General features: G+C 43.9%; 1 protein-coding gene across 1 annotated transcript; it reads left to right on the forward strand.

Annotated features, from left to right (window-relative positions):
- Positions 1-29,647: 29,647 nt before the first annotated feature.
- On the forward strand, positions 29,648-52,289 carry LOC149313483 (zinc finger CCCH domain-containing protein 11A-like). The gene is made up of 12 exons (XM_089522871.1): positions 29,648-29,999; positions 35,559-35,751; positions 36,446-36,565; positions 37,025-37,148; positions 41,029-41,148; positions 42,746-42,826; positions 45,218-45,319; positions 46,186-46,686; positions 47,683-47,759; positions 49,266-49,500; positions 50,938-51,001; positions 52,055-52,289. Exons 2-12 carry the CDS (start codon positions 35,698-35,700, stop codon positions 52,287-52,289), a joined length of 1,713 nt encoding a protein of 570 aa, XP_089378997.1. The 5' UTR covers positions 29,648-29,999; positions 35,559-35,697.
- Positions 52,290-72,089: the final 19,800 nt, after the last annotated feature.

Below are 72,089 nucleotides of genomic sequence, written 5' to 3' on the forward strand. Positions count from 1 at the left end.
AATGAGAATCAGATGCAGCTCTCTTGCGGGATGAGATCCGTCAAATAACCGATCTAGAGAGCTTTTAAAAATTCATTAAGACGGATCTCTTCCGGCAGGCCTTCCCGGAAAAAAAAACACTCGGCCACCAATAAGATTTCCCATGATGATGATTATTTGGATTACCTGGGATCTTATACTGTTTAATCTTGTTTTAAGAGGGGGGCACTACGTATATATGGATAGAAATAAAACAATATCTTTTTTATTTATTTTATTTCTCTTGCTTTCAACCTCTACAGGAACTTTATAGAACTTTGTAGACCTTTATGGAACGCCACGTGGAGGTTTATGGAGCTGAGTGAGATGCCTTCTCCAAGAAGGAACCTGGGCCCTCGCCAAATGGAAATCATCTTGGGGAGCTGGTCCTCATTTTCCAAAACAATTTGGATCCTTCTCTCCGAACGGCACCCAGTTTGGCTGGAATTATGGTTGCCAGGTCAAGAGTATCTCAGGGCCAAAACTGAAGACCTCTGTATGGCGGGGACGATAGATGCAAATCAATCAACACCATCCCATGGATTCAAATGACAAGAAAAGAGATTGTACTGAAATATTAGGAAGAACCTTTTGTAAAAATTACTGTAAAAGTGGTGCAACTGCAGAAGAGATTGCTTTGGAGGGTGGTGGACTCTCCGGCTTTGGAGCTCTTTAAACAGAGGGTGGTTGGTCATCTTTTGGTAATTGTGGGTTCCTGTATATGGAATATATGGCTCTTGTGGCCCTCTCAATCCCAGGATTTATGATTCGATGATGATGATGATGATGATGATGATGATGATGATGATGATGATGATGATGATATTCTACCTGTTTCCCAGTTCAAGACTCAAAATCGGTTACAACTGTCCATTGGTCTCTGTCCTAGTCTCTGGAGCAACAGAAAAAAAGCTCGCTCCATCACCTCCATGACAGTCCTTCCCATATTTCAGATCAACTTTTATGTTTCCTGGTGGCATGCTCTATTACTTGCAGAAAGAGGGTTGTGTCAAATTTAGTGATGCGAAATTGCAAAACTGACACAGAGTTGTAACTAACTGACACATCTCTTCCTGAATAGTATCCTATCCCTGTTTTATGCTAACCCAAACTCCAGATTCAGCTCCTTGGTCAAAGCAAATTGGGCAGCTTCAACAGGAAATGATTCAATGCCTAAGGCTTTTGTTTTTGAATAAATGTCTGCATTATATGTAAAAGGTAAATATAATTTCTATGATACAGATGAATGTAGAGGTGATATGATAATATAATTCACTATAATATGATAAGGAGAAGAAGAACTGATGAAATTATAATCTGGATAGAAGCATACAGATTCAAAAGCGAAAGAGAGAGTTACAAATTAGAATGAAGAAACCTATCCTGGGCTCAAGAAATTTAACTGTTGTCTTCTAAACTGTTTATTTGTTTTAATTAATCTTTTTAGTATGATTTTTAAATATAACAGTGGTTCAATTGTTATTTTAAGGGAGGGGTAGAATTTAGGATTATTGTATATTGTCATTTTACCATGTTTTGACTCTTTTACTGTAAACTGCCTCGATCCTAATCAGAGTAGGCAGGATATAAATAAAAGATGATGATGATGATGATGTATTGTATATGTGTATATATTTATGTATTTTAATGTTCAGATTAAAAATAAATAAATAGAATAAAGACAGATGGATTAGGTGGATTTATGGTGGACTGAATCCATTTTATGGTCCCCAAAAAGCGTGGGCAGAAAAAGGTTTTTTTGCACAGCAAATGTGATTTTCTGTAAGAGAAAATAACATTTTTGCACAGAAAATAATGAAAAGACATATATGCCCTCACCCATCAGCTCCATACTACAAATACATCCTTGAAATCTGCATAGATTTGAGGACTTTCCCACAACAGAGAGAAGAATGATAAAATTATTAATTATTTGCTAGGGCAACATAATTTAGAAAGATATCCGTCCCCGGCAGAGAGGAGATCTTTTGACCACCTACATGACGCTCAGTTAATTCAGAGCTTCAGGGGTACAGTTTGCGTCTCCCTTATCTGGAATTCCAAAATTTGAAGTATTCTAACATCCAAAATCATCCACACGGGTGGCTGAGATAGTGACACCTTTGATGGCCTTCTGATGGTTCAGCGTACACAAACTTTGTTTCATGCACAACATGGTTAAAAATTTTATGGATAAATTCACCTTCAGGCTATGTGTATAAAGCGTACATTGTCGTTTTTGCTGTTGCTGTGTGCCTTCAAGCTGTTTCCAACTTATGGTGACCCTAACACAACCTTCCACATGTTTTCCTGACTATTGTCTTCAGAGGGAGGTTGCAATTGCCCTCCTCTGAGGCTGAGAGAGTGCGACTTGCCAAAGGCACACAGTGGGGTTTTCCAGGGCCAACCCTGGGTTCAAACCCTGCTCTCCAAAGGCATAGTCCAGCGCTCAAACCAATCCACCATACTGGCTCATGGAACATTAATGAATTTCATGTTTAGTTATCATCAGCAAGGTAAGTTATCATTATTATTATTTGTATTTTATTTATTTATACCCCACCATCCACCTGATACAGGGACTCGAGGCGGCTACAGTATATAAAGATATTCCAAAGACTTGTGGGGGGAGGATCCAAAACCCAAAACACTTCTGGTCCCAAGCATATCAGAAAAGGGAGACTCAACCTGTATGATGATGACTCTATAGCGATGATCCCCCAAACCTAATCCTCCTGATGTTTTGGACTTCAACTCCCAGAAGCCTCAACCTTCTTGGCCAGAAGTCAGGAATGTTGGGAGCGGAAGTTCAAAACATCTGGAGGAGCAAAGTTTGGGAATCACTGCCCTAGAGTTTCGCTGCATCCCCATACCTCCTATTACTCAAGGTGACAGAGTGCTCCCAGTCTTTGAGCGTCAGGTTTTCGGTGACATTGTTTAAGATGGCCAACTCATGCTTCAGCTGCTGCTCCATGGCAATGTGGACCAGGTGCACCTGCCGCACATCCACGGTGGCATTGCTGATCAAGACCTGCAGGTCCTGGATACGGGTGTGGTGGATGCCCAGGTCGTAGGACAGAGTCCGGTTCATGCTGCCCACCTCGCCTCCCACTTCGGTCAACTGGTCACTCAGGCGCTCCACGTGGGAGGCGGCGGCTGTTCCCCTCCACCGAGAGTCTGTATATCCTGCAAGCACCAGATGTGGTCCAGGAATTCCCCTTTCGAGGAATGCTGCATCGCCTTCAGCTGAAGATCTCAGAAGGTTTCGTTCAACCGGTTCACGGTCTCAGTCAGCGCTTTGAGATCCTCTGGGGAACTCTGAGGTTGCGAAACTGCTAAGGAGAGAAGGAGACATCTCAAACTGGGAGAAAATGGAAAACCCATTCTGCACCACCAGTGCAGAAAACGAGGCCAACATGAATAGAAAAGAGTGCGTGCATTCCCACCTTAGTCAGCATGGCATGATGGTCTGAGCGTTGGACGAGGACTGAGGAGACCAAGGTTGGAATAACATCTCAGTCATAAAAACCCATGGACGACCATGGAAAAGTCACACTCTCTCAACCTCAGAGGACGACCTCCCACAGAACCAAAGCACCCCCAACAGATGGCCATCCAACCTCTGTTTAAAGACCTCCAAAGGAGACTCCACCACTCTCCGAGGGACCAGTGTCTTCCACTGTGGAGCAGTTCTCCCTGTCAGGAAGTTCCTCCCAATGTTTAGGTGGAATCTCTTTTCCTGGAGCTTGCATCCCTTGCTCGGTGTCCTATTCCTTGGAACAGCAGAAAACAACATTGCTCCAACCTTTCAATGACACCCTTTCAAATATCTGAACAGGGCTATCACACCACTTCTTAACCTTCTCTTCTCGAGGCTAAACATATCCAGCTCCCAAAGTCTCTCCTCACAGGGCTTGGTGGTTCACCATTTTGGTTGCACATCCTCGCGCTTGTCCATATCCTTTTGGAATTATGGTGGGCAGAACTGGACAAAATATTCCAAGTGAGGTATATCCTGGTGTTTGGTTCCATGACCCCTCGAGGATAACCAAATCCATGGATGCTCAAGTCCCATTAAATATAACGGAAAAGGAAAATGACGACTCTAGTACACATAGATGGGAAGTCAAGGTTTGCTATTGGGAATTTCTACTTTTTTGAATATTTTCAAGCCATGGATGCTTGAATCCTTGGATCAAATCAGTCTGTGGATACAAGGGGCCGACTGTACCGATATGAATTGATGGATATGATTTGAGTTATTAATTTGATATCTATTGATTTAATATGTATTGAAGGATCTGGAAACTATGCCCTATGAGGAGAACTATGCTTGAGAAATCTGATTCTAGGCTGCATCAATACTGCGTGCCCGTGTTTTACGTGGGCCGCCATATGCAGCTTTCATCATATGCTGAAAGCCGCGCTGGAAGAGCCCATTGCACGCCCCAGAAGAACTAAAAGGAACGGATCCCCACCTTAGGGGAGGGTACACTGTACAAGTATATTGTCTAGATCAAGGCAAGACATAGTACCACTCTGTTCTGCTCTGGTCAGGCCCCACCTGCAATATTGTGTCCAGTTCTGGGTTCCACAATTCAAACAGGATGTTGAGAAACTGGAGCGTGTCTAAAGGAGGGCAACCAAAATGGTGAAGGGTCTGGAAACCATGTCCTATGAGGAACGACTTAGGGAGCTATGGATGTTTAGTCTGGAGAAGAGAAGGTTAAGAGGCAATATGATAGTCCTGTTTAAATATTTGAAGGAATGTCATATTGAGGATGGAGCAAGCTTGTTTTCTGCTGCTCCGGAGAATAGGACCCAGAGCAATGGATGCAAAGTAAAGGAAAAGAGATTCCAGCTCAACATTAGGAGGAACCTAACACTTCCTTGGAGAGTGATGCGGTCTCTTTCTTTGGAGGTCTTTAAACAGAGGCTGGATAGCCATCTGTCAGGGATGCTTTGATTTTGAGTTCCTGCATGGCATGGTCTTGGACTGGATGGCCTTGTGGCCTCTTCCAGTTCTATAATTCTACTACTTTGCTTGATCTAGACACTATACTGCTATTGATTCCTGTTAAAATCGCATTGGCCATTTTGGCTGCTGCATCACCCTCTTGGCTCACCTTCAACTTGTGGGCTACTAGGACTCCTAGATCCATTTTGCATGGATCTCCCCATCCTATATCTATCAATTCCATGTCTTCCTGCCTAATTGTAGTACCTTACATTTCCCCCTGCTGAACTTCATGTTGTTAACTTTGGATAGATTTTGGATAGATTACATTTTCTAATCTATTCAGATCATTTTGAATTTTGATCCTCTCCTCTGGAGTATTACCTACTCCTCCTAATTTGGATTCATCTGCAAATTTCACAGGCATGTCCTCTATTCTTTCATCCAAGTCACTGATAAATAAATAGATAATACATCCAATACTTATAGAATTTGCATGCCTTTCCGCTTTTGTTCAGTCTGGACTTCCAGAAACCAGAGGCTTATTCTTCCAAAGCATGTGTGAAAGTGTGTGTGTGTGTGTGTGTGTGTGCGTGCATGTACATATTTACACACACAGATGTGTGCATGCGTGCACATGCACGCATATGTATATGTGTCTTTGAAAAATATTTTTTTCCAAAGTAGGCCTGTCTGTGTGTGTCTGTGCATGTATATTTCTGTGTGCCAGTATGTCCACCAACATAACAATAGTAACTTCCCCAGCAAACATCTCACAACATTGAAAAGGAACACTTTTCTTCCACCAACTCCTTGCTCCCAGAAGCGACTTTTTTGCACTATTGCGAAGCATACAATGAAGGCAGAAGGAAGGAGGCTGCTTCAGGAGTGAGGCTGTACTTTGCCATGCTCCATGCGCTTCTCTGGTCACTGATTTGTCCATTTGTCCAAATGGGTTGGATTTGAGTGTCTTTTCACGTTTGTTCAGTCTGGTCTTTGAAAAAAATACTGAGATTTTATTCCAAAGTGTTTGTGTGTGTGTGTGTGTGTGTGTATTTCTGTGAAGCCAGTATATGTCCACTAACAGAGCCATGGCCACGTTCCCCATCAAATATCTCCCAATGGACAGCAATGGACTTTTCCCTCCATTGGCCCAAGGTCTCCAGGGACTACTTTCCTGTGCCATTGTGATGCGTATGACGAAGGCGGAAGGATCCAGGCTGCCTCTGGCCAACTGCCAGCCTCCATGGACTTCTCTGGTCAGAAGTGGAGGGAGAGTCAGGCTGAATGGTTAGAGGAAATGGGGGCCAAAGGAGGCTTAAGACCGCCTCTCAAAGAGGAAAATAGAAACAGCTAGAATGCTTCTGAAAGCTGGAGCTAAGTTAACTGAGGGATTCTATACTGATCAGTTTATAGCTCTGAATATTGGCTTATACACATTGGCTGTTATTAAGGGTTAGGAGGGCAATGAACAGAAAGGACAGAAAATCGAACAACGGAGGGGAATTTGGGCTGAATTCACTGCCTTATCCTAAGCAGAGTGATTCAATGGGATTTGGACAGGTGCTTTGGTTTCCCAAGCGTCTGTTGATTTCTACTGAGGTTAGTATTATCAGAAACTCCAGCTGCACGATCAGGTAAGTCCTCTTTTCTGTTTTTCAATAGCAATAAATACCAACAACAGTGTTTTAGGGAGAGATCCCTCACAAGAGAAAGCGCCATGATGTATTTTCAAGGCACTAAGGATGCCTTGATTTCTGCCCTAGTTAGTATTAGCTAATACAGTTAGGATTAACAAGTGGTTTAAGGCTTTAATTACAGGAGGAAGGAAGAAAGGAAGAATGGAAGGAAGGAAAAAGGTAAATATCAGACAGATGATACTTTGGTTTTTTCAAAAGAAATTTTGATTTCAGCTTTGGTTTGTTTTACCAAGTGTCTGTTTCTTTCTGCTGTGGTTAATATTATCTGCTACAGTTAGGATGAGCAAGAGGCTTAAGACTTTAATGACAGAAGGAAAGAAGAAAAGAAGAAAGGAAGGTAAATGTATGACAGACAATCATTTGCTTAATATTGATATTTCTGCTATTACTGGAAAGAGGGGAAGGCCCCTTATCTAGTAGAGCTTGGTGGCTTGCCCTTAAGTTATGGAGAAGGTTGTAGTATTTGAGGAGGGCTTAGATGGCCTTAAACCTCTGGCAGAAGAACATTATGTAGTTCCTAGTCCAAGTGTGTCACAAAGAAAGCTATATCTCTTGGCTGCTGCTCCTCTCTTCCTTCACATCTGGGCTCAAATCTTGCTCCTAGTTTTGTGATATTAAGGCCAATGGAGATAGCTTTGTGCGAACTGCGCTTGCGTTCTTCTGTCTTGTATTCCCTCTGTATTAATTTGATTTCATTTCATTTCATTTCATTTCTATACCGCCATTCTCACCGGAGGGACAAAAGGTGGCTCACAGCTAAAATGTTTAAAATGGTTATAACATTCAATCAATTACAAATCTATATAAATCATCACATAAAATATGCAGAACTTAAAAATAGACTAAAAACCCGCCTGCCCCACCTTTGATGAGGGCGCAGCTGGCACACAAGTTTAAGCTGTGCAAATGCATTCCTGACCACTGCTGAGACCTGGGCATCCAGGCTCAGAGAGCAGTCCAGGCAGATGTGACATCTGAATGAATGGGCTCAGATGGCACATAAGTTTGCGAGGTGCAAATGCACTCCTGGCAACTGCTGAGAGAACTCTGCCACAGCAAACTACACAACCCAGGCTTTCTTGTGACCTTAATTCTGCAGAGCTGCAACCCCCCAAGAGTGAAAGTCCTGCAATTCCTTGGCAGCGCCAGAGTTATGGATATCCTTTGTTGGCCTTGCAGGGTCTTCTCTGCGGAGCAACTGCTGCCTCTTTGCGATGGATGCCAATTCCTGTGCCAAGCTCTGGGTGCCCCTCTGGATTTTCATGGGCGAAGGCAACTGGACAGTGAGTGACCCTCCGAGACTTTGCCACGATTGGGCTGTGAATGCATTTGGGGACTTTGTTCTAGTGGCAATAGTGTGTGTGTGTGTGGGGGGGGACTGAAACCTTTTGCCTCTTGGGATCACATATTTACAAGAAAGCAAACTTTCAAGGAAAATTACCAACATTCGATCACTCTTTGACCTTCTTTAGTGCATTGCTTTTGTATTGGAGTTTTTGTGGCAGTGGCGGGTTTCTCCTTTTCTTGGTTTTCAACAGTTGCGACCAAGAACACACAGACCTGAAAAGAATGCCTTCTCTCCAAGATCAATGAATGGAAGTCATTCCCATAAGACCATTGAGAACCCCTTTCCACTCACTTCCTTTGGGGTTACTTGGAGAGACTGGGGAGCCCCGAGATCTTAAGTTTGCTTTTCACAGATCAGGAGAAGGAGGCAAAAAGTTCACACATAATGGATCAAGGAACAGGTCAGGTGTCTATTCTCTCATTCCACATCATGAATAGAAAGAGAATGCCTCTCTGTGGGTGTTTGTATGCGGGGTTTCTCTCCTTTGCAGGGGTTCTAGCAGTTCCTATGAGGAATCCACACAACCATTTGCCCGAAATCATTCCACACCCCTTCGCATTGTAGTTGGAAGATCTGGTAGGTTTAGACACTGTTGTTGGTATTTGTTGAGACGCTGTAGTTGGTAGTTGTTGAGACAATGTTGTTGGCATTTGCTGAGACTTGCTCTTGAAATACAAAAGTGTGTTAGGAACAGATCCCTAACAAATCCAATCTCAAGGATGCATCTTAAAGGCAGTCCTTCTAATTCTGTCAGGTTTTCTTTTTCCTGAGAGAACACTCCTCTCTGTGTTCTCTCGGGTTTTGCTTTTCTCCTTGTTGCATTGCCAGAAAAAAGCAAAAGGCGCTGGTGGTTGGCACTCCTGGTTTCCGGGATGGGGTTCAAGTCCCTGCGGTGCCCACGCTTTCCTCCCAATGCAGCTCTCCTCTCCTCTTTCTGCCTTTTCTTATTTCACATACAACCAGATTCCCTGGGCTTAGGGGCACAGGACCTTTGAGATGGTGGGGAAAAGGCAAATCAAAGCACACTGGTTTTATTTTATCTGAAATAACAGCAGTCTAGGAATGTCTAGGTCCTCCAGCACAACTCTTATGTTCAACACCTGCTGGAGATTAACCATAGCATCATACCATAGGACAGTGGTTCCCAACCTTTCTAATGCCGCAACCCTTTAATACAGTTCCTCATGTTGTGGCGACCCCCAACCATACAATTATTTTCATTGCTACATGCAAATAGGTGTTTTCCTATGGTCTCAGGCGACCCCTGTGAAAGGGTCGTTCGACCCCCAAAGGAGTCCCGACCCACAGGTTGGGAACCACTGCCGTAGGACATACAAATGCCTAGAGGAGTGTTCTCTCCCCTTCCTTCCTTCCTTCCTTCCTTCCTTCCTTCCTTCCTTCCTTTCTCTCAGTTTCTGTCTCTGCATCTTCGCTGAGGAAAGAAAACCACTTTAACTGCCATGGCTCCATCCTACAGACTCCTGGGATTTGTAGTTTTGTGAGGCAGCAGCATTCCTTGGCAAAGAGAGCCAAAGGCTATGTAAAACTACAAATTCCATTGGATTCCATAGGATGTGGTGTCAAATAGCATTATTACTCTAGTGTAGATGTACCCTTAGTCTCAAAGACACTACAAAAATACACCTTTTCTACAATACTCTTTTGAATACTAAGCCTTCTATGTGCTCTTCAGATACATTTTGTAAATTTCGTATTCCTTGAAATATTAAGTATTGTGAAGTCAAGGTAGGTTCCTAATATCTAGATTGAACATCATCACATATTCTGGACTAGTAAGATTTATATTTTATAAAGAAGGCAAGCAAAGATATACCAATTGATTCACTTTGGAAGCTGTTCAAATAAGGCCGATTTGGGGATGTTGTGAAGCTAGTGACACCTGTTTATTAAGGCTCTTATTAAATTATAGAATGTGGGAAATCTATCATGTTTTCAGATCAGTCATTAATAAGAAGAACAGTTTAAAATGAAAAGCTTGCTTCCAAAGAAGATCAGAGCAATACAATTTGGTAAGAATTTGATGTTGTTTACGTCTCTTCATATTCTTCTTTCTATTGCAATGGGTGGTCCGAAGGGCAAGATGACACTCCTAATTCTAAAAGGTAATGTAAATATATTGATTATATTTTATATGCTCAATAGGTTGGAAGAAAGAGCATGGGCAGGAGAAATTTGGAGTACTTGGGAATCTTAGTCTGGGAACCGAGGAACACGGAGACACTAAACCAAGAATATAGACCTGAGGGGCTTCTATTCATTGTGACTTTCTTTCTCTCTGTTTGTAGTATGATCCAACAAGCATAAAAGGGCTAATGAAAAGCATGATTTAAACCAGTCAGAAGTAAAGAAAGTGTGGATTTTATATATCGATTTTTCCCATTGCTCCCTCCAGAGGCCTTTTTTAAACAAGCCGTCAATTGAGCGCATAGGCTCCTGACGTCACAGTGTTGTCACCTAATTCGAAGCACTTTGACACGGTTCATTTTGCTCCCCATTCCCATTTGTGTCCTTTGTCTTTTTTTATTTTTTAGAGAGGGGGCTGGCAGTCAATGAAATTAGGTGCTCTCCCTCTGGGGAAAAGAGAAGGACCATCCACGCCCCCAAGTCCCTTTGCCTCCCAGGCTGTCTTATGTCTTCCAAGAGGCCCTCTGGGGAAAGGAAAGGAAGCCTCCATCCCCCCAAGTCCTTTTGCCTCCCCCATTGCTCCCTCGGCTGTCCGGGGGGCAATCGAGCAGGCATGTAAAATGAAAGACAATAGAATAGTTAAAAACGGTGTTCAATGGCTCTCCTCACCCTTGTCATTCCCATTCGTTTGCCCCGAATGAGACTCGGGAGGGGCAGGAAAAACCTCTGAAAAAGGACAGTCCAATTAATCCGGGTTATCCACCACTGATTTGGCTTTTTCCTGGAAAAATCGATTATATGGGGATCAGATCTGAATTCCAATGGGATCGATATCGGCGCAACGAGGATCGAACGCGCCCTCAAATGGGAACGATGCACCATAATCCCAGTCTTGATCCGCTTCATCAGCCAGTGGGAATGGGGCCAAGGAGTCACGGTGCTTGCAACAAGTATATTGTGCATTTCCCTTGGCCAATAAAGGTCTCATTGATGGATTTTAGTGGTATAGTGGTTTGAGTGTTGGATTCTGGGAAACCAGGATTCAAATCTCCACTCAAACATGGCAACCTATTGGGTGATCTTGTGCAAGTCACGCTCGCAACTGCAGAGGAAGGCAAAGGGAAAACCCTCTCTGAACCAGTCTTGCCAAGAAAACCTTGGGATACATTCACCTTCGGATCGCCATAAATTGGGTATGACTTGAAAGCGTGCAACAACATGTGATGGCATGAGACGCACAACTCTGCTCGCATCTGAGCTTAGGCAAGTCCCAATCTCTCAGGCCCAGGGGAGAGCAAAGGCAAAGCCCTTCTGAAGAAATCTCGTCAAGAAAACCCTAAGGGAGGGTCACCATAAGCCTAAGAGCCACTGTGGTGTAGTGGTTTGAGCATTGGGAGATCAGGCTTTGAATCCCTGCTCAGTCTTGGAAACTGACTGGGTAACCTTGAGCAAGTCACACACTCTCGGCCTCTGAGGAAGATGGAGGCATTAGCCCAATTTGGATGGATGCACATTCCTCCTTTCCTTGCCGAATGAGAATCAGATGCAGCTCTCTTGCGGGATGAGATCCGTCAAATAACCGATCTAGAGAGCTTTTAAAAATTCATTAAGACGGATCTCTTCCGGCAGGCCTTCCCGGAAAAAAAACACTCGGCCACCAATAAGATTTCCCATGATGATGATTATTTGGATTACCTGGGATCTTATACTGTTTAATCTTGTTTTAAGAGGGGGGCACTACGTATATATGGATAGAAATAAAACAATATCTTTTTTATTTATTTTATTTCTCTTGCTTTCAACCTCTACAGGAACTTTATAGAACTTTGTAGACCTTTATGGAACGCCACGTGGAGGTTTATGGAGCTGAGTGAGATGCCTTCTCCAAGAAGGAACCTGGGCCCTCGCCAAATGGAAATCATCTTGGGGAGCTGGTCCTCATTTTCCAAAACAATTTGGATCCTTCTCTCCGAACGGCACCCAGTTTGGCTGGAATTATGGTTGCCAGGTCAAGAGTATCTCAGGGCCAAAACTGAAGACCTCTGTATGGCGGGGACGATAGATGCAAATCAATCAACACAATCCCATGGATTCAAATGACAAGAAAAGAGATTGTACTGAAATATTAGGAAGAACCTTTTGTAAAAATTACTGTAAAAGTGGTGCAACTGCAGAAGAGATTGCTTTGGAGGGTGGTGGACTCTCCGGCTTTGGAGCTCTTTAAACAGAGGGTGGTTGGTCATCTTTTGGTAATTGTGGGTTCCTGTATATGGAATATATGGCTCTTGTGGCCCTCTCAATCCCAGGATTTATGATTCGATGATGATGATGATGATGATGATGATGATGATGATGATGATGATGATATTCTACCTGTTTCCCAGTTCAAGACTCAAAATCGGTTACAACTGTCCATTGGTCTCTGTCCTAGTCTCTGGAGCAACAGAAAAAAAGCTCGCTCCATCACCTCCATGACAGTCCTTCCCATATTTCAGATCAACTCTTGTGTTTCCTGGTGCCATGCTCTTTTACTTGCAGAAAGAAGGTTGTGTCAAATTTAGTGATGCAAAATTGCAAAACTGACACAGAGTTGTAACTAACTGACACATCTCTTCCTGAATAGTATCCTATCCCTGTTTTATGCTAACCCAAACTCCAGATTCAGCTCCTTGGTCAAAGCAAATTGGGCAGCTTCAACAGGAAATGATTCAATGCATAAGGCTTTTGTTTTTGAATAAATGTCTGCATTATATGTAAAAGGTAAATACATGATATGATACAGATGAATGTAGAGGTGATATGATAATATAATTCACTATAATATGGGGAGGGGGATTTTATACTGTCCCTCCCAGCATCTCTCTCTCTCCCTCTTCCTCAGCTGTGGAGCCTGGCTGCTGCGCTGCCACTCAAATAATGTTCTATGAGTGAAGGCCTTTGTGGGTGATGTTGCAGCCATCAAGTACAATGTGGCTTTCTACACAAGCCCTCTCACAGGGAGAAGGCCTGATGGGGTCTTCTTAACAACAAGCTATGGCTTGACATACTAGCCCAGATATGAAAATTGGAGGGGCAGAAGGCTCCAAAATCGCCTGTTTGCGAAGATATAACCAAGGCAGATATCATAGAGCTTAGTGCAAGTTCAAGCACAACTATGATAGTTGTCTCTTTGCCTTCATACGTCATAACTCAGGTGGTATTCTGAGTGTCTGACCCAGAAAAGGGGATTGAGGGTTGGGCACTACCAGTTCTCCCATTACTATACCCAGAATTTAGGGTACCTGTTCAAGCATGGCTGCACTTCCTCATTGTATTCTGCTGGTATGCTTCCCAAATAAACCTCCTGTGGAAGGGGTTTTAGTAATGGTTTTATATTTCTTTCATGGGCCTGTAAATTCAGATGGATTAAGGCAATTTAAAATCAGTCTGTGAGATGCTGGAGATTGTGGCATCCCAAATAATCAAAGAATTCTAGGAGGGGCAAGAAACTGCCAATTTGATATTCCTCCATTCCTGAGTCTCAGAGTTATCTCCCTTGAAGCTGGTAACAAAAAAGACAACAGGGAAATTCAGGGTGAAACATCTTCAGGTCAATCCCTTCCAAAAGACTGGCTATATTTTTCCTGACTGGTGATATACTTCTCTGAGTAAAGAGTTAAGCTTGTTAGATCATTGGCAGTGCGATATCTAATCAATTTTCCAAGTGCTGCTAGAAATCTACTAGATTTTTGCCTTGTAGATTTTAAATTTTAAAGTTGGATATGTGGGCAATTCCAGACCTATGGAGTGTTATGGTCAGGTGTGTGACATTTAAAACATTTAGCATCTCCTTGGACAATGTGACAATGAAAGAACTAGCTGGGCATTATATGTTCACTTTTGATCTTGACAAGTTCTTGTTTGTTGGCCTTGCTAGCAGTGGCATATATTGGAAACTCTTTGTGCACTCCATGCCTTGACCAAAGAATGCGGCATCCCTGTAAATGTAGGCCTGTGACTCTGACATTGTTACTTTTCTTTTCCTGTGTGATTTTTGCCACTAAAGCTTCAAAAGCTTGCATGATGTAGTTTGTGCTTTTCAGCTGGCCATAAAAGTACCACTGGCGGGATACAGACCACCCAAAAAGGGCTGTCTCCCACCGCCCTGGTTTGCTCTGCAAGGGAGCCGCAGTGGACAAACTGCACAGCTCTGTCGTGGAACAAAAAGAACCCGCAAAAAGTAGGTTCTTCTTGTGATGCCTTTGTGATGCTGCAAGGCGCCAATGGTGCACTTGTGGCATCATAAAGGCGCCGGGACGTGTGGACACTATGCGTCCATTGCGTCAAAATGGCGGCGCCTGTTTGTACAGGGCACCGCCATTTTGATGCCCCCGTCACGTGCTAGGGGTGAGGCCGGTATGGACGCTACATCCTCAGCCAACTCCTAGCACGTGACAGGGATGGCGCAAAGGCCCATTTAAATCAGGCCATTGTTTTGTGGATTTCAGATTTTGTTGTGTTTTGCAACTGTTCTGCTTTGTTGGTTTCTTCCTTCTTCACTCCAGTGGCTCCATTATTTTCTGTGATATTTTTGTAAGAAGCTCTAGAAATGAGATTTCAATTAGACTTTCTTCCAAAAGCTGGACTTTTTTCTGGAGTTGTAACATTGACCCAAAGAACTAAACATTGGAACTGAGAGGCTGTGGGTTACATCTACAGTTATAATTCAGTTTAAAAATGTGTCAGTCATAGGTGTGAGACTTAACTCATTGACTAAAAATACCAAGGCTCATTTCTCACAAAACAACTGTAGAGAATAATGACTGTTCATTCTGTCCCATAACTCTGCTCCCACAAGAACTAGTCTTGCTTTTTTTTAAAAGGAGTCCAAGAAAAACCCAAGCTAACTGGTATTTGGAAACCCTAGTTCATTTGCGACTTCTGTATTTAACACTTCACATGGGTTTATTTATTATGTAACACTTCTATTGACTTCTTTAGCAAGAATAGATTTCTGTAACATTTTAAAATTAAATTTGGAAGAGGACACCAGGAAATAGGGAAGAAATGGAATCTTAGGACTGCTAAAAGCATTTGTCTTCTCTGCAGGAAATGTTTAGAACTTTTTGGAAAGCTATTGGACATGATCTAATTATCTTGTGAAATTCATATCCTAGACGAATTTGTGTTGATTACCTTAGGTGAAGTATCTCAGATATTAATTTAGTTTTTACTATACTTAGTGTCTTAACAATAACATTACAATTAAATGATGGTTAAATAATATTCAAAGCAGCCTGTGGGAAGGAAACTGTAATCAAATAATACATATTAATAAAGCAATACATATTCTTACCATGTCCAGTGTGTCAATATTTCAGTTTTATAATTTTTATAAAGACTTTGTGATTCTACTTCCTCAAAAAGGAAGTGGATCTATCTGTAACCATACTTAGTAGAGAGTATGGCCAGATGATTTTGTTTTGATTCAAAGGAATGTGATTAAATCTGCAGTCTGGCTCAGTTTACTGGTCCTGGGGAAAAGATACTTCTCTCTTTAGTTGCCACTTGCTTTTCATATACAGATTATCCTATGCAGATTCTTTTTGGTTTCAAAAAGCAGTGTAGTGTCTGTCTGATTTTGATGCAAAGAAGGAAATGCTCTCCTACATACTTTGGTGAGACTGCTTTAGATTTATAAAAAGGATGAAAGGAGGGGAAGAGAAGGGAAGGGAAGGGAGAAACAGCAAAGCAGAGAAACCCCTATTGAAAAACATTCACATGATGAAGTGTCACACCTTGAAGTCAGTACAACTTTCCAGTGAGAAACATAGGGCCCGAACAGACAGGCCAAAATAAAGCTGCTTCGGGTCACTTTGGAAGAATGCTATTTAAATGCATAATCTCCTCAGATGCCAAGATTGATAAAGAGATCGATCACAGACTGGCAAAGACATATAGCGCATTCGGAAGGCTTCACAAAAGAGTCTGGAGTAACAAACACTTGAGGCGAAGCACAAAAATCAGTGTATATAGAGCCATTGTAGTAGTAATAATAATAATAATAATAATAATAATAATGATTTATTTATAGCCCGCCCAATCACAAGGAATCCAGGTGGGTTACAACAGTAAAAATAAAGATAATAAAATAAAATACAATAAAATTAAAGAGAGCGAAGTGAGTACATTCACAGTTAGGCCTGATGGAAGTTGGGCCTCTCTTTTTAATTTCCTCCCAGGTCTGATGGTGATGTCATGGAGGGAGGGCTTTTCTTCTTGAGGCAAGGATTTTATTTTAATTAATTTTAATTTAATTCTTCTCATTAAATTTAAGAGAAGAATTGGTGGACAGAGTGACATAAGTCACAGTAAATGGGGAGTAGAACCAGGTAGGGAAGGCCTGCTGGAAGAGATCCGTCTTAAGAGCCTTCTTAAAGGCTGTAAGAGTAGAAATGTCACGGATCTCCTTCGGCAGGTCATTCCATAGCTTCGGAGCTGCAATGGAAAAGGCCCTCTGGGTGACTGAAGTTAGCCTAGATTTTATTGGCTGAAGTAGATTCTTCCCCGAGGACCTTAGAGTGCGGGACGGACAGTATGGAAGGAGGCGATCTCTTAAGTATTCTGGACCCAAGCCATGTAGGGCTTTGAAGGTAATCACCAACACCTTGTACTTTGCCCGGAAACTAATTGGCAGCCAGTGAAGGGATTTCAAAACCGGTGTTATGTGATCGGTACGATGAGTACCTGTAATTAGCCTGGCTGCCATATTTTGTACAAGTTGAAGTTTCTGAACTTGGCACAAGGGTAGCCCCATGTAGAGCGCATTACAGAAGTCCAATCGAGAGGTGACCAGCGCATGTACAACTGTTTCAAGGTCTCCCTGCTCCAGGAAGGGGCGCAGCTGGCGTATCAGCCGAAGCTGATAACAAGTGCTCCTGACTGTCGCATCTACCTGAGCTGTCAGGTGAAGTGACGAGTCAAGGAGCACCCCCAAGCTGCGTACAGAGTCTTTCAAGGGAAGTGTGACCCCATCCAGAACTGGCTGACATAATTCCATACCTGGGCTCCGTCTTACCTGGATTCAGCTTGAGTCGGTTTTCCCTCATCCAGTCCATTACCGCCCCAAGACAGGCATTCAGAGGAGAGATGCCATCCATAGACACTGCATCAGTTTGAGACATAGAGAAATATATTTGGGTGTCATCAGCGTATTGATAACATCCTGCCCCATGTCTCCGGATGATTTTTCCCAGCGGCTTCATGTAAATGTTAAACAGCATAGGAGACAATATTGTGCCCTGGGGTACACCAAATTTTATCTCTCTTTTAGAAGAGCAACTGTCTCCTAGTGCCACCATCTGGAATCTGCCTGAGAGGTAGGACCGGAACCACTGTAGAACAGTGCCTCCGATACCTAACTCTCTCAGGCGTTCCAGAAGGATACCATGGTCGATGGTATCAAAGGCCGCTGAGAGGTCTAAGAGCACCAGCAGGGTCACATTTCCCCTGTCGATGCCTAGACAGAGATCATCGACTAAGGCGACCAAGGCCGTCTCAACTCCGTATCCTGCCCTGAATCTGGTTTGAAATGGGTCCAGATAATCAGCTTCATCCAAGATTGCCTGTAGTTGATTGGCGACCGCCCTCTCGATCACCTTGCTCAAGAATGGCAACAACGAGACTGGCCTATAGTTATTTCTATCCAGAGGGTCCTGGGAGGGCTTTTTTAAGAGTGGTCTGACCACTGCCTCCTTAAGACAAGAAGGCAGGGTACCCTCTCTGAAGGATGCATTGATTATATTTTTCAGCATCAGCTTGACTATATCACCCCCCTGGACAGCCAGCCAGGATGGGCAAGGGTCAAGAGGGCAAGTCGTTTTTTTCAGACTACTAAGGAGCTTGTCCACGTCCTTAGTACTTACCGACTCAAATTGATCCAGTCTAACAGTAATGGCGGAGGCATTGGATGCCTCTCTCATTGCTTTTGACTTAAAGTTGGCATCCAAATCAGCTCTTATCCGAGAGATTTTATCTGTGAAATAATCATTAAGAGCATTACAGTAAGCTATGGTTGACTCTAATAGAAGGTTCTGGGTGGGAGGCAGTTGTGTTAAACTCCTTACCACCCTGAACAGCTCAGCTGGACGAGATTTCACAGACGCAATAGATGCAGAGTAGAAAGATTTTTTGGCTGCATCTATCGCCACTTGCTAGGACCTAAGAAAAGTCCTATATCTTATCAGATATGAGTTGATATTTCAGCCAACGCTTCTCTAGTCGTTGTCCAACCCGCTTCATTTGTTTAAGCTCTTCAGTGTACCAAGGGTTACGGTATTGTACTGTCTATTCTCCTCTATGGGTCTGAAACATGGGTCACCTATCGCCAACACCTACGACTCCTTGAACGCTTTCATCAGCGCTGTTTACGCACAATTCTAAATATACACTGGACTGACTATGTGACAAATGTTGCTGTCCTCGAGCAAGCAGGGATCACCAGCACTGAGGCCATGCTATTGAGGACACAGCTGCGCTGGGCAGGACATGAATGAATGAATGAATGAATGAATGAATGAATGAATGAAATTTTATTTCTATACCGCTATTCCTTGCAGATCACAGCGGTTTACATAATCACCAAAAACAATACAATGTGATAACCCATAGTCCAACAATACAAAAACCCATCCGTACCAATTAAAAATAATACAAAATATCTTAAAAAACATTCATACAATCATTCACAATCTAAAACCAATTAAAACCATACAACAATTAGCTGGATCAAACAAAGTTGCAACAAGGGAGGGAAAGATAACATCAAGGCACATGGAGGAAGGCTTGATGGAAAAGAAAGGTCTTCAGATTTTTCCTAAAGAGATCTAGGGAGGTTGCTGAGCAGAGCTCATATCGGGCAAAGAGTTCCAGGTCTGAGGGGCCGTGGTGGAGAATGCCCTTTGTGCACAAGACACATACCTTGCCTTAGGAACTCTTAATAGATGTTTACTGCCCTATCTGAGTGCAGAGCGGATTGTATGGGGAGAGGCAGTCCTCCAAGTACCCTGGGCCCAAGCCATTTAGGGCTTTATAGGTCATAACCGACAGCTTGTATTGCACCCGGAAGCAGATAGGCAGCCAATGTAGATCTTGTAATATAGGTGTTATATGGCTAGTCCTGGAACATCCAGTGACCAGCCTTACTGCCATATTCTGAACCAATTGTAGCTTCCAAGTTTGGTACAAGGGTTGCCCCATGTAGAGCGCATTACAGAAATGTCAGAAGATGAGACTTTCAGGTAAGAAGGCATTCAACATGTCAGGGATGATGGGAGTTGTAGCTCTTCACCTCTGGCTCGAACTCACCACCTTGTTACGCACCGGCGCTGACCAGTTTTGGCCAGTGGTTAAAGCTTTGCTCTAAAGCAGCAGAGTTACAGAGAATAGGCTGAAGACCCTGACAATCTCTCCAAGCCTTCTCACTCTTGCTTCCACAGAAGTCTTCCCACTTCTTCAGGATCCAGCTGGCTCTTGTCTCTTCACTCAAGACAACTCAGTAGTCTTATACAAAAGATCTACTTTATTCTACTATATACAGCTCCAAAACTATCCAATACAACTCCTCACTACTACCCACTACTACTACCCACAAAATACATTGGGATTCATAGCCATTATTATAGTCCTTGGATAATACCACCCACTCTTGTCAGTTTCCACCCAGTGGGCGTGTACATTCATTCTCATTGGTTCTCTTGTTTCAACCCACAATTAATGATTTCATCATTTCAGCCTTGACCACTTAACAATTCTCAGGTGTGTTCAATTATCCACTTTGCATTTCTGTCCTTGGCATTTAGGACTTGCTTAATTGCATTACCTTTTACACCTGTGTGGCTTCTAAATTGCTTCTGCTGAATCACCCTGACTCTCACATACATGTTTTATTTCATTCACTGTATATCCCATGCTGCTTTTTCCTTAACACAACAAGCTACTGGGGAAGAACAGAGAACATGTACATGTGGCACTGTGGCTAATGACACAACTGAACTCAAGCTAAAAGGACATTCAGCTGTTGACAGGCTTAGAGATGAAAGGAATATCTGAACCTGCCTGACATCTATTGTAGGAACAGAGAATGTGAGAACCATGAATCACAGGAAGCTAGATATTGGGGGGGAAGAAATTGTATGCATAAACATTGCAATACTTGGGGTAAGTGAGCTAAAGTGGACAGGAATGGGACATTTTGAGTCAGATCATTACACAGTATTTTACTCAGGAAATGAAAACCAAAGAAGAACTAGGGAGCAAACTTGTTTTCTGCTGCTCCAGAGACTAGGGCGGGTTATAAACCGCTGCTTTGAGGCAGTCTGCCGCCACCGCCGTTTGCTCCGTGCGGGAGCCACAGCAGCCACACCAGGGGCGGACTCGCGACGTCATAGACGCCGCGACACGTGCAGACGCACAGCGTCCGATACGTAAACATGGCGGCCCCCATGTGGAAGGGGCACCGCCATGTTGTACATATGGAATACGTACTAGGGTTAGGGGGGTGCGGAAGCACCACCCCTTCCTAACCCTAATACGTATTCCATACGTATTTTTTGGCGGTTTGTAACCCACCTAGGATCCGGAGCAATGGATGCAAGCTACGGCAAAAGAGATTCCACCTCAACATTAGGAAGAACTTTCTCACAGTAAGGGCTGTCCGACAGTGAATCACATTCCCTTGGGGTTAGGGTTGGATCTCCAAACCGGGACAAATATAGGACAAAATTTTCAAATGTAGGGCACGTTTAAAAAAATGGAGGACATGCGAAAAAATGATTTTTTTAAAATGTTACTATAAATGCATGTTTCTTAAGCGTGATCAAAATGGAGGACATTTGGGCATTAGTCCTAGACAGATGACAGAAATGTACTTTCCTTTTTGGCCAACCTCCCCTCCCCCCATTCCAAACAGCACATTTGGGCATTGAACATGGCTTTATTTTAACATGGCCCCTTGCATATTTCAGAGGCTTATTCGATAACCAAACTCTTTGGGTTTCACGCTGAACATGCTATGCATACTGAATATGTCAAGATGGTTTAACAAGAAGTGGGTTTGCCCTCGGAGTCAACTGTACTTCTCAGAAGTGTGTACTTGGTCAAGGGACTTTGGTTTTTCTTCACTGCACATGAGTTTGTAAAAATCACAGCAATTTACATTGGTCGTGCCTCAGAGGCTTGCTGATATCAGTATCACCATTAAAGAACCAAAAACACACAAAATGCACTTTGGAAGGTGATACTCTCTCGGCTTCTGAAACAGTGCCTGCATGTCTCTGAAGCTGACTCATATCATCATCATCATCATCATCATCATCATCATCATCATCATCATCATCATCATTGTCAAAATAAGGGAGACTTGTTAGCATTAAAAGACCCCCCCCCCCCAAAAAAAAACAACCCACCTTGAGGCCTCTGGCCACTCACCACCTCCTCCTCCTCCTCCCTCCTCCTCCTCTTCTTCTTCTCCTTCTCCTTCTTCGTACTCCTCCTCCTCCTCCTCCCCCCTCCTCCTTTTCCTCCTCCTGCTTCTTCCCCTCCTTCATTTGCTGCGTGGCCTGGAAGGAACGTAGGAGGAGGAGGAGGAGGAGGAGGAGGAGGGTGGCACGGCCACGCGCAAGGCAGGGAGGGGAGCGCGGCTGTGCGCAGGAGGCGCATGGCCTTCTCCTTCGCCTCCTCCATGCAGCCGTGCAGCCTGGAACGGAGGAGGAGGAGGAGGAGGAGGAGGAGAAGGAGGTGCGCCTCCTGTGCGTGGCCGCGCCTCCCTCCCCACATCCCCACCTCCCTGCCACCCTCCCCCGCCTCCCCATGTGGCCGTGCCACCCACCTCCTCCTCCGTTCCAGGCCACATGGCCACGCGCAGGAGGCGCACCGCCTCCTCCTTTGCCTTTGCTTTCTCCACGCGGCCACGCGGCCTGGAACGGAGGAAGAGGAGGTGGGTGGCGTGGCCGCTCGGGGAGGCGGGGGAGGGTGGCAGGGAGGCTGGGAGGGGGCGCGGCCGCATGCAGGAGGCGGTGGAGGGTGGGTTGGCACCGCACAGGCCCCGGACCGGGACCAATACATGGCTGGGGGCCAAACCGGACCGGGACCGGGAGAGGCCTCCAAAAGTGGGTTTGTCCTGGTGGCCACTGGGACATGGCATCCCTACTCGGGGTGTAGTGGAATCTCCTTCCTTGGAGGTCTTTTAGCAGAGACTGGATGGCCATCTGTCGGGGATGCTTTGATTTGGATTTCCTGCATGGCAGAATGGGGTTGGACTGGATGGCCCTTGCGGTCTCTTCCAACTCTTTTATTCTATGATTCTAACATTAACAGTGAGGAGAGGTGTAGCAAAAGCAGTTAGGATGTATAATCTAAAGGCTGATTCAATAATTTCAAAAAGACAAAAGCCATCAATATAACCATGATCCACAGTTATGCTCCAGCTACAGAAGTAAAAGGGGAAGAAATTGAAAGATTCTACACTGAACTACTGGAAAAATTTGATCACAGACCAAAATATGACAAGTTGATAATTGTAGATGCTTGGAACTTAAAAATTAGAAACAGAACAGAAATCTAGATTATAGAAGAATTCGGCTAAGAGTCAAGAAATGAAGCTGGAGAGTGACTGATATTATTATTATTATTATTATTATTAATTTGTATTCTGATTTTTCACCAAGGAATCAAAGCAGATTCCAACAGTATAAATAAAACATCAAACAATTAAAAATTACAATAAAACCCCCAAAACCCAACCCTTCCCCCCAATCATAAAAACAGTGATCAACCCCTAAAAAAAGATTAAACATCAGCAAATTTAAAACTGTCCAATATGAATACACTAAAATTTCAGGCATCAATTTGTTCATCACAAACACATTTTTCAGGCAACCAAAAAGATGAACATCATTTAATGGCCAATATAGAAATCACATACAGAGTTCATAATTGGAAGCAAAAGATGGAAACACTCCATTCTGTCTGTAAAAATAAGACTAGGAGCAGATTATGGCACAGACCATGCATTGCTAATATAACAGAGTAAAGGTAAGGAACACTATTAAATCAATCATTCTGCCAGAATACAACTTGGGGAACATCCCTGCAGCATTTAAAGGTAATGCAAAAATTGGATTTGCTCTATTAAGCCTAACTGACTAGGGGCCAGATTAACTCTGGAATGAAACCAGGGACATTATCAGGAAATACTGTCAAAAGACACTATCTGAAACCAAAAATAAAGAAAAGCATCATGATCTGACACATTAAACTTTTCAAGCAGTTAAGTGCAGATGAGAAGCAAAAGGAAAAGGTGACAGAAATAGAGTCAGAATGTTAAATGCAATTGTTCAACGACTTGTGTGCAGGGACAAAGAGAACTACTATAATAATCAATGCAAGATTTATAAAAACTTTTAAAAACAACGCCAAAGTAGTCTAAAAACAACCCTAGAATAATTTTGAAACAATTAAAACAACAATTTCAAACACTGAATGTCATGCAGAACATGTTTTAGCTGCCTTCCAAAAGCTTGAGAAAACCCCACTGCAATTCTTGCAGGACCAATATTACATAAATGCACAAGACCCCTGTCCGGCTGCTGCTTTTTGCACTAGCTGTAGCTTCCTGACACTTTTCAAGGCCAGCCCATCAGAGAGCACATTATACAATAGTAGTCTAATTGAGAGGAAACAATGGAATGAATCACTGTCACCAGCTATACCAAGAAAGGGCACACTGGTGCACCAGCTGAAGTTAGGCAATGGCATCCTGGCCACTTCAGCAACCTGGTTTCCTAAAAGCTGTGCTGGGTCCAAGAGCACCCCAAAGCTACAAATGCAATATTTCAGAGGGAGAGCAACCCATTTAGAACAGGCTGTGATCCGAATCCGAAACTGATTTTCCAGCTGACAGGCAGCAGTTTCCGTCTTGTCTGGATAAAACCTCATTCTGTTCACCTGCATTCAGTCCTTTACTGCATTCAGACAGAGTTATTTCTACCTCAGCTTTCTTGGCATCAGTTGTAAAGGAGAGACAGAGCATAGTGATGACACCCAAACCCAAAGCTTTAGATGACCTGTCTCAGAGGAAAAGCATTGGCTGCTGTGGAACCCCACAGGCTAATGGCAAAAGTCTGAACAGTCCTCCATCACCACACTCTAGGAAAGTTCAGCCGATAAAGACCAGAGCCACTGCAAAGCAATGCCCCTAATGACCCAGAACGATACAATGGTCAATGGTTTCAAATGCCATTACCACAGAAAGATCCAGATATATCAATAGGTACTTATTCACCCTGTTCAACTCCTGGTATAAGTCATCCCATCAAGGCAACCAGGGCTATTTCTGTCCCATATTCAGACTTGAACTTAGATTGGAATAGGCCCAGATAATCGATTTCATCCATGAAAGTCTGGAATTCTGTTACTACAACTCAGTCTAGGGAGGTGGGATCCTATGATGGCTTTTTCAACAAAGGTCTTCCAATTGATTCTTATAGAGAGAGGTTGGAACATAGCCCTCTTTCAAAGAAGTATTTACAACTTCCATCATCCAATAGGCCAGTCCTCCTCTGGCAACTTGAATTAGCCGGGATGGACATGGGTCTAACAAACAAGTGGTTGCCTTCACCTCTCCAAACAACTTGTCCACATATCATGTTGAACAACCTGAAACTCATCCATCAAACCAGACAAGCACACGTCCCCAGTGGCCACCTTCAATGTCCAGGTCAAAAGAAACCTGAGTAATTTTCTCTGCAAATTATTTAGCACAATTCCACACATTCAACACTGGGCAAGTAAGACCTCCACTTGCAGAATGGGGATTTCTCTTCTCATCCTCTTCCTTGCAGTCTCTTGTGCACCACACATATCTGCTCTAAGCATCCCCCAGTCCCTAAGCATAGATGCACATGTGGATCTAGAATTCAGAATGTATCAAAATGCAATGGGCTAGGCAGGGAAAAGGCTTCAACAATCAACATCCCAAATAATTTGTCCTGAATAATTTCACTTCTCATTTTGAGCTCCAGAACATTTTGAAATAAATAACAATTATTTCAATATGGTTCCTTGAGAGGAGAATGATGGAAGGAAGAACAGGAGAGGATAGGGTATCACATATTTTCTTATCATATCCCATTCCTAAGCGCTGGAGTGCAGCTTTGGTGCAACTTCCGGATTCTTAGGATGCATGCATCATTTAAATAGAATAACTCCAAAGAGACCCGAAGCAGCTTTATTTTGGCAGTCTGTAACAGGTCATAGGTAACCATCCCACTACGCAAATTGGATCAGGAGGGAGATTTTTCTTCCTCTGCAGAATTTTTCTAATTGATTGTTGCATCCTAGAGGTTGCTATTTGCTTGGTTTCAAGGTGTGGGGGCAGAACATATATTTACCTGGTATGGGAATGAGATTTATTCTCATGTAAATGCACACAGTATGATGGCATTGTTTCCAGTCCCCACACAGATTTAGACTCATTGACTTCAGCTGGCTTAAAAGTACGCGTAGGACAGATCTATCAAAAGTTTAAATGGAAGGAGAGGACACCTCCTTCAGATTCCATCAGGGGGGAACGAAAGCTCTTTGTGCAAAGTGATTATCAAGTCTACTTACAAAGAATAATCGTACATCTATTTTGATTTTTCAAGGTTGTTGCTGTTTTTTTGTTTGTATGAGGCAGTGGAGGATTATGGGTCTAATTTTCAAAGTTTTTGTGAAAGAGAGTATAACTTGTTTTTGAATTCTGGAAAGTCAGTGCAGTGCAATGGAGGATGAAGGGCATGATAGCAGACAGCATAGAACTAACTTTTGATATAATGCTCAGGTTTTGACTACCCTAGCTTAGATGCAATAGGCCTGGCCGATCCACTATTGACCATGCAATGATACTACAATATCTTGTTGAAAAAGACTTCCATTATGGTCAACCGTTACAGGCGGCATTTATAGACTTTAAGTCCGCCTTCGATTCAGTTAATAGATCTAGATTGTGGGGGAAACTATCGTGCACTAATATAGATAAACAACTTCTTTTGCTTCTTATTAAGATCCATGAGAATTCTAATATTAAGGTTAGCTGCAGCCTCCAAGGACATGTTTCCAAGGCAATTCCTGTCAAGATGGGTGTAAGACAGGGATGTGTCCTGGCCCCCACTCTGTTTAATTATTACATTAACTCCCTTATTTCTGCCTTGAATAATCTTTCTTTTCATCCTCCAAAGCTGGCTAAGAAGCACATTAACTCACTGCTTTATGCAGATGATGTTGTTATTCTTTCGTTTTCTCCTATTGGACTTAAAAGAGCTCTAAATTCTCTTGCTCTGTACTGTAAAGAGGAGAAATTAATAATTAACTCCTCCAAGACCAAGATTCTTACTTTTGGTCCTCGTCCCAAATTGAGACAATGGAGACTGGATAGACAACGCATTGAGCAGGTTAAGACTTTTAAATATTTAGGGATTGTATTTCATACCTCTGGAAGGAGAACAGCCCATTCAGAACTTGTTATTAGTAATGCCCAAAGAACCATAACGGCTAGTCTTAAATTGTTTTTTTCACTAAAGGTGCTCAGTTTATTCCGGCCGCAATCAAACTGTTTAATGCCAAGGTTCGCCCTCAACTCTTATATGGAGCCCAACTGGGGCCGTATAGTAACATCAATGTAACTGAACGTGTGCAAACTAAGTTCCTTAGGAGAATTTTCCAGGTCGCCAATTGTGTCCCGAACGCTGTCCTTAGAAGGGAGGCTGGGACTATTAAAATAGAATCTAGTCTGTGGCTCAGTATACTTACCTATTAGCTAAAATTGCATAAAACCCCTGGAGGCTTGACAAATTTAATTTTTTTGGATTCTTTTAAATCTCCTTGGGAAACATCTCTTCTTAAGAAATTGAATGAGTTAGGGCTCAACAAAAATGAAATTCTAAAGCTTGATGCCGATAGAGCTAAATCTATTATTAAACAAAAAGTTCTCGACGTAGAAAGACACACGGACTCCGCCTCCCTCTCAAAATATGTTAAGTTCAGTGTTCAAATTCTGGTCTCCTCCCCAGCTCCATACTTCCATACTTATCCTCCCTAAATTTAGAAGGGCCTTAACTTTGGCACGTTTTAATGTGTTGCCTACGGCCATTTTGAAATGTAGATTAAAAAAAACACCTTTTGAATTTCGTTTCTGCCCATGTGGCTCGGGTGCTGTTGAAACCAGTGAGCATGTTCTCCTTTATTGCCAATTTTATAGAGATAGTCGACATCAATTGATTATTCCATTACTGAGTAAATTTCCAGGTAACACTGATTCTTTTTATTTACGCCTCCTATTGGATAATTGTGATCCTACAGTATCCCATAAGGTGGCTAAATTCTGTTATGTTGTTTGTAAATTGCGCCCTCAACTGACAAATGGACATCCTATTACTGTGTAGATGTTTTGTTTGGATATTTTTAAGTATAGTTTATCATAAGTTTGTATTTTAACCCTTAACAGTTATGTTGCTTGCTGTGATTTTGTTTTATACTGGTCAAAGACCGAATAAATTTATATTAGCTTAGATGCAAGTCTATTTCCTTGGAGATGATATTGGTTTACTTTTTTGACATAGCTGCTGGAATCCTGTTGGTGATATATAGCAGGAGCAACCTCCTGTTACATCTATGTATAAGCTTTATAGGTCATTATGCCAGGAGGTATCCCATGACTCTTTGCATAATGATTCCCTCCCTCTCACCTGCAACTGACCCTGTCTATACCGAGACATCTTCCCATGGGTTATTAATGGCTGGGGGAGTCCTTGGATATTCAGGCAGTGCCCAGCTATGGTTCTGTAGCTGAGAGAAGCTCTAGGATCCTCCTTTTGGATCTCAGTGTAGACACGTTTTTTGTTTTATTTTGCTTTGTTTTTTTAGATATCTGGGAGGATGGAGTTTTAAGTCTTCTCCCAGCTTCTGAACCACAGCCAGACACTTCTCTCCCTGGGCATTAATTAACAGGCGGTAGGAGCACTCTCTGGTATGGAAAAGGTTGGTTGTGCTAGGGCAGAAGGGAAAAGGGAGCAGATGTAGGATCTGAACCAACATCTCCTATTAAAGGTGATCAAGTTAGTAAGGTTGGGAAAGACCTCTGGTTGACATCTGGAGAGGGCCACTGCCAATTAGTCAACAATACTAGATATGATGGAGAAGTACCATGATTCAGTATATTACATCCTCATGTATTCATATGTTTCATAGGCAACTGTGCGTAAATTGTGACCAGTCGCCTATGACCACATGAAAGCAGAAATAGAAAGTGACTCATCCATGGTCTCAAAATGAATCTCTCTCTCTCTCTGTGTATGTGCCTTCAAATTGCCTGTCGATTTATGGTGGCTCCATGAATTTCAGAGGGTTCTCTCAATCAAATATTATTCAGAGGTAGTTTTGCCAGTTCCTTCCTCTGAAATATAGCCTGCAGTATCTGGTATTCATTGGCAATCTCCCATATCAATATTAACCAGGACGGACCCTATAGCTTCCAAGATCAGAAATGATTTGGTGCATTTAGGTTACTTAGGGCCAGCTAATGAAACTCTATAGCAAAGCAGTAATACAGAAGCTATATGTATCTACAAATGGGTCAGTAGATAAAATCAGAATGAGACTCTTCATCACACCCTCAGTACTAAGATGAAGTTAACCATAAAGCCTCAGTTTGTCCCCACTTTAACAACGAATGGGACAAATGGGATAAATTTTCTGGATCACCAGAGGATGATTATCCAAGTGCTCACCTGGCCCCAAAGCAGCTCTCCAACACCAATGAAAATACACCAGAACCACTGACTCCAGGTAAGCCCAGAATGGCTTTCCACCAAATTCAACAATGATGATTTAGAATATGAGGAAGAAAAAAGAGCAGTCAGAAAGGCATCAGTAAAACTGTAGAGAAAGAAACATTACTAGGGTGGCTAGATAAAAAAGAGAATGATATTACTGCAGCTTCAATAGTGGTGCAGCAGAGCAAAATTCAGAAGTGTGTATGACTTGTCATGCAGTCGTTACTTCTGAAATAGCATTCTCTTTAGGAAGCTCAAGTAAGTTACTAGATCAGTCTTCCCTAAACTGATGCCCTCCAAATGTGACTGAATCCAATTCCCATCATCCCAAGCCATGATCAGGCTGAGGCAAGGTAGAGTAGGTGAACAAACAACCCAAGGCAATCATAATTTGCAAGGAATCCAAGGCAATAATTTGCAAGTCATGTTTTTATTAGCTGTATTTGTGCAGAGTCTACTTCAGTCAAGGGGTGGAAGGCACTGGGTATAAAATAAGCCATTGAAAAATACAACTTAAACCAAGGAGCTAAACAGTCTTGAATCATGTACGCAGTGTTGATTGACATGGCAAAAGTGCAAAGGGAAATTTCACAAAGATCTGGTGGCACTTATCAAATAAAGTGTGTCCTTTAATATTAAAAGTACATCTTTTTAAAAAAATGAAAGAAGAAAAGAAATGAAGTTCTGTCCTCTTCTGACAGGCCATATATTCCCCCCAGGGTCCTAAAGGCAGGAAATGGTTCTCCAGACTCAATGCAGTTACCTGCCTCGTTTTCTCATTGGTTATTATAGACCTCTGAATTCAACATCCTAACAAACTTTTCTTCTCAGCGTCTTTTATTTCTGATTCTTAGAGCAAGCCATTCTTGGAAGGAAAACATGCACAGAAGTTCACTTGAAACTGTTTTGCTTTGGAAACTGCATGACAACGTGTTTTTTTCCTGTCAGATCTACATTTGGTCTAAAGTTCAGAAGCTCCTGAGGTTAATGGTTTTTATTCTCTTCTTCCTTTCACCAGCAAATGGTTTAGTTGTTAGGGAAGGAGAGAGAATGCTTCTCATTCAAAAAGAAATCATCCAAGAAAACCCTTCACATCTCTAACATTATCAAATCTTTTAGCAACCTGTAAGCCTCTCTGAGAGCCTTTGAGGCTGAAGAGTGGGGTAGGAATGCTCTAATGCATAATACTTCTTTGATCATACTTCCAGTATGAAAATGAAGAAACCTGAGGAGTTTGACAGTCTAACACTAGGAAGTTTATCACACGGGATGCAAAGTGCCCAAATCCTGTGGATGAATGAAGTTCATGAATGAATGAAGCTCCAACTGCCTGCCTGGAAGAAGACAAGCCCTCCCTTCAGCCACCATCTTGGGGGGGGGGGGGGGAGAGGCAGGCAAGCTCCAACTGCCTGCCTGGAAGAAGACAAGCCCTCCCTTCAGCCACCATCTTGGGGGGAGAGAGGCAGGCAAGCTCCAACTGCCTGCCTGGAAGAAGACAAGCCCTCCCTTCAGCCACCATCTTGGGGGGGGGGGGAGAGGCAGGCAAGCTCCAACTGCCTGCCTGGAAGAAAAAGCCCTCCCTTCAGCCACCATCTTGGGGGGAGAGAGGCAGGCAAATTCTAACTGCCTGCCTGGAAGAAAAAGCCCTCCTTCCGACCACCATCTTGAGGGGGGGAGAGGCCTGGCCTGAAAGACTGAGAGCCCTCCTTCCGACAACCATCTTGAGGGGGGGGGGGGAGAGGCCTGTTATGTTTTATTTTGACTTTGTTTTGTACTTCCTGTTGTACACCGCTTTGATCTAATTTGGAAAAGCGGTATATAAATAAACATTATTATTATTATTACTATTATTACATCCAAGAAAATCCTGAAGTTAAAAAGTGGGGCGATTTTGCTGCTTTTTCAATGGGTTAATCTCACATTAATGCTTCATTTCAGTGACTTCATCTGAAAACAATCCCACTCTTGTCACCCCCACTTGCGTATGGAATTTGGGCACTTCCCTCCTATGTGATAAACTCCGATGTCGTATCATCACACCTTGGTTTTTCCCTTGGTATAAGTACCACTTCCAATTTTTGTCCAAATAATTGTATGCCAGAAAAAAATGACAGTGGCCAGGTTTGCCTTTTATTTGGCATTCTCCCACAACCCCACTTCCAACCGCATCCCCACTTGGGGGCCATAGAATTTGGCTTCAAATGGCAGGGAGTTTATGGTGCCATTGCTGGAAAGGCTGTGTGGAGAAAACCAATCTTGACTGTGTTCCTGCTTTTCTTGTAGAGACAGCTCTACTCTAAGACCCAGGGGAATGTGAAACAATCCACCAGAGAAAGACAGTTGAAACTCTAAGGCCTGTTACAGACTGCCAAAATAAAGGTGCTTCGGGTCTCTTTGGAGGTATGCTGTTTAAATGATGCATGGGTCCTAAGAGTCCGGAGGTCGCGCCAAAGCCACACTCCATTCCTAAGCACTGGAGGGCAGCTTTGGTGCAGCTTCTGGATTCTTAGGGTGCATGCAGGGACTCACAGTCAAGGCAGCCCCAGGGTCAGATGGCCAGCTCCAGGGAAGAAGGAGGCTCCACTCCACTCCCAGGAAGAAGGAGTCTCTTTCCCTCTTCTCTTCTCCTGGAGCTTGCATCTCCCTCCTCAGTCTGACAGCCCTTCAAGGCTTTCAACAGGGCTATCATACTCAGATTTGAAGGATCAACTCCATTCCCTCCCCCCCCCCCCACACACACACACACAACATTTCAAATGGCCAAATAGCAAGAAGAATAATCAAATAGCATTCAAGAATAAAAGGACCAAAGAAGTACAAGGCAGAATCCAATCCCTTCTCCCTCCCTCCCTCCCTCCCTCCCTCCTGCGCCACATTGAAAGTTCCCAAAGAACAGTCACAACAACAGTAAAGTCACCTTCAATGGAGGTGATGGAGACGACAGCAAGGCGATGGGGATCCTGGCTATTCGGGATGGGGTCCTGTGGACCAATCTTGCCAAGAAAACCCTTTAGGGTCTCCATAAGTTGAGGACTGCTTGAAGGCACACAACAACAACAACAACAACAACACACACACACAAAATTGGAAGACAACACATAGCTGTCACCCCTCTCCTTTGACTCCCCTTCGCTCCCACAGCCTCCTTTCCCTCCTCCTCCTCCTCCTCCTCAAGTTTTCTCGCAGTTCTTCCTCTTTCCTCCACTCCTGAGAGCCTTGCCACCGTCCAATAAATAGGATTAATAATAATAACAACAATAACAATCATCTAAGAATAAAACTTTATTTTTACCCCGCCTCTCCATCAGGATCGAGGCGGCTTACAATAAACAAGAATCCCGCTTGTTCCCTACCTCCCCTAAAAGATCAATGGAACAGATTGAAGCAGATTGGGGGGGCTCCCTTGGGGGCGAGGGAGATGCCAAAGGAGGCCATGTCCCCCTCTGGCTTCCTCTGAAGAGACGATGCTCTCCGGCCATTCTTTGGACTCTCTAGCGCCCAGAAGACAACAGGAGCAGGAGTGATCCTGCTTCTCTTTTGGGTCTGGAGTCCCAGGCTGGAGACAACCAGTCAGAAACCAGGGCTTCAAAGGACGTTTCAACATCATCTGGCCCTTTTTGACCATACAAAAGGCAGTCTTTAGCGGCGTTCAGTTGGTGGTTCGCTTTAGGGGCTTGCCATCCTCTCCCCAACTGACCCCGGTGTGTTAGTTAAGAGCCGAGGGGAAATCATTTGAAATGCCCTCAAATGTGATGAGTTGAGGGGAATCCCTTTGAAATCTCTGCAATTGTTGTTAGGGAAATAGTTTTCTCTGGCCTGGCAGAGCAGTGAGTGATGGAAAAGAGGGGTTGAAGAAGAGTAAGACCAACCGCACAGTTCAGTAGCACTTCTTTTGCTGCGGGCACTCAGGTGTATTACCTGCCTCAAGTGTATTGTGCCTAAAATTGGAGGACAACAACAACACACAGCTTTCCAGATGTTGTTAGACAATTCCAAGCGTTCCTTGCCATTGGTCATGTTGGCTAAGGCAGCTGGAAGTGGCATCCCAACAACATCTGGAGAGGGAGAAGGCCAAATGAGTCTCAGAGAAGACACTAGCAGCTTGAAACACATTTCCAAACTGTGTATCTTATGGAGGTGGCTGTAGCAAAACAATCTGACAGTTCTATGGAACCTTTCCCACCTTGACTCCCAATATACCTATTGAGCTGAAGCGTCTGTTTTTTAATAAGTAGTGTATAGATAAGTGACGGACTTACTTTGCTTTCCTTACGTGGATAGCACCCTGCAATGCACACATCTTTTTCACTGAGCAGAAGTGATCATGGACATGAATGGAGCAGGAGCAGATTTCCCTTTTCAAGAAGATGTTTCAGTTCTGGGTTTGACGCTGCAGAATGTAATCTTTCTAGCCCCGGCCCCCTCAACTTTACTACCACCTTTACATGTTAAGCTCCATTGCTTTTCCCGTTAAGACTGTCTGGCATCCTACACTGAAAGAAGAGTGCTGCTGAAAGAAATGGAGCTTACCATAAAACATATAGCTATAGAAATAGTCATGGCATTTCAAAGAACAATTCTTTGGGAACCTTGTTTAACAGAAACTCTTCCACAGATCAATGCAGGAAGCCTGCACTTTGGCTGGCATTGTCATAGATTTCTCTAGCTGCTCTTCTTGGAACTTGTTCTGTGGATGTCAGTCAAATAAAGCTCTTGACCTCTAAACATTAGCTCAGTTCAGATTTTGAGAACATTGAACAAGTCTGAGCATTTTAAATTTTATATTAAATTTAAGTTATATTTGTGTATCATTTAGGACCCCAGTAGGCATGATATTATTGCCAATGGCTGTTATTCCTGTTCTTCAGAATAGTTGGAACCATAGGTGAAAGTCCTATGGTTGTATCTTTTATCCTTAGTTCCACATCATCTGAAGAGCCACATGATTCCCATGCTTGTCTTAAACGGTTATGTGTTTACATTGCTAGAGGGACCTTGCATTTTTCTCAAATGTTAGCTGATAATCATACGGTTCTTGGACCACTTGAAGTCAAAACTATGAGCTCTGGCAAGGTTATCACTGTCGTTTTGACAGGATGAGATGATCGGCGTATTATTCCCCGCATGTGAGGCAAAGCAAAAAGGAAAATTCATGAGTCAGTATACCAAGTACAGTTTGTTTGGTAACAAAGAATAAGAGAGGTGTGGTAAAAAGTGGTAATATGAATTTGAGAGAATCTTACTGTTCAGTGCAGATGTCACTCTTTGGAGTCCTAGTCAAAAAAAGGTTAAGCCTTTCAGCCTTTTCATTGAGTCAGTGAAAACTGGTTCACCTTTCCAGGGACATTTGAGAGGAGAATGAAGCTCTCAAGTCAAGGACTGGAGCGCAGCTTTGGCACAGCTTCCGGCCTCTTAGGACGCAAGCATCATTTAAACAGCCTGTCTCCAAATTGACCCGAGGCAGCTTTATTTTGGCTTGTTTGTATGGGGCCAATATAATTGAGCTTGTGATTTGAAAATGCTGTGCTCCATCTCATTAAATGGTTATCCCTCCCCTCCCCTGCACCTTGAATTCAGCCAATGCCCCAGCCACAGGTCTTCTCATTGTCTGTCTGAAGTAAATCAGAAATGGAGAATGTGGGCCATAACAGCCATCATACCTCACCATTGCTGCTCTGACTAGGACGCTAGTTGCAATCCGATAACATCTGAAGATCAAGATATTCCCCAAACCTATAGTAAAGAAATGAAGTTGTTCCTTTGGATTGGTGGGCTTCGGCTCAGCAAATTCAACCATTAATGGATTGGCACACCCCATATTGTGAAATGGAGAAATGTGCAGGCAGACATGCTGAGGCATGCGTATTCCCATTGCTGCCATTAAATAATATAGGGTGTGATTTTTTGCTTTGAGGGCCAGTCCCAAAACAGAACCACTGTAGATATGAAGGACCAACTGTGAAAACATTTCTTTCTGCACGTTGTTAGTATGTATTACAGCATTAGAGCCTTGGTGGTTATTATATACATCCAGGGGTAGAGAATGCCAGTTTTGAGGCCCATAAATTTATTTTTTTATTTAATTTATTCATCATTCATTAATTTTCCCTCTCTCCCATACTCCCTATGAGGCATTAGGGCAATTTTGCCATGTTTGTGGGAGTCCAGGTCATTTGGGTGCAGAAGGGGCCTTTTGTAAGGCAGGGAATTACCTGGAATTTGAGTTCTGGGTTCTATCCTGTTGGGGAAAAGGATTATCTTGAAGCTTAAATGTCTCAGGAAGGGTCAAAAATGGGGTGAAAGGTGACTTTTAGGGGGGCAGATCAATTTTTTTTGATGGGAGAGAATAATATGTGGCCCTTCTGGGACCCTTCGGGGCTAGTGTGCCTTCTAACCTGTTTTACCCTGTTATGGAAAGTGGAGTCAGTAAGAACAAGTTTACATAGAAGTTGGATATTGCTACCTAGCTGTAAGATGTTAGCAGTTATGGTTGCTCATGTAAAAACTTCTTTTTATTTATTTCTATCTTTTTCCAAGATTAGATTGTAAAGAAGAGATCAGCAAATCTAGCCTGTTGAAGATTGTGTCATATGTTAAACCAAATTGTGGTCACTAAGAGCATAGTAAATATATAATTGACAGACAGTCATTCTGCTACACGTTTGTGGTATTCAGTCCAGCATGTCCAACAAAGGAGATGACTGCTACTTCTACTTTTACTCGACGTGTACTAAGGTTTGCATTTTCCCCTATCCCCAATCTTGTCTTATGCGTGCATTATTACAGCTTTAGAGTGACCCAACGAATTGTAATTAAGGCAAACGTTATTTTAAATTATAACTTTTATTATGGAGGTGAACAGACTACTTGTGGAAACTACTTTGTTTCTTGCTAGAATGTGGAAATTTACTATCTCAGGCCTAGTGTGAAAGATGCACACTTGGAATGAAAGAATCTTGAGCAGTCCTTATGATGAGTTTCTGAATATTTCGTCCAAAATCTAGGTGCTGGTTCTTTTGTATAAGAGCTTAAAGAGTGACCAGGAAATAGAAACTGGAAGAAAGTTATGTGAGACAGAAGTATAAATTTGTGCTCTGGGTTCTTCTTGGCTCCCACTTTTGTTCTATACAAGTGCTACTCAAAATGGTCCATGGTCCAGTGCTGTACCCTGAGCCATTGGTTACCAGTCCTTGCTGAGTTGCTAGGAAAGAAAGAAAGAATTGTAGCTGAAGCTCATGGATATGATACTGCTCCCTGGTATATTAGCAGCATTTTTGGCCTTTTTTCCCAAGGAAGGTCAATGAGGGTAGAACGGAAAATTCTGCTGTGCAAGCAGAAGTCTGCTTTGTTGGTGACATGGGATTTCATTCATAAAGAGTTTTCAGACTAAGTGTTCTTAATTTGCTTTTCTCTCTTTCATTTTCCATAGGGGGATAGTTGCCCCTACCGTCACTGTGAAGCTGCCTTGGGAAATGAAACTGTTTGTGTTCTCTGGCAGGAAGGACGGTGTTTTAGAAGTGGTTGTCGGTTCAGACATATGGAGATTAATGTAAGTGCTTATTTCAATTAAATACAGTAGGCCTTGGTAATTGCTGGGTTTGGTTCTAGGATCCCCGCTCCCCCCATCGTGGATGCCATTATCCTGGATGCTCAAGTCTTTATATATATATATATAGGCATGGTAAAGTGGTGTCCCTTATATAAAATGACTAAACTCAATGTTTGTTTTTTAGAATTGATTTACTTTTTAAAATATTTTCAAGCTATGGATGGTTGAATACGTGGATAAACAATCTGTGGTTATGGAAGGCTGACTGTATTCTGATAGCATGTTTAATCTGCCATTGTAATGGGCTTGTGAAATGGCAGCTTCCATTGTTGAAGCTTGGTTGTGATACTCTTGATCAATTTCTTAAGGTGTGAAGGAGTGTGTTGCTGGGATTATTGTGTTGCTGTTGTAAACTTTCACCTGACCCTAGTATACATTTACATTATGTTTCATCCTCAGAAAAAACGTAGTGAAATTCCATGTTATTGGGAAAATCAGCCAGGGGGCTGTCAGAAGTTGAACTGTGCTTTCCACCACAACAAAGGACGTTTTGTGGATGGACTTTTCTTACCTCCAAGCAAAAGTAAGTTCTGTTTACTTGACTGAGAAGTTCTTCTGTGCTCATCTTTCTACAGAATGGCTTGCATTATGTCTTCAAGCTTGCATATGTCTTCTAGATGCTGTATGGGAAACATATCTGGCTCCTTCACTTTGTCCCCCCCCCCCCCCTTCTAGCAGTGCCGGAATCCTACAAAAACCCAAGTAAATGGAGGTAGCGAAGATTTAAACACAGTTCATAAAACGTCTAAAATAACTAGGTAATGCCCAAAGATTTATTGTTAAACCAAGCTCTACCTATAACTCAAAAATGTAGCCATGTGGAAGCAGCTTCATGTTCCTGAAAGTAACTTCATCTGGAATAGTAGAACTCATTAAAACATGGTTTGGGTGCAGTCATCTGATCATCTGTGGAACTGCTTCACAAAATCAGATAGTGTTACTCAGACACACATAAAAAGACTTTCAACTTTCTTTCCTGGTTGTTCTCCTGGAAGCTTCTGTCTGACCATTAGCACAGGTCAAATTACTCACCAGTGGTGCTTTTACTTCTTAATATAGATAAGATTAAAATTAACCAAAAAAGAAAGAATATGACTATTGTATTTTGCATGGTGGTTGTCAGAAAGAGTACAGTGCCTTGATAGATTTTTAGTGACTGGTAGAACTGTTGATGCTGATCACAATCCATTCCTAACTATGATATTTCTTACACTGACACAGTGCGTCAGATACTTAATTATGTATTACAAATAATCAGTTGGGTCCCATTTTAGTTGTGGCTTACAATAGCTTCATTAAATAGCGCTATTAAGTCTGCTTCATTACTTAAATTTACAGGACCAAAGTTAGCTATAACTGAATTAAACTCTCATTGATTTCACTAAGTCTACAGGTAAGCACGCTTAAGTGTGGTCCCAACCCATGGGTTTTCTGCTTGTAGTTTATAGAGTCTTGTTTCATTTAAGCTGTTGGTCCAAGTGTGCCTGAGTCTATGGAAGAGGAAATGAAGCCTACACAGATGTCACTGCAGCAGAATAAACTTTCTGTTCAGTCCAATCCATCTCCTCAGCTGCGTGGGGTAATGAAGGTAGAAAATTCTGAAAATGTACCCAGCCCTACTCATCCACCAGTCGTAATCAGTGCTGCAGATGATGATGAAGAGGATGATGGTAAGCAAAAGTGATTTCTCTAAAGGCTTGCTAGAGAGGTTAAAAACAATAAAAAGGGCTTTTATGGATATGTCTGCAGCAGAAGGAAGAAAAAGGAAATGGTAGGGCCACTGCGAGAAGAAGATGGCAAAATGCTAAGAGAAGATAGAGAAAAGGCAGAATTACTCAACACCTTCTTTGCCTCAGTCTTCTCAGAAAAAGCAAAGGGTGCTCAACCTGAAGATAATGGAGCACAGGACAGAACAGGAGAATTTCAGCACAGAATAAGCAAAGAGATAGTACAAGAATACCTTGTTAATCTAAATGAATTTAAGTCTCCAGGACCAGATGAACTACATCCAAGGGTATTAAAAGAACTGACAAGACCATTGGCAATCATATTTGAAAACGGAGCCATTGGCAATCATATTTGAAAACTCCTGGAAAACAGGAGAAATCCCAGCAGACTGGAGGAGGGCAAACGTTGTCCCCATCTTCAAAAAGGGAAAAAAGAGGATCCCAACACTTATCGTCCAGTTAGTCTGACATCAATACCAGGAAAGATTCTGGAGCAGATCATTAAACAGAGAGTCTGTGAACATTTAGAAGGCAACTCCATAATCACAAAAAGTCAACACGTGTTTCAGAGAAACAAGTCATGCCAGACAAATCTAATCTCTCTCTTTGATGAAATTACCACCTTGTTAGATGAAGGGAATGCTGTGGATATAGTATATCTTGATTTCAGTAAAGCCTTTGACAAAGTTCCCCATGACATTCTTGCAAACAAGCTTGTAAAATGTGGGCTAGACAAGGCAACTGTTACATGGATTTGTAATTGGCTGACCAGCCGAACCCAAAGGGTGCTCAACAATGGCTCCCTTTCATCCTGGAGAGAAGTGACCAGTGGGATCCCATAGGGGTCTGTCCTGGGCCCAGTGCTATTCAACATCTTTATCAATGACTTGGAGGACAAAATTGGAGGCATACGTATCAAATTTGCAGATGATACCGAATTAGGGGGAGTAGCTAATACCCCAGAGGATCAGGCCCCACCTGGAATATTGTGTCCAGTTCTGAGCATCACAATTTTAAAAAGATGTGGAGAAACTGCCGCATGTCCTAAGAAGAGCGACTAAAATGGTGAAGGGTCTGGAAGCCATGCCCAATGAGGAACGACTAAGGGAGCTGGGGATGTTCAGCCTGGAGAAGAGAAGGTTAAAAGGCGATATGATAGCCCTGTTTAAATACTTGAAGGGATGTCATATTGAGGAGGGACCAAGCTTGTTTTCTGCCGCTCCAGAGACTAGGACCCGGAACAATGGATGCAATCTACAGCAAAAGAGATTCCATCTCAACATTAGGAAGAACTGGGTTCTTCCTAATGTTGACAGTGGAACACACTCCCTCGGAGTGTAGTGGAATCTTCCTCTTTGGAGGTCTTTAAACAGAGGCTGGATGGCCATCTGTCGGGGATGCTTTCATTTGGATTTCCTGCATGGCAGAATGAGGTTGGACTGGATGGCCCTTTATAAAGTACGGACTGGGTCCGTACTAGGGTTAGAAAGGGGCATCCCTTGCAGACGCCCCTAACTCTAATACGGACTGAGTCCATACAAAATAGCGGCGCCCATTCCACACGGGGGCTGCCATCTTGACGTAGCGGACACTTTGCATCCGCACATCACATGGTACATATGATGCCTTGAGTGCACCACTGGCGCCTCGTGGCATCATAACTGCACCGCAAAGAGAAGCACCATTTTGGCGCTTCTTATTTGCACCGCGGAGGAGCCGTGCGGTTTGGATGCTGGGGCTCCTCCGCGCTGCAACCGGCAGCGGCACGAGACCACCTGTTCTGGGTGGTCTGTATTGCACCAATGATTCTATGATTCTAAGGTTTTTATTCATTTGTATTACTTTATACACAGCACTACGTGACCCCTGCAAGTATTATTAATTATTGATTAAATTTTTTATCCTGTCCTCGATTGGAGATAATTTAGAACAATTTGAAATAATAAGAATTGTTTAAGAGATCAAAAACATATTAAACCATTTTTAATACTTAAGACAATTCAAAACTTGTTAACCATTTAAAATAATTTAAACCATAAGGTTCATGTGAATATCAGTTAAGCCCCCCCAGGCTATAACTTAAAAAGTGATGTTTTCATTTGGTGCTTGACTGACACCAGTTTAGGCATCATTATAAGTGATAGGTGTTCCATTACCAGGATGCCACAGTAGAGAAGGTTTCTTCCATATCCCACAAGGTATTTCCCCCACCACTGGAACACAGAAAGACTGCTGAAACAGACATCACTTCTCAGGCTGCGTCGTGAGTTAGTGTACTGGCAACCAATGCCGTTTCTTCAAAACCAAAATGATGTAGTTTCTGATTAGTGTTCCAGTCAGCAGGTTACCTGTTGCATTTTGTACTAGCTGCGGCATCTCTCATCTTCTAGGGCAGCCCTTGCATTGCAGTAGTTTAATGAGGAAGTTACCAGTGCATGGACCATTGTGGGTAAATTATCCTTAAACAGAAAGGCTGTAATTAATGTCAGATTATAGATACTTTAAAATACTTGTTTCCTTTTAAAATTATGTCATGATTCAGCAAACATCCATATGTCTGTGTTTGCAGATCTGTTTAACTAGAGTATGCATACTTGGGATTATATTCCCCTGAATAAATGGACCTTGCTTCTGAATGAACAGATAGGATCAAACAAACCATTTTACTTCTTTCAGATCAGTTGTCTGAAGAAGGTGATGAATCTAAAATGCCTGTTCAGCAATCTTCAGAGGTCTCTAATAGATTGCGAGTAGTTTCTACTGGAAAATCTGTGGTTAGCACAAAGCAAGATAAAGGTAAGAACTAATTTAATTGAGAGAAAAAATCTGAATGGTCCTTCAACAAAGCATTAACCTTGTTTTTTTGTTCAAACCCTTTTGGTACTGGGCTTTTTCAAGTTAAAAGTAAATGTCTCTTGTTTTAGTGGAGGCCCTCACATGAACCAGTATATTCTTTTAACAAATAAAAATTGGAGGAGTTGGTCCTGCAGAGAGCCAACACTGGATTTTGTTGCTTGTTCATCTGAGTACAAAATTTAAGTTAGGCGAGGTACAGACTGCCCAAAAGGGGCGGTCTACCCGCGCCTTGTTTTGCTGCGCAAGGAAGCTGCAGTGGACAAACTGCGCAGCTCCCTCGTGCAGCAAAAAGAACCTGCAAAAAGTGGGTTCTTTCTGTGGTGCCATAATGATGCCGCAGTGCGACAATGGTGCACTTGCATTGTCATTATGGGGCGTGACGTGCGGACGCTAAGCGTCCGTCGCATCAAAATGGCGGCACCCATGTGTACAGGGTGCTGCCATTTTGACATCCTCGTCACATGCTAGGGGTGAGGCACGTATGGGCGGTGCGCCCTCGGCCAACCCCTAGCACGTGATGAGGATGCCCTATAGGCCCATCTGGACAGGGCCATAAATTAAATTTAGCTGAAGTTCTTATGAATGAAACTTAAAAATCAAGAGCTGTAAATCAGGCATTCTGGTATATTAAACCAGAAGGCCATACAGCTGGCCCTAGGTATCCACGTGGGATCCCTTTCAGACCTCCTCCCCTGCCACAGATATCAAAATCTGCAAATGCCCACGTTTCCTTCTTCCCAATGGCGGCACATGCATGAGGGTGTGCCGCCATTGGAGACAAAGGGATGGGTGGGTTGGCTGTATGGAGAGCGGCCAATGTAGGACTTCCAGTGGTTGATGGGAGGGCAGTAGTGAGTCCAGAGAGAGGGAGGCCCGACCTCTGTTCTCCTGTCTGGGCGACAGTGTGCCCTGGAAGCTACATCCCTGCTCCTCCTTGCTCTCTACTGGTGGTGACCTTTTGAATCCCACTCCCAGCAGAGGGCTCAGTGGAAGGAAAGATAATGACTGCTCTGCCCGCCACTGTCATTGCCCTCACCACTCACGCCTTGGTGATTGCCTCCTCTGCCTCCTGCTGGTCTCCTGGCCAGAAAGCAAGGAGGCCAGACTCGGCAGAAGAAACTCAAGAGGCAGAGGAGGGGGTAACCAAGGTAGGTGAGGGTGTTGAGGGTGGTGGGCAGGGCTGCCATGCTTTGTTCTTCCTTCCTCCCTTCCAAGAAGCCTTTTGCCAGGACTTAGACCCAAGAGAGTGAGGAAGGGCAGGGAGGTAGCTTGCAGTGGTGCACTGTTGCCTGAGGTTGGGCGTCCCCTCCCCGGCACTCACTAATTCCTGCATTCACTGGGTTTTTTGGTGGAAAGTGGGAGCAAACTAGTTTATTCTGGGTTGCACTGCTAAAGTGAAGAGAGGTCAGTATCTCATACCTAGCTTTATGCTTGGGTCCCCCCCCCCCCCCCCCCATATAATGTTTGAAATGAACCATAATGTTTGTTCTCTGACCTCTGATCTCACATTTATCAGTTCAATTTCTATATTTTTCAGATGGTGGTTTGAATTTTGGGATCAAAACCCTTGAGGAAATCAAATCAAAGAAAAAGAAAGAAAAATCAATGCAGCAAGCTGGTAAGTTCTCATTTTTCCTCACTGTGTCTCTAGTAGTTTCGAGGATACTTAATGAGGCCTTGTTTGAAAAGCCTGATTCTTTTGGTAGTTATGAGAGTATGTTGCTTTGTTCATAAGAAGGCTATTATTAGTGTCACAGTAATGAACTGCTGGTGTACTGGTATAATGACAGATTAGAATAATAGAATCATAGAATCGTAAGTTGGAAGAGACCGCACGGGCCATCCAGTCCAACCCCCTGCCATGCAGGAAGTCCAAATCAAAGCATCCCCAACAGATGGCCATCCAGCCTCTGCTTTAAGACCACCAAGGAAGGAGAATCCACTACACTCTGAGGGAGTGTGTTCCACTGTCGAACAGCCCTTACTGTCAGGAAGTTCTTCCTAATGTTGAGGTGGAATCTCTTTTCCTGTAGCTTGCATCCATTGTTCCGGGTCCTGTTCTCTGGAGCAACAGAAAACAAGCTTGCTCCCTCCTCAATATGACATCCTTTCAAATATTTAAACAGAGCTATCATATCTCCTCTTCACCTTCTCTTCTCCAGGCTAAACACCCCCAGCTCCCTGAGTCGTTCCTCATAGGGCAAGGTTTCCAGATCTTTCACCATTTTAGTCGCCGTCCTTTGGACACGCTCCAGTTTCTCAATGTCCTTTTTGAATTGTTGTGCCCAGAACTGGACGTAATATTCCAGGTGGGGCCTGACCAGAGAAAAATACAGTGGCACTATTACTTCTCTTGATCTAGACACTATACTTTTATTGATGCAGCCTAAAATTGCATTGGCCTTTTTAGCTGCCACATCGCACTGTTGACTCATGTTCAACGTATGGTCTACTTGGACTCCTAGATCCCTTTCCCATGTACTTTCGTTCAGCAATGTGTCTCCCATCCTATATCTGTGCATTTCATTTTTCTGCCCTAAGTGCAGTACCTTACATTTCTCTGTGTTGAATTTCATTTTGATAGCTTTGGCCCAGCTTTCTAGTCTATCCAGGTCATTTTGAATGTTGATCCTGTCCTCTGCAGTATTAGCTATTCCTGCTAATTTGGTGTCATCTGCAAATTTGATAAGTATGCTCCCAATTCTGTCATCCAGGTCATTGATAAAGATGTTGGATAACACTTGGCCCAGGACAGAGCACTATGGGACCCCACTGGTCACTTCTCTCCAGGCTGAAAAAGAGCCATTGTTGAGCACCCTTTGGGTTCGGCCATTCAACCAATTACAGATCCATTTAACAGTTACTTTGTCTAGCCCACATTTTACAAGCTTGTTTGCAAGAATATCTTGGGAAACCTTGTCAAAGGCCTTACTGAGATTAAGATATACTATATCCACAGCATTCCCTTCATCTACCAAGCTGGTAATTTTATCCAAGAAAGATATCAGATTTGTCTGGCATGACTTGTTTCTCTGAAACTCGTGTTGACTTTTTGTGATTATGGCATTGCCTTCTAGATGTTCACAGATTCTCTGTTTAATGATCTGCTCCAGAATCTTTCCTGGTATTGATGTCAGACTAAATGGACGATAATTGTTGGGATCCTCTTTTTTCCCCTTTTTGAAGATGAGGACAACGTTTGCCCTCCTCCAGTCTGCTGGGATTTCTCTTGTTTTCCAGGAGTTTTCAAATATGATTGCCAATGGCTCCGATATTACATTTGCCAGTTCTTTTAGTACCCTTGGATGTAGTTCATCTGGTCCTGGAGACTGAAATTCATTTAGATTAACAAGGTATTCCTCTACTATCTCTTTGCTTATTCTGTGCTGAAATTCCCCTATTCTGTCCTCTGCTCCATTATCCTCAGGTTGAGTTCCCTTTGCCTTTTCTGAGAAGACTGAGGCAAAGAAGGTGTTGAGTAATTCTGCCTTTCCTCTATCTTCTCTTAGCATTTTGCCATCTTCTTCTTCCAGCAAATATCAGGGTAGTTGAAGTCTCCCATCACTACTACTTCTCTCTTTTCTGACTGTGTGGTCATCTGTTCTAGAAAGATATCATCCAATTCCTCAGTCTGACTTGGGGGTCTGTAGTAGACTCCCACCGTAACATCCTTGTTGTTTCCCTCCCCTTTGAAGCCTCATATTCAATGTGCACCTCAGACATGAATTGCCCATAGGATAATGACTTCCTATGGGCAATTCATGTCTGAGGTGCAAGTTGAATATTTGCAGTACTCCATATTTTTCGGGATTGTTGTAAGGTTTATTGATACATATAAATACTTTGAACTCTCAAGTTATGCAGTATTAGACATCCTTAATTTGAAGTAATCTTCACTTCTTTCAGTACAACCTGTTCAAATTTTAAATATACCATCCTTGAAGTGCTCAATAGTTCCTAAATAGTGGCAGTAGTACAGCTTGATGTAGCTTTCTTTTACTTTTCTCAGACTGTCCTTCTGAAGTTGCTGCTCAAACCCAGACCCATCCAGACCGAGAGAGAGAAAATGTACAGACTGTGCTCAGAACTGTAACTTCATCTACAAAACAAGGTAATTTTCCTGACTTTAGTTTAGCTCTCATGCTTCTGTAGATGTCCTTCTGTACTGCTCATTAGTAGTAGTGATAGTCTGTCACTGCTATTTCCAAAACAAGAACAAAGTATATATGGCAGCACATATGCTTTCTAGCAGGTATAATGTGAGATTACCTCTCTGCTTAATAAAAATGAATGGCACTAAACTAGGAGCATCAGTAAAGCCAATGCAAAGACATTTAAAGGACAGAATTGCATTCAATTAAATTCGTTGTCTTAGATTTTAAAAATTGTAAATTGTACAAATAGTAAATACAATAAAATATCATTACCATTAACTTGTAGGTGCTAAATGTATAATGTATTAGATTAAATTAGTTTTTTGATTGCAGAAGAAAATCGAAAGGTATGTGTATTCCACACATCTGCATATATTCTACATATTTGCAAAGGGCCACTATGATGGCATAACTTTGTTTGCTTCAATAAAATGAACTTTACATTCTCATACAGTTGTTGGTTATTGAGCAACTTCAAATAGCTGTCAGGTTGTGTCAATTTATAGAGCTAGGTGTTGTACCTTCTGATGGTCTTTCATTGCACTCCATGCTTAATGTTGATATTTTATGATACTATTTAACTGTACAGAAGCTTGGAGTGTCTTATAGTATCTATCCAGTTATACTATCCAATGGAGTGTGAGAAGTGCATTCCTGAGAAGCGGAAACAGCAATTTGAGTGATGTTGGAAAATCAAAAACAGATTTGATATGCACCTTGGTGGGGAGGGATATTTATATAGATGTGTAAACAGGAGCTTCCATCTGAAATTAAACATACGTAATTATTTCTAACATGTTCTTTTTTTGTTCTAATGATATAGAGAATGCTACCAAGCCAGCAGTAGAATTCCGTGTGAAAACCCTTGAAGAAATCCACTTGGAGAAAGCTAGCCAAAGAAAGGGAGACATTTGGCCTAAACTCAAAGTTACAGTATCTTGTACTGCAAATGATTCTAGTCCAGGGGCAAAACCGTCTCCTGCCATCAGGATCAAAACTTTTTCTGAAGTCTTTGCTGAGAAAAAGCAGAGGCAAATGGAAGAGGAGCGGATTAAAACTCAAAAAGAGAGACTTTCCAAGTCAAAGCATGACTCTGAACCCCAGAAGCAGGGCTCTATTGTTATTGCACCTGCAAAAAGAAAACTGGAGGAGCCTTTTGGCAAAGCCAAGGACTTGGGGGCAGTGCGCATCAAAACACTGGAGGAAATCAAGAAGGAGAAAGCTCTCCGAATGCAGCAAACTTTGGACAGCACTGTAAAGACACAGTTGCAGGCTGAGAGAGCTCCAGCTGAGAGGAGATTGTTCTGCATTACAAAGCCAACAGGTACTACATATTCTCTGTTCGTAATATTTTATTTTGTTTCTAAATAACTTGTATTTAGAATGTACTGTACTCATTTCATCCAAAACCGTATTGAAAGAGACTTGTTGGCAGAAGAGGAGAGATGAGGTCCTCTGAAAGTTTTTGGCTCCTAGACTACAGCAGTGATAACGGTTTTTTTGTTTCTTGGGAATACCAAAAATATGGAAGGTTAAACATGTCTTTTCTTACCTCCTTGTATCAAACTAGAGGTAACAGGAGAAGCACAGAGTATTTGACCCTTTGTTTCTTTGTAACCCTATTGCTTCATCCTTTTCCTGTGACCACATTCTTTGCGTGAAGGCCTTTTCACTTTTTTTTCACAGTTTTTTTCACTGGCTCCTTTTCCTCAGTTCAGAAAACCAAACATTCATTCCCTGATACCTTGGCAATTGAAATCACCCATTTCCCAAGTATAATCTTTCTTGGCTTTACATTCAGAAGGTTTTGATCTTCAAGCTCTTTCAGAATTGCCTGTGACAAGAGTACTAAATATAGGCACACTAGGTTGTGCATTTATTTATTCTAGGATTCAATCGAATGTGTCTCTCTAAATCTTTCTTTTCATTTGTTTTGGAATCTGGAAGAATGGCTTGTTTGTAGTCTTTTGTATCACTTGAACATTAGTTGCTGCAACCTATGAGCAATATGACATGTTACATAAACTGGAATGGAAACATATCATCAGATGTGTATATGGTGAGGACAGACTAGTTCTGAGAGAAAATGAATGTGCCATATGGTGCATTTATGGTAGAGTGACCAATTTCTTTTGAGCAGCGGAATTATTATTATTATTATTATTTATTCATTCATTCCAAACATGATAGTCGACTACTAGATATGGTGGTTGTCCTCTTACATAACCTATCCTCAGAAGGTGAGAAAGACCTACATAGCACATCAGATGTCAGGAGTGGCAATTTTCATTTTAGAATAATTAATGTGGTGTTTTAACAGCCCCTGGTAATGAAGAGGAACCTCGCATGGAGTTGACATCTTCTTCTAGAGATGGCACAGCAGATGCTACTGTAAAGGTGAGTGTTCTTTGTGTTGTGTAAGAAAGGGGACCATTGTCTACAGTTATTTTCTAGCATCTTTAGAAATTGCCATTCAGTATCTTTGTCAGGAGTCACTGATAAAATAAAGATAAAGTCCTATTCACTATCCTAGCAGGCCAAGGGTAGGGTAGGAATCATGAAACTCCCTCTCCTAGCAATTGTGTCAGCAGAATAAGGAGTGGTAAGGAACACGGGGAGTTTCAGGATCCCCCACACACATTTGATGGATGATTTCCATGTCTGTACTAGGGACATTTAAGCCCTGTTCATTATTGGAGTCTGTGACTATATGCAGCCTGTTTGGACTATTTAACTATTTAGACAGCTACATTTCTTTTGTGGTGGTGTGCTTTCAAGTCACTTAGGAACTCACTGTGTTTTCTTGGCAAGATAGTTTAAAGGGGGTTTGTCATTGACTTCCTCTAATGCTAAGAGAGTGTGACTTGACCAAGATTTCCCACTGGTCTTCTGTGGCTGAATAGGGATTCAGACCTTAGACTCACAGAGTCCTAGTTCCAGCACCCAAACCACTATACCACACTGGCTCTTACAGTGTTTTATTAACATAGATAAAATGCAAGGGTAAGCATGTTGATTGTGAGACAATTTTCAAAGTCCTTTTTGTCATTATGAGCCAGTGTGTCATAGTGGTTTGAACATTAGCTTGTGACTCTGGAGACCAGGGTTTGATTCCCCAATGAGCTGTAAAACCTATTGGATGAACTTGGGCAAGTCACATGCTCCCAGACATGGGAAAACAATGACAAACCTCCTCTGAACAAGTCTTGCCAAGAAAACTCCATTATAGGTTTGCCTTAGGATTGCCTAAAGTTGCAAATGACTTCAAACTCACACAAAAACAAGAAGAACAAGAAGTTCTGATTATAGCTGTTTTGGGCTAACCAGGAGGCATAGCCACTTCTCTTTGTAGCATGTTTCAAAGTCAATATTTCTTCATCAGACAAAGTTTTTTTTAAAGCAATCAAAGGGAGAAGGTGGGAGGGAATTATAGTGTTACTCTAAATGCTACATTTGTATGGTTTGAAGATCACCTGAGAAGAACTGCTGACTATCAAACTAGTGTTATCAGGCCACATCCCCAGTGACCTTGAGATTGCTAGGAATATGAGAGGCAGGCAAGAAAAAGATTTTTGGGACCAAGAAAGTCGAAGTAGAGCAGTAAAATTTGCTTTTCCATTTGAGAGTATAAAGGATCTCCCTCCATGTTTAATGCTTCAAGTTGGATTTTTTTCCTGTGCTCTTGATGTTTGTTAGGCCTGTTTTCTTTTACTGAGTCTCTACTGCAAGTCTAGGCAGCCTTTTTATGGCAACAGTTGCATTGCTTTGGATGTAGTCTGTCATGAAGTACTCATTGACTGTGGGCAGGACTGAGGCCAGCAGTAGATTGGGCTAACGCCATGTGTAGACAAGCCACTCTCTCCACTCTTTACCTCTTTCTCCCCCCCCCCCCCCATCCACAAGAAAACACAGCAGCAAAAGAGGAAGTCACAGGAGGAGCAAGTGGTTGTTGCATCTGCTCGGGAAGAAATGGGAGAAGCAAAAGCCCTCGTGACAGCAAATCCTGCATCTCCTGTGAAAACAGGGAAAACCCATCCACTTAGAAAGAGAAAACTGATGGGATCCGAGGAAATACCAGCAAAGAGGTTGCGATTAGAGTCAAGCGTTTTATCCCAACCTGTGGAACAAAGAGTTAAAGGTAAATTATGTCTTGATGGTTTCCCCCATAATGGAGAGGCTGGTATGGCTGATGTTTTGATAAGAAGAGGTAGAAATGAACCTGTTAAAGTTCTGACTTCAGAACAACTCATATCTTGTTATGCTGAAGCAATCTTCAGAAGGGTCCACAGGGTATGCTTTAGTACATAGTAGCCCCTTGGATAAATTGTTGAATTTTAGATGTGCACATCTCCCTTCTACATGTTTTGGGCACAAAGATGAAAAGAGTATAGAATCTTATAGAATCATAGAATCATAGAGTTGGAAGAGACCGCAAGGGCCATCCAGTCCAACCCCCTGCCATGCAGGAAATCCAGATCAAAGCATCCCCTGTGACAGATGGCCATCCAGGCTCCGTTTGAAGACCTCCAAGGAGGGAGACTCCACTACACTCCTAGGAAGTGTGTTCCACTGTCGAACAGCCCTTACTGTCAGGAAATTCCTCCTAATGTCGAGGTGGAATCTCTTTTCCTGCAGCTTGTATCCATTGCTCCGGGTCCTAGTCTCGGGAGGAGCAGAAAACAAGCTTCTTTTATTACCCTTGGATGTAGCTCATCTGGTCCTGGAGGCTTAAATTCATTTCGGTTAAACAGGTATTCCTGTACTATCTCTTTCCTTATTTTGTGCTGAAATTCCCCTATTCTGTCCTCTGCTCCATTATCCTCAGGTTGAGCACCCTTTGCCTTTTCTGAGAAGACTGAGGCAAATAAAGTGTTGAGTAATTCTGCCTTTTCTCTGTCTTCTATTAGCATTTTGCCATCTTCTCCACGCAGTGGCCCTACCGTTTTCTTCTTCTTCCTTTTGCTGCGGACATAGCCAAAAAAGCCCTTTTTGTTGTTCTTAACCTCTCTAGCAAGCCTGAGTTCATTCTGTGCTTTCTACATGTAGACAGATCTAATAGGTGTGAACTAACAATATGTATCTTTGGGAAATGATGCTGAAAATTTGTTAATGAAACTTAAGAATATTTTCATACTTTCTAAGTATTTTTAACATTGTGGTTTTTTCTTTTGTTTTGTTTTTGAAAAAAGACTCCTCAAGAGGAGAAATGCTTTTTCAAGGGTATTTTGTTTTTTCTGAGTGGGAGTGGATGGGTGAGGAACAAACATTGTCAGTCAGCATTCACTGATTGGTGGTGGGTTGCTTTCATATTCCAGCCAAACTCAAGGTGAATGTGAAACCATCTGGAGCGAAACCTATGTCTCCAGCAAAACAGGCACTGAAATATAAAGCATCAGAGAGTCATCCCTCTGTTCAGCAGTGAAGCCTCTGAGCCTCATTCCAAGCACAGATGTAAAGGAGTTCTCATCAGTGTCTGGTCATGGTCGGGATAAGGATGGGGGAGCAAGCCCCTCCCTATAGTGTCCCTGTGTGATAATCTAAAGAAGCATTTACTTTTCCATTTCTTTTTTCTCAGCAAGTGCTCCAATCCTTCCAAAGGAAACTATAGCCACTAGTCCTGAGAGAGAGTGTTCAAACAGGTAATGACTTCGCTTACATTGTACATCACTGGGATTATCTCTTACAACAGCAGGGCAAATTGAATTGGAGCGCTTGCTTGTTATTAGTGATCTGAAGTGATACATAATTTATATGAAATATATTTATTCCTCCAAGTTACAGAGCAGAGCTTCAAATAATATACAGCCCTCAGGAACAGATTGAATTACAACCTATTCCAGTAAAATTGAGAAACGTCATACATTACTGAAAATTCCAATTCTATACTGACAGATTCGGAAGATATAATATCAAAGTAGTGATAAAGCTCTGTCATAATTAGACCAATGGAAAGAGAAACCTAATATTATGCTGCCTTTCTCCCAAAAAGGGACCCAAGTCTGCTCACAAAAGCAAACCAAAGGCAAACAGTTTTCCTCTTATTTTCAAAAGAGCTTCTGTTCAGTTAGCCAGATAAAAGAGAAAGTACATTCTTACCAAGCTAGAAAATAAAAAGCTTTATTCTGGCTGAAGATCATAGATATGTCAAACTTCTGCATAAAAATATCTTTTCAATGAGCTACTAATGTGTACAAAATCACCCCAGAATTTCTGGTCACAAGTTGTGGTACTTTAGTTCACAGCTTAATCTGTTGCTTTGGCAAGATCCCCAAAGCAACAGATATTTATCTTTGCTTTAATACAAGGTGGGCAAATACAAATGCCCTGGGGGTAAGGGCCTAGTGTTCTCCCGGTGAACCTCCATTGGATGCGTTTGAGCTGATGGAGAAGTATTGTGTTACTTCCTATTTTTAAAAATTGACTATTTGGGGGGATAGCTGGGAGCAAACTACCCAAAACAGCTGTTTCTTTGTAGCAGTTTAGCTCATTTTGTTTTCATGAGGTTTCTGAGCCATTTTTAATGGTGATGCAGGGCATTTTGAAAACTCCTGCTGCTAGAGAAGAAGCTTTGAAACAGACAGCTCATAACATGACACCATTATGCTTAGAGTACAGATTTCTCCAAGTATCTAGACAGGGTTTCTGCTTCTTAGTTTGAGATGTGTAATGTTGTTGTTTTTTTCCTTATGAAGGTCTGAACTCCAACTAGAGAATCAGGCAGCCTCCACACTGCATACAGAAATCGCAAGCCCAACTTCTTCTCATGTAGCAGAGAAAACATGCAGGCCAAGCTCAACAGGATCTGGCATTGAAGATGAATTTGAAAAGCTGGTTTGGGAAGGCCAATTAGAAGCTGAGATTGATTTAGACCCTGGAAAAGATGACGATGACCTTTTGCGTGAACTTTCTGAATTGATTGACAGTTGATTTTTCTTTAGATTTTCTTTAATAAATAAATAATAATAAATGTTTTATTTGTATACCGCCCTTCCATAGATCAGGGCGGTTCACAGCATATAAAAATACATAAAAACATTCAATCCACAAGGTTAAAAATTACAAAATACTACAAAATAAAATAACAACAAATGCCCCCCAGGTTAGCCAACCATTGCCTGTGTGGCCTTTACGGTGGGGGGGCCTATAAGGACTTAATCGGGGAATGCGATTTTAAACAGATGAGTTTTCAACTCCCTCTTAAATTGGGCCAGGGAGGTAACTGAGCGGAGCTCTATGGGCAGCGTATTCCAAAGGGCCGGGGCGGCGATGGAGAAGGACCTCCTAGACGTGGAGGATAACCTCGCCCCGGGAACCCTAAGGAGTTGCTGCCCAGATGTTCTGAGGGTGCGAGGCGGAATGTATGGGGAGAGGCGGTCCTTCAGGTATCCTGGGCCCAAGCCATTTAGGACTTTATAGGTCATTACCAGCACCTTGTATTGCGCCCGGAAGCGAATGGGCAGCCAATGGAGGTTTTTTAAAACCGGTGTTATATGGCTGGCCCTGGAAGTACCAGTGACCAGCCTTGCAGCCATGTTCTGCACCAATTGAAGCTTCCGGGTATGGTACAAGGGCTGTCCCATGTAGAGTCCATTGCAGAAATCCAATCTCGAGGTTACCAGGGCATGTACCACAGTTTCAAGGTCCCTCTGGGCCAGGTATGGGCGCAGCTGGCGAAGAAGCCGAAGCTGGTAACAGGTGCTCCTGACCGTCGCATCCACCTGAGCAGTCAGGTGAAGGGACGAGTCAAGAAGCACCCCCAGACTGCGCACGGAGTCCTTTACAGGGAGCGTGACCCCGTTCAGGACAGGTGGAACCACCGCCATTCCTGGACCAGGGGAACCTATCACAAGTACCTCCGTCTTCTCTGGATTCAGCTTGAGTCGGTTTTCCCTCATCCAGCCCATTACTGACTCCAGACAGGCCACAAGGGGAGAGACGCCATCCTCAGTCACTGCATCAGTCGGAGACTTAGAGAAAATTATTTGGGTGTCATCAGCGTACTGATAACCCCGCGCCCCGTGTCTCCAGATGATCTCTCCCAGCGGTTTCATGTAAATGTTAAATAGCATGGGAGACAGAATGGCTCCTTGAGGGACCCCAGTTTTAAGGGCCCTCTCATCGGAGCACACGTCTCCCAGCTGCACCATCTGGGACCTCCCGGAGAGGTAGGACTGGAACCACTGGAGCGCAGTGCCCCCGATTCCCACCTCTGCCAGGCGCCCCAGAAGGATACCATGGTCTATGGTATCGAAAGCCGCTGAGATGTCCAAGAGCACCAACAGGGACACGCTTCCCCTGTCGATGCCCAGACGGAGATCATCGACTAAGGCGACCATGGCCGTCTCAACCCCATAACCTGCCCGAAAGCCAGTTTGAAATGGGTCTAGATAATCCGTTTCATCCAAGACCCCCTGAAGCTGGATTGCAACCGCCCTCTCGATCACCTTCCCTAGAAATGGCAGCAGTGAAACAGGCCGATAATTATTATACACCAGGGGGTCGAGGGAGGGCTTTTTTAACAGAGGTTTTACTACGGCCAATTTAAGAACAGATGGAAATTGCCCATCCCTCAAAGATGTATTAATTATCCGGCGTAACAATAACGTTACAGCCGGTCCCCCCTGGGCTGCTAGCCACGAGGGACAGGGGTCGAGAGAGCAGGTTGTCTTCCGAACGCTTCCGAGGATCTTGTCCACATCCTCGGTACTAACCGACTCAAACCGATCCAGCTTAATTAAGTCCACGGAGGCCCTGGACACCTCTACATTAGGTTCTGCCTGAATGTCGACGTTAAGACCTTCGCTTATGCGAGAAGTTTTATCCACGAAGAAGTCATTAAATAAGTCGCAGCAGGCCTTAGAAGGTTCAAGGATCTGGTTCAGGGCAGGAGGGAGCTGAGTGAGCTCCCTGACTACCCTGAACAACTCTGCTGGACGCGACTCCGCGGACGCGATACGAGCACCATAGAACGCATTCTTTGCTGCTCGTATCGCCTCTCCGTAGTCCTCTAACCGTTGGGCTAGGAGAGTCTTGTCGTCTAAGCGAAGGTGTTTCCGCCAACGGTACTCTAGCCGTCGCAGCTCCCGCTTCCTTGCCCGGAGATCTTCCGTATACCAGGGCTTGCGTTTGGAAGCGGGTCTGAGAGGGCGCTTGGGAGCGATACTGTGTATAGCCCTCGAAAGACCGGTATTCCAGATACCAGTCAGGGCATCAACAGAATCGCCGTCACTTCCAACCATATGTCCCTCTAGTGCTTCCTGGAACCGGTCAGGTTCCATTAGCCTTCGAGGGTGGACCATCCTAATAGGTCCGCCACCCCCGGGAGGGATCTGGGTAGAGACCTTGATTTTCACCTCAACCAGGAAATGATCCGTCCATGGCAAGGGGGAAATATCAAATATTTCCACCCACGGATTTTCCGCATCAGAACAGAAGACCAGATCGAGCGTATTACCCGCACAATGCGTAGGACCCTGAATTAGCTGGGACAGGCCCATGGCAGCCATGGTGTCCATGAATTCGCGAGCCGCACCGGGTGGAACATAGCTGGCCGTGAGGGAGATATTGAAGTCACCCAGGACAAGTAGCCTGGGCGTCTCCATCATCAGCTCAGCGACCAGCTGTGTCAGCTCGTTAAGGGAGTCAGTTAGCGCACGGGGTGGCCGATACACCAACAGAATCCCTAGACTGTCCCTAGCTTTAAGGGTCAGGTAAATACACTTGATGTAGGACGTCTGTCTTATGTGGTTCCTAGTGAGGGACACGGTGTTCCTGTGTATCAAGGCCACACCCCCCCCCCCCGCCCACCTAACCTGGGCTGGTCCTTCACCAAGAACCCGGCAGGCAGGGCCTGAGCCCACACAGCATCCCCTTCAGGCCCCAGCCAGGTCTCGGTAATGCAAGCCAGATCACAACTGCGGTCCTCCAACAAATCGTGGAGGATGTGGGTCTTCTTGTTAATGGATCTGGCATTGCACAGGAGCAGCGACAGGGTTTGTGGCACGGTTGGAGCGACCCTCAGGTCCCTTGGGTTGGGAGGGGGACCGGAAGGAGAGATGGATGTAAGGCATCTATCTCGCCTTCCCCTGGAACGCATGTCCCTCCTCCCACCGCCATATCTCCCCCTGCCCCACACTACCTCAATAGGAGCTCCGCTCAGAGTGATGTTGTCCCCTTCCTCCCCAGCCCGTGCATCCCCCGCGTCCATGACCTCCCCCCACCCACCCTACACTGACAAATAAGGGGCAGAGGTTAGCCACTGCAGACATCCTCTGCCCAAGCTAACCAACAGCCTCCCTAGCCCCGTAGAAACTGCGCAGCTGCGCAATTGCGAAGCACCACCGCGGTGCTCCCCAGTCCGTAGGCGGCACTCCCGGGGCGGTGCGCTGCTGCGCACCTCCGACACCCCGGGAGGAGGCCGCCCGGCGAAGCGCGGCTTGGCTGCAGGGACCAGCGAGGAGTCCAGAAGGGGGCGTGGCGGGGAGGTCCGGCGTCCGGCTTAAGAGCTCGCCGCTCTCACCTGGCGAGCTCCACTCCCAGCCTTCCCCCCAGAGTCTTAAGGGGACCCGCTCCCCGGCGCCGCCTGAGGCCAAAGCGCCAAAACAAAAGAGTCCCGCCGCGGTGCTCCCCAGTCCGTAGGCGGCACTCCCGGGGCGGTGCGCTGCTGCGCACCTCCGACACCCCGGGAGGAGGCCGCCCGGCAAAGCGCGGCTTGGCTGCAGGGACCAGCGAGGAGTCCAGAAGGGGGCGTGGCGGGGGGGTCCGGCGTCCGGCTTAAGAGCTCGCCGCTCTCACCTGGCGAGCTCCACTCCCAGCCTTCCCCCCAGAGTCTTAAGGGGACCCGCTCCCCGGCGCCGCCTGAGGCCAAAGCGCCAAAACAAAAGAGTCCCGCCGCGGTGCTCCCCAGTCCGTAGGCGGCACTCCCGGGGCGGTGCGCTGCTGCGCACCTCCGACACCCCGGGAGGAGGCCGCCCGGCGAAGCGCGGCTTGGCTGCAGGGACCAGCGAGGAGTCCAGAAGGGGGCGTTGTCACTTTTGTATTAGATTTAGATTTAGATTTTAGATTTAGATTTTTAGACTTTAGATTTTTCTTTAGATTTTTCTTTAGATTTTCATTTTGAAACAAAAGGAAAGCTGTATATTTTGTTGGATCATCAACCCCCCCTCCCCAATGACTGAGGAGAAAAGTCTTAAAGCACACTTTAACTGGTTGAAGAGGATGGCTGTGTTAGATTGCCCTGATTTATCCTGCTGGTCAGAGAAATGTCCTTGTCCCTCCTGATCCCTCCTTATGTCTGTCTTTAGAACCCCCCCCCCTTTGCCCAGCTTTGCTCTGGGAGCTAGCAGCGGGGCTTCCCTCAGTCGGGGAGGGGGGCGCTGAGCCAGGGGAGACGGGCTTCCAGGGCCTGTGATCCGCCCCCCCGGCAACCCACCATGGCGATTTCCCTTCCCGCCGGCTGCATGCCTCACCCCCCTCAGCCACAGCCACTGGCTGCCCACTTCGTTCCCCTCTCTCCCAGTCCCCTGAGAAGGAGAGCACAGGGTCCCCCTGTTAGCTCCTTCCCTCTGCCCCATGGCTTCGGGGGTTGCTCAGCCGGATGTCCTTCAGAGCAGTGGGGGAAATGGAGGGTGCACAAGTAACCCCCCTGTTTGCTTCTTTCATCTGCTCCCTCTGTCTGCCACACTCTCAGCCTCTCCTCCCTCTTCCCTGTCACACCCTCAGCTCCTCCTCCCTCTTCCCTGTCACACCCTCAGCTCCTCCTCCCTCTTCCCTGTCACACCCTCAGCTCCTCCTCCCTCTTCCCTGTCACACCCTCAGCTCCTCCTCCCTCTTCCCTGTCACACCCTCAGCTCCTCCTCCCTCTTCCCTGTCACACCCTCAGCTCCTCCTCCCCATTCCCTGTCACACCCTCAGCTCCTCCTCCCCCTTCCCTGTCACACCCTCAGCTCCTCCTCCCCCTTCCCTGTCACACCCTCAGCTCCTCCTCCCTCTTCCCTGTCACACCCTCAGCTCCTCCTCCCTCTTCCCTGTCACACCCTCAGCTCCTCCTCCCTCTTCCCTGTCACACCCTCTGCTCCTCCTCCCTCTTCTCTGTCACATTCTCAGCTCCTCCTCCCCTTCCGTGTCACTCTCTCAGCTCCTCCTCCCTCTTCCCTGTCACACCCTCAGCTCCTCCTCCCTCTTCCCTCAGCTCAGCCAGGCCTCCTCCAAGGCCATGAGGCAGGCAGGCAGGAGCAGAGGGTCCCCTCCATTAGCTCCTTCCCTCTGCCCCATGACTTTAGGGATCTCTCAGCCAGGCGTCCTCCAAGGCCATCAGACAGGCAGGCAGGAGCAGAGGGTCCCCTCCATTAGCTCCTTCCCTCTGCCCCATGACTTTGGGGGTCTCTCAGCCAGGCGTCCTCCAAGGCCATCAGGCAGGCAGGCAGGAGCAGAGGGTCCCCTCCATTAGCTCCTTCCCTCTGCCCCATGACTTTGGGGGTCTCTCAGCCAGGCGTCCTCCAAGGCTATCAGGCAGGCAGGCAGGAGCAGAGGGTCCCCTCCATTAGCTCCTTCCCTCTGCCCTATGACTTTGGGGGTCTCTCAGCCCCCAATGGGACGCGGATGACGGTGCGTTGTCCTCCACAGTTTGCCAGCCTCTGAGGGTTTCTTTTGGGGCTGCCAGATAGTTTGCCCGCCTCTGAGGCTGGCAAATGGGCCGCGGATGATGGTGCGTTGTCCTCTGCAGTTTGCCAGCCTCTGGGGTTCCCTTTTGGGGGACGCCAGAGGCCGGTAAACGGGCCACGAACGACGGCATGCTGTCCTCCACAGTTTGCCAGCCTCTGATGGTCCTTTTTGGGGCCGTCTGAGGCCGGAAAATGCGCTGCGGAGGACGGTGTGCTATCCTCTGCAGTTTGCCGGCCTCTGAAGGTCCCTTTTGGGGCCGCCAGAGTCCAGCAAAGGGCCACGGAGGACGGCACGCAGTCCTCTGCAGTTTACCGGCCTCTGAGAGTTTCTTTTGTGGCTGTCAGAGGCCGGCAAACAGGCCAGGGAAGACGGCAGGCCAGGGAAGACGGCCCGCTGTCCTCCGCAGTTTGCCGGCCTCTGAGGGTTTCTTTTGGGGCTGCCAGAGGCTGGTAAACGGGCCTTTCCTGCCCCAGATCTCTGTCTTGGGAGGGAGATCTGGGGTAGGAAGGGCCGTGAGGAAGCCCAGGACCCGGCATACCACCTTCCTGGGCTCCTCCACCGCCTTTCCTGCCCCAGATCTCTCTCTAGAGAGAGGCAAGTCTGGGGCTGGAAGGGCCGTGATGGAGCACAGGACCTGGCATAACATCTTCCTGGGCTCCCTACAGCCTTTGCTGCCCCAGATCTCTCTCTCTTCCTTCCATCTTTCTTTCGTTCTTTATTTCTTCCCATCCATCCTTCCTTCCCTCCTACTCTCTTTCCTGCCTTTGTCTCTTCCTCCCTCCCTTTCTTTTGTTCATTCCCTCTTTCTTTTGTTCTTTTTTCTTTCCCTCCCTCCCTTCCTCCCTCCTTTTGTTCATTCTTTCCTTTCTGTCGCGGCAAAGAGACGCAGAGACAGGAATGGGGGTGCAAAACTTAGCTGGCCAGGTCTTGGCCAGCCCTTTTTATTGACATCAAGGTTACCTCAGGTTTACATTATACCATAGTTCATCTCAAAGGCAATTTGCGAAATCAGGGACCAATGTGTACTTAGGAGAATTCCAATTAGCAAAGGGGGCAGGATGTGTACACTGGCTCAGCCAAATCAACATGGGCTTATCTAATATGGATAAAGCATTGTCAACCAGAAGGCGAGTCATAATCCCGTGGTTTGCCAGCGGGGTTATCACATCTCAATCTCGGTAAACATTGCTATGCTGGGAGGGGTCGCATCTCCTGGGCTTGCCAGGGAATGCTACATCTCCCTCTTTTTTGTTTTTTATGAGCTGGTGTACATATCCTGCGAACAGCCGTTTTTCTGCGGCCGTCATTGCCTTTTGCGAAAACATAATGCACAAGGCAGGAATACATTGGATGAAACAGCAAAATAGGATCATAATACAAAAGTGACAATGCCACATACAAGAAGTCTTTTCAGCCAATGAAAGTCTGGCAAACAGTAAATCAACAGCTTCATAATTCAGGATATCCAATGTTCTGGTGGACCTGAATCAGGTAAATCATGTAGTTCTTCAATCCAATTATTAATGGAACAAGAGTTATCTGACAATTTGAAACAACACATATCTTGATGTCTTCACACAGCAAAAGTATTCAGTTGGGCTATGGAGGTATATTGTAGAGTCATAGTCAGAGGTGAGTGTTACTACTCTTTGAACCCTGGAAACATCCAAGATAGAAGGGTGTTGGAAAACAGGAACAAGCCTACTCAGACAGCACTGTGTGCCATCAGACACATTGGCAGGTATAGAATTATAGGTTTGACAGTTACAATTAAAAAACTATCCAGGTGGCAACAAAACATGCATATATATAAATGAAATCTCTTTTCCCAAACATTTTGATCTCCCCTTTGATACCACTGGGCTGAAGGGGCTCCACTGGTCAAACATAATAAACCAAGTACAACAGTTAACATAGAATTATGGGTTAATACAGCACATATTTTTGATTTCTTTACATAGCAAAAGTAAATAGTCTATGGCTGCTCCATTGTCCAGAGTGGCATTTCTAAGTTCATGTTGTTCATCATTTAGCATCATGTGAAATTGTTGATTGGATTGAAATATTAGGTTCTGAAGGCCTTGATGCCGTGTGCAGGTTTAAGATACTTGGCTGATGTCCATACTGTGCCTATTGGGGTTGACACTGCTGCACAACCTCTTCCCCAAATGATGGGGGTTGCTGGTCCTTTCCGCTGTCTCTGGCAACTGTCAATATCACACCAAGGGCCACAGCAGCAGGGAAAATGAAGAAAAATGTTTCTGTGTTGGAAATAAATAATCAGACAGTGCAATTAAATTATTCCAGGCAAATCAAATACAGCAGATATGACCCGGTTCACAACCTTTTTGTGTTGATTGGGGGGTGCATTCCCCCCTTTTTTGTTTATAGAAGAAGGCTATTGGGGTCATTAAAAAGGAGAAAGAGGGGATTTTATGTCCCCTGTAACTTCTGGGCATAGACAAAATTCACGAAAGAAATTTGGGATATTTGCACCAAGCAATTTGAACTGAGAGGATGCAACACCTCTGAGACTGAGAGGAAAAGGTAAAGCATGTGCCTTTTACTTTGATGACTGGAGATCTCAGAAAAGACAGATGGCATTGCGAAAAAACTGAACTTGCATTGTTCTCTGAGCATGTGAAGAGTATGAAGAGACAGAAGCAGAGGAAGCAACACCTTAGGCGAGACAAAGGGCAATAGTGAGGCTGTATAGCCTTATCCTCTCACAGAAGAGAACAAGGAGAAGTTGTTAGGAACATAGGAAAATAGTGGGTAGGAGAGAGAAAAAGAATCTCTTCCCCCTTTTTGAACTTTAAACAGAGATGGCTATCCATAGGGAAGAACATAGAAGAATGGCAATAGCAGACTTTAGTAAAGAAGGTAGGATACCAATTTTAGCAAAAATGAGGAAATCTATTTTAGCAAATCCTTTTCTGCAAGCAGACCTATGGAGTACAGGATTAAACTCAAAAACAAAAAAGACGAGGCAGAGGAGAAGGAGTGGTTCTCCCCCCCCCCCCCAGTAATCCCACTATAGCTAACCCAGATGAAGAGTAAGAGAGACAGATAGACTGTGCTGGTAAGAGAAGCTCTCTCTCTAGGAAACAATGTATAAAAGAAGGAAGCAAAAACAACACAAATGGAGGAAGAGTACGAGAAATTCAGGCTTATGTGTTGCAAAAGTGTAGCACAAATCCAAGCACATTAACAGACAGACAAATGAACAATTTCTAGGTGCAAGAGGACTAGAATCTGTTTCTAAACATGTACCACAATTTAAGTAGATGGGATATGTAGTCCTTTAGCCATGAGAATATAAAGCAACCTAGACAAAACTTTTTTTCCCATTTTAGCCAAGACAGTTTTTACAGATAGAATGTGCTGACCAAAGTGAGGCTTAACAGCAAGGAAAAAGACACTTGAGAACAGGAATTAATCCCTATCGAAAAACCAATGCAGCAAAGACCTTTGGACTAAAGGAAGGGAGCTGTCTTCAGATTTGCAAATCACAAACAGCCGAACAAACAAGCAAATTAACAGGTACAAGCAACAATTAATAGGATCCACAACAACCTTTAGTTGTTGCAATTCTCCAGCCAAGCCTGGGCAAATCAAACACATAAAGGAGACAGAGGGCAAGCCAAGCTGACTACTAGAAGAATGAGACATAGTTTTCCAAGCACACTCTTAAGTACTGATTTTATTCCATAAAATGGTATGTTCTCTTTGTCTGTAAGATTTGTGCATCCAAAGAGAATTTCAATTATGCTTTATCACAACCAAAAACGCAAAATTAACACAGATTTGAGTGGGGGGGACCCTAGAAACTCCTGTCCCTTTACAATTTCCACAATTAAATAGGAGAGAACAAACTAAAGGCATATCGAATCCTCTGAAAACAGAATGTAGAGACAAAAGGTTGAGACAGTGTCACTCTGCCTGAGCACATGTAGAGTGTCAGCAACAGAAAATAGTGAGACATTTCTCAATCTCAATTGTGCAAAGCAGGAACAAAAGAGGGGGGGTCCTTACTCAATTTGGAATTTCCTACTGAATGATCTTATCCACTTGCCTCATGGGCACAAAGGAAAATGCAGAAATACAAAAAACACAGACTACTGAATAAACTGGACTTACTGAGGGGAAGGAAAACTTCCTGTCTTTTAAGATCCCAACACTTACAAAAGTTCTCTGCAATGCTTAAAATGCCTGCAGGGTTTTGTGTTTCTCAAAGAGCAGTTTCTACGATTCCTTTCCGAGAACTATCTTCTGAGGTCTTTGTTCTGGGAGCTAAGGCTGAAACAGTGTGCCTCACCTCTTGGTCAAGGAGCTGGGTTGAAGCTGAGACGGTGTCATCCATTTTCACTGTTTTTCCCAAGGAGCTGGGCTTTTGTCTCTTCCAGGAAACACATCTCCCAGTGCCACTCCAATCTGAACCACGGGAATGGGAAATATGACCTCTGAGGTTCCCTTTCTCTGGCATGTCTGGCTGGAAAGGTTTCCAAAGCTTGGGGTTTTGTGGTTGAGTCCATGCCCTGTTTTCTGGGGTTTTGACCCTCTTCGCCTCGAAGTGCTTATTTGGGGTATGGTTCTGATCTCTCTGTTTGTAGACTGTAGTCCGAACAGTAGCAGAGGTGTCTCCAAAAGAAAGTGAGACATTTTTCTTTTCGTTTGGGCGAGGGGGGCTTGCCTTCTTGAGATTTACAGAGCAACTAGTAATATAGGAGCTCTTGGAATGGAGTCCCTTGGGGGTCTCTGGCAATTTCTGCTTGCTATGGTGAAGCAGGCCTTCGGGTGTTTTCATCTCTCTTTGGGGAATGAGAGAAGGCTGAGTAGGGCTTTTAGATGGATCTAAAAAGCATTTTTTAAGGGAATTTTCTCTAGCTTTCTTCTTTAGGGCTAGGGACTTTTCTTGTCTCTGTGCTATCATCAGATGAAATTTTGAAGAGAGCTGCCTTAGGTGCTGGGAAAAGGTTTCCCAACCCGCAAATAGCTCTGACTCTTTGATTTGGCATCCCAGAGACTCCTTGCTCTTGGGATGAAGTCCTCTATATATTTCACCCATGAACTCTTTATTCATAGCTTTGGAGGGGAGAGCTATTCTTGCAAGCAACATTTTCCTAGCCATGTATGTTTCTGGATCCTCATTTGTTTTTTGCTCTTGTGCATAGTATAAATCCTCGGCCAGTTGTCCTGGCCACAATAGGCTCAAGATATGTCCCATCCAGGAGTACATATCTTGGGACAAAAGGTTTTGACACATCACTGCTGCTTCCAGGTTGTCTCTGTCCACAGAGGACATGCACAGCCTAGCCAACTGTGTCAGATGAAATCCTGCAGCATATGGATAACTATTTGCAGCCCGAATCATCCATTTTATGCTCGTTTCCTGACTTAAGGGACCTAACAAATCTGCCATTATACATGCTTCTGCGATGGAGAAATGGGTTTGTTCTTGATTTGACGTTGCTTCCCATTTTTGAACCTTGGCTGCCAAAATGGAATTTTCCTCCTTGAGGAGGTTGACTTGGGCTACCAATTCTTTAATCTCTTTCTTCATTTTGTTGGGGAAAGCCCTAGCAATTTTGGGAGCTTATCTGAGTCTTATCCTCCAGTGGGAGGATGAAGGGCAGAAAAGCTGAGAAAACTTACTGTTCCTTTCCTTGGAAGAATATCCTCCAAGTCTGTCGTGAAGCTGTAAAGCCTCTTAGACGTGATTGGCTTAGGGTTTAGACCCAATTTTTAGCCGAAGTTGGTGGATACCTTAAAAGGTTTGTCCAATGAAGAGTCTGGGTTAAAACCACTTGCTCCAAACCAAATTGGCCAAGACCTTTAGGGATTTATTGGCATTCCCTCCACCTTTCAACTCAGGTAGAGTTTAAAGCCAGGCCACTTCTAGTGTTCTGACTTTAGGATTTTTCTTTGCTTCAGCTATTCCTGCTTCTACCGCTCCCAGCCGGGGCCTTACAGGCGACAAGGGGGGAGCAACCACTGGAATTGGGTAACCAGGTGGATCTCCCGGAGGAGCTAACGAGGCTGGGGGAGCGGAGGGCTGAGGGCAGGATTTGGGGGCCGTGGATTGGCTTAGCCATCCCACGGCCGTGTTTACTACCTCCCAGGCAATCAGGTGGGGTGCCGCAGCACGAGGTTCAGTCTTTAGGTGATTGCCTATCTTCTCCCATTCCTCCGCAGAGAGTATTCCCCTCTCTGGGTACCAGGGACACTGGCATGAGATCTCTGCGACTAAATTTTTTATGTCTCTCCGGGTGATTTGTTTATCCCCTGACAACCGCTTAACTATAACTCCCTAGCGTGAGACCTTTGCTCGGCGGTCAACGTTCCTCCCATACTCACGGGATCCTTTGAGGATGTGTGCACAGACTATTCCAGTCGGGTGAGCCGGGCCATAGCCGCCTTTCCCGTATCACGTCAGGGTCACCAGCTGTTGCGGCAAAGAGACGCAGAGACAGGAATGGGGGTGCAAAACTTAGCTGGCCAGGTCTTGGCCAGCCCTTTTTATTGACATCAAGGTTACATCAGGTTTACATTATACCATAGTTCATCTCAAAGGCAATTTGCGAAATCAGGGACCAATGTGTACTTAGGAGAATTCCAATTAGCAAAGGGGGCAGGATGTGTACACTGGCTCAGCCGAATCAACATGGGCTTATCTAATATGGATAAAGCATTGTCAACCAGAAGGCGAGTCATAATCCCGTGGTTTGCCAGCGGGGTTATCACATCTCAATCTCGGTAAACATTGCTATCCTGGGAGGGGTCGCATCTCCTGGGCTTGCCAGGGAATGCTACACCTTTCCTATTTCTTTCTTTCTTTATTTCTTCCCATCCATCCTTCCTTCCCTCCTACTCTCTTTCCTGCCTTTGCCTCTTCCTCCCTTCCTTTCTTCCTTTTGTTCATTCCCTCTTTCTTTTGTTCTTTTTTCCCTCCCTCCCTCCCTCCTTCCTTTTGTTCATTCTTTCCTTTCCTATTTCTTTTCTTTCTTTCTTTCTTTCTTTCTTCCCCCTTCCTTCCTTCCTTCCTTCCTTCCTTCCTTCCTTCCTTCCCTCTTTCTTTCTTTCCTTCTTTCCTTTCTCTGTTCTTCTCCTTCTCTTCTCTCCTCCCTTCTTCTCCTTCCCTCCTTCCCCTTCCTTCCCCCTTCCTTCCTTCCCTTCCCCTCCTTCCTTCTCCTCTTCCCTTCCCCTCTTCCCTTCCCTCCTTCCTTCCCCTCTCCCCCTCCCTCCTTCCCCTCTATCCTCCCCTTCCCCGTTTCCCTCCTTCCTTCCCTTATTCTCTTTTCCCCCATAAAAGCCTCCCCATAAATCACATGAAATGGCCTTTCCCTCCCTCCCTCTCTCCCTCCCCTCCCCTCCTTCCTTCCTTCCTTCTGGCTAGGCACTATGCTAAAGTGGGAGTTGCAGTCACATATCTCTAAAACCATACTTGGATCACCCTAGTCTATGTGACGGAGGCTAGCTCAGCCCATCGATTTAGAACTACTCTTACTCTTTGTTGTCACATGTTGCCTGTCCTATTAGAAACCAGGAAGGAAATTTGATTTGTGTTTGTCAATGACTGATGAGTCATTGGGAGGGGGGAGGGGATGATATTGGGAAGGGGTGATGTTAAATGTATGTATTGTATTGTATTGTTTTTATGTACTGAGGTATCGGGTTGTAAATGTACAAATATGATGTTATGTTTATATAATGTATTGTTGGTTTTTAAGTGATAAAATTTACTTTTAAAAAAATGTTGCCTGTCCTATGGCTAAAAGGTTCCATCGATCTCACTCTCTCCCATTATCTTATTGGTGTTCTTTGTACATCAATTCACATTTGAAGTAGTGGATTTCTCTCCCACTGCTCCATAAAAAATTATATTTGAGAGTTTCTCAGAAGGATCCAAAGAAATATCTAAGTGTGTCATTTCAAACGTTATATATGAGCCACATATACCATACATAATTTTATTATTTTTAGTTAGTTTTAGTTTAGTGATTTCAAATTATTTTCCCTCTTGTCCTACTTTCAAGAAAGGCACAACTACGCTTTAATATGATTTCCAAAGTAGGTATTTTGGGAGTTTGATTTAGAGGAAAAGATGACAGTAAACTTGTTTTATGAACTTTCCAAAAAGCACTGTATGCTTCTTAAGTGAGGCTACCGTGTAACTTCCCTTGCACACCAGCTCCATTTAAAGCAAAAGGAAATTGTTCCCTTATTCCCTTTCCCCCCATAAAAGCCTCCCCATAAAAGCCAATCACATCAAATGGCCTTTCCCTCCCTCTCTCCCTCCCCTCCCCTCCTTCCTTCCTTCTGGCTAGGCACTATGCTAAAGTGGGAGTTGCAGTCACATATCTCTAAAACCATCCTTGGATCACCCTAGGGGGAGGGAGAGGGGGAGCTGCCAAACCCATGAACATCAAACTCGCGAGGTCCAAGACCACGAATTTGGAGGGCCAACTGTATTTGTCATTCTTCCCAGAGTCCACTTGTTCCACAGACACCTTTCTCCAAGGTCAAAACGTTAGTTTTAGCTGTTTTAAGGTAATTCACTGTGTTCTTAAATATCTGCTTGCAAAGAGGTAGCTTTGTCAGTTTGTTTCTGTATAAAAAGAGAATTAATCTTCTCCCTTGTGTATTGTTTTTATCCAGCTATTTGTTTGATTGTAATGTTTTTAATGGTTTTTTAATCTGATTTTAATTAAAAATGAATGATGGATATTTTTATATTGTTTGTAATGTTTTAAATTGTGGGAGGGGGGGTTCTTTGTTTATTGGGTGCTTTGTATATATTTTTACTGTTGTTGTTGGAACAGCGGTATACAAATAAAATTTCATTCATTCATTCATTCATTAAAAAGCAGGTTTGTGGCTCCTTACATTTTCCATTCCATTTTATACATAATTTTAACCTATGTTTTACTTGTATTGTAAGCTGCCTTGAGTCCTATTATTGGGGAAAAGGAGGACTATTAAAGAATGTCTTTGTCTCCTACCATTTAAAGGAAGTGGATGCAGATCTTTTAAATGTCAAATTTACGAGCACAGGCTTAGTACTAGCCAAGCCTCCAAGTTTGCGGCTTTGACTTCTGCAGATTTGATTATGTTTCCTCTAGAAATCTCTAGGTCCTCCAGTGCAACTATGGCCAACTTTCACCAGAAGTTGCACTGGAGGACCTAGAGATTCCTAGGGAGAACACTTTTCCAGACATTTGTAGGTCTTGCAGCATAATTCTGTGGTTACCTTCTGGCAGCTGTTGACCATAGAGGTTTGCTGGAGGACTAGAGATTCCCAAAGACAACTGTTTTTTACTTGTGGCTTTTCTACTTTCACGGGAGCCTTGAATGTGAATGTGGCAGGTCCACTGCATAATTAAATAAGCACAGGTAACATTACTTGTAACATGGATTTCCTCTGTCTAGAATTTTGTGCCTTACTCAGTGGTGACACCAGTGATGGTCCTTTTTGTAGTAGTGATATTTCTTCTTGGAAGGATTTGGGAATTGTGAAGCCCCTTATGTATTGATGGAGCACACTTCTTGGCATCACGTTTCACAAAAAACCATGGGCCATGGCATGCTGTCAAGGTACGAGCCTCTTTTTTTGATATCAATGTCTTACAATTGTTGTTGTTGCATGTCATGAGGCCAGCTGCAACTTCTACCATCCCTCTGAATGAAAGGCCTCCAAGAGCTCCAGTCATCAACTGCTCTGCTAAGGTTGCCTAAAATGAGGCTGTACCTTCCTTGCACTCTGAACGGAACCCTATCCCCCAATAGCTTCAGCACCTTGGACAGCTCATTAACAATTTGGACTTAAATCCAGAGCTGGCTCACCCGCCCCAATATGGAAGCCACCAGTTGCTGTAGCCCAGAACATTCAGCTTTAGTACACTTATCTTACCTAGAATTCTGTGTCTGTTCTAGATTCTCCTTTTCCTATTACAAAATCTCTAGTTGAAGTCTTTCTTGGTTGCAAAAAGTGAACACTGGAGAAAACTGATCTCCAATACGTACTATATTTGATGGCAACTTCATCTTGGTCTGAGCATCCCATTTTTATGTGATATTAGAGCAGCAGTGGGGAACTTGTGGCCATTGAGGTACTGCTGGACTACAATCATGATAACTTACCTCGCCCACACTGACCATGTAGGGTTGCAGTCCGAAAATATCCAGAGGTCCACATGTTGCTAGCCTCTGAGATAGGGACAGCAGGAGGAACTTGTTAATAATGGGCCTAGAAGGCAGTAAGGCACCACAAATATTCACATCTTCAGGACTGTGAAATTTAGAACTGATCCACAGACACAAGCATCCTTTTGACTCTTTTACACCTCAGAACACATGACCTGGAACATCCAGAGATTGAAAACGTAACAGGAAATGAGAAAAACGGGCCACATTTTTGTATCTTTTTATTTACAATTAGATTTAAAAAATGCTTGCCCACAGACAATGGATGGTCTCACAAGCTTAGTCCGGTTTTGCCAGTGACACACTGTGGAGGACCATATGACAGCGACAGACATACAGACAGAGGCAGTAAATACTCGGCACTGATATCCATTGAGGCTTTGCTTGGTCGACACATTTGTTTTTCATTTTTATGTTTGCCCTAGAATGAGGCAGTGAGCTGCTGGGTGCAATTTCGCTATGTCAAAAACAGCGAGCCTGAACAAACAATCCCAATTCGGTATTCTAGAAATCGTATCAACTGAGTCTGCATATGAAGGAGGCTGAGACACCAGTGCACTTTTTCAGAGAATGGCAAGGCCCAGAAGCAGCTAACTGCCAAAGAAAAGGCTAAAGATTTTGGTCTTTCTGTTAAAAGAATGGAGACTGATTTCCCAGGAGGGCGAGTTTATGTCAACAATAAATATTAAGACTAAGGTCAGTACAAGTGTTTCCTACTTTGCTCAGTTTCATACCTCAGCAGGAGTTGGTGAATTCCTGTGTAGCAAATCATGGGTCTTATTCCAATATAGGCTAAGATCTTACATGGTGTTCCATATGATGAACTCCACTATGCCACCTGTCATCACCCCCAGGATTCAATGTTGTGCTGCTATTATTATCCACCCTCCAATAGCCATTCCATGCCTGGTGGAGAACAAAGAGGAGCAGAAGCAACCAAATGCAGATCAAGATCCACTTGCGTTCTTCAAGGGGGTTTCAATGGATGACAGTTACCAGACCGATGCTTCTCCTATCCCATCTGCTCACCACCAGCATCAGAACGGTTGGTGGCAGGGGGTTTGCTACTGAAGAAAAATGGTAAGTCAATGGCAAGGTTAGTTGTTGTGAAGAGAAAAAGAGAATACCAACCTCTGTAAATGACAACAAAAGACACACATGCACGTGTAAGGTTGACCTATGCCTGTGTATGCAAACAAGTTGGCCACCTTTGTCATAATTCAAGTAGATCCATTCGCAGGAATAGAGCTGAGCTTCATCTTTTCCAGACCTGAGAAATTTAGAATGGAATCACTGCAGTAGTACATCTAGGTATGTTATAGACCTTGCATTCAATGGCCTCTCAATTTTTGGTGAACCCATTAATTTCTTAGGGCTTTCTTCGGCAATTTATACTCAAGAGGAGGTTTTGTCAGTTCCTTTCTCTCAAATGCTGCTTACTTATAGCACATGACCCCACGGTTGTGTGAGGCACACAACTAACAACTGCTGTCACATCAAAACAAAACAAAGTTTGTCAATTTTAATGTTTAAAAACACAAAACATGCCCTCTCCACCCGTAATAGCACCACTAACAACATGAAGCATTGCTTACTCCATAATAAATGGACTTCAGGGTTGTTCCAACAGTGTATTTCGCTCAAGGAACATGGGAATTGCAAAGAATGTAAAGGTGAAGCTTAATATTAAGCTTTTAAGTATATTGAATTTATCAGGAGAACGTTGTAAACCATATCACATGGCATTTGCCCCCTCTTGTTAAGAGTACACTATATTACACGTAATGTTTATTGTTGTTAACTGCCCTTGAGTCAACCCCAACTCATGGCAGCCCTGTAGGTGAGATATCTCATAGACTCTCTGTTCTCCACTGCTCTGCTTAGGTCCTGTAGAGTCAGCACCACAGCTTCCTTTACTGAGTCTTTCCATCTAATGTGTGGCCGCCCTCTCTTTCTTCTGCCCTCTACCTTCCCTAACAAGATTGTCTTTTTCTAGTGAGCCATGCTTTCCCATGATGTGGCCAAAGTACAATAGCCTTGGGAGATTATCACATGTGAATATCCCCAGTGAGACAGACGCATGTTGAACTGTTCCTGCCAGATCTTACCTCACTGCCCTGTGTTCAGGCTGTAGGCAGTCTTTATGCAACCCAGGTCTGTCCTATTGCATATTCTGTCCCTTAAAATCCCCTCCTTGAAAAGCCATGGGACAAGCTCTGGTTGCATACGGGCTGCCTACGGCCCAACCATAGAACAGTGTGGTAAAATTTGGTGAGAATGGTTAAACGTGGTACAGTGGTGCCCTGGTGGCACAGTGGTTAAATGCCTGTACTGCAGCCACTCACTCAAAACCACAAGGTTGCGAGTTCAAGACTCAGGCGTGCATCCTTCTGAGGTCGCTAAAATGAGTACCCAGATTGTTGGGGGCAAATTAGCTTACAGTTGTAAACCACTTAGACACTGCTTAGGTGGTATGAAGCGGTATATAAATGAAGCTTGTTTGTTTGTTCGATACCTTCAGGGATATTCGTGTGCAATAATCTCCTCAATTTTGTCATCTTGGCTTCAGGGAGAGTCAAGACTTGATCTGTTCAAGGACCAATTTGTTTGCCTTTTTGGCTGTCCACAATATCCTCAGCACTCTTCTCTAGGACCACAACTCAAATGAGTTTTCTTCTTATCCTCTTCATTGTCCAGCTCTCATATCCATACATAGTGAGAGGGAATAACAATGGCTTGAACAGTTCTGACTTTAGTGTTCAATTGTGTATCTTTACATTTTAGCATCTTGTCTAGTCCTTTCATAGCTGCCCTCTGCATTCCTAATCTTCTTCTGATTTCTTGACTGCAGTCTCCATCCCGATAAATGTTTGATCCCAGATACAGGAAAGCTTTAACTATTTCTATTTCCTCATTGTCTAGGTTAAATTTATGTAGTGTCTCTGTGGTCATTATTTTTGTTTTCTTATTAAGCCTGCCTTTGACTTTTCTTCTTTGACCTTCCTCAGTCTGTGATGTTTTCCGCTAGTAGTATGGTGTCATCTGCATATCTTAGACTGTTGATGTTCCTTCCTCCTGTCTTTTTTCCTTGTTGTTGTTGTGTGCCTTCAGGTCATTGCCGACTCATGGAGACCCTACGGTGGTTCACCTTATCATGTTGTTGTTGTGGGGGGGGGGGGGGGGGTTGGCATGTTTCTTCAGAGGGCAGCTGCCATTGTCATCCTCTGAAGCTGAGAGAGTGTGACTTGCCCAAGGCCAGCTGAGTGGAGATTCCAGCCCTGGTCTCCAGAGTCCAACATTCAAATTACTAGGCCTGGCTCTCCTGATATCTTCACTCCTCCTTCTTCAGGACATGGATATGATCTGAGGCTGTGGGAAAGTCCTAATTGCTGGGATTATCCTTCTCCAGTGAGGAATCACTCTTCTCTGGACATAGATTTACATCCACCAGAGAGAGTGAAAGCCTAGACCACCTGTCCTCCCTGCAAAATTCCCCTCAGACCGAGGCACCAGACCTGCTGATTGTTTCTTTCTCTCCAAACTTGGGGCAAACCTGTCCCTCTCCAACATTTAATAATAATAATAATAATAATAATAATAATAATAGTGGGTAGGTCTCTGCAAGGACTGACAGAGAAGGAAAACCCCAGAAAGTTGTGGGCTGCAGTTGTGTGATTGTGAAAAACTATGGCAAGGATTTCGCATTTAATAATAATAATAATAATAATAAGTAGTAGTAGTTTTATTTATATCCCACCTCGCCAAAAAGCATCAAGGTGGGTTACAAAAATAAAATGCATAGATAAAATACAAAAAAAACCCTCAGACATAAATAAAATTACATAATCCCCTTATCGCCCT

Source organism: Sceloporus occidentalis, unplaced genomic scaffold, assembly GCF_023333645.1.
Source record: "Sceloporus occidentalis isolate IW3139 unplaced genomic scaffold, rSceOcc1.0.p SCAF_4, whole genome shotgun sequence".
Lineage (NCBI taxonomy): Eukaryota > Metazoa > Chordata > Lepidosauria > Squamata > Phrynosomatidae > Sceloporus > Sceloporus occidentalis.

Bases quoted from the DNA above. Each gene is read 5' to 3' on its own strand.
- LOC149313483 (XM_089522871.1), top strand. From the start codon at position 35,698: ATGTCCAACAAAGGAGATGACTGCTACTTCTACTTTTACTCGACGTGT. The intron at 36,566-37,024 runs GTAAGTGCTTAT...TTTCATCCTCAG, and splicing joins TCAGACATATGGAGATTAAT to AAAAAACGTAGTGAAATTCC. The intron at 37,149-41,028 runs GTAAGTTCTGTT...TACTTCTTTCAG, and splicing joins TTTCTTACCTCCAAGCAAAA to ATCAGTTGTCTGAAGAAGGT.